Source organism: Pistacia vera, unplaced genomic scaffold (assembly GCF_008641045.1).
Source record: "Pistacia vera cultivar Batoury unplaced genomic scaffold, PisVer_v2 Contig209, whole genome shotgun sequence".
Lineage (NCBI taxonomy): Eukaryota > Viridiplantae > Streptophyta > Magnoliopsida > Sapindales > Anacardiaceae > Pistacia > Pistacia vera.
Genome location: NW_022196012.1, coordinates 1 through 63722, shown reverse-complemented (window position 1 = coordinate 63722; position 63722 = coordinate 1). Strand labels below are relative to the sequence as shown.

General features: G+C 35.9%; 3 protein-coding genes and 1 pseudogene across 7 annotated transcripts in view; 1 reads left to right on the top strand and 3 right to left on the bottom strand.

The window, feature by feature from the left end:
- LOC116129182 overlaps positions 1-3470 on the bottom strand; it is an 8389-nt gene extending 4919 nt beyond the window's left edge. Inside the window, exons 1-3 of the mRNA XM_031414928.1 lie at positions 3367-3470; positions 2775-2816; positions 2131-2227 (exon numbers count right to left, since the gene is read on the bottom strand). Of these exons, the coding sequence (XP_031270788.1) occupies positions 2131-2227; positions 2775-2816; positions 3367-3470 (243 nt within the window). The remainder of the gene's footprint in view (positions 1-2130; positions 2228-2774; positions 2817-3366) is intronic.
- Positions 3471-15697: 12227 nt separating this feature from the next.
- Positions 15698-20280, top strand: LOC116129194 (probable inactive leucine-rich repeat receptor-like protein kinase At3g03770). 5 transcript variants are annotated; one of them, XM_031414941.1, is made up of 10 exons: positions 15698-15926; positions 16004-16061; positions 16346-16408; positions 16722-18250; positions 18347-18480; positions 18551-18791; positions 18971-19176; positions 19270-19322; positions 19453-19564; positions 19824-20255. In XM_031414941.1, the coding sequence occupies exons 4-10, from the start codon at positions 16909-16911 to the stop codon at positions 20100-20102; spliced, it is 2367 nt and encodes a 788-aa protein (XP_031270801.1). In that variant the 5' UTR covers positions 15698-15926; positions 16004-16061; positions 16346-16408; positions 16722-16908; the 3' UTR covers positions 20103-20255. The 5 variants fall into 5 exon arrangements, with proteins under 5 accessions (XP_031270801.1, XP_031270800.1, XP_031270799.1 ...); XM_031414940.1 differs by adding an exon at positions 20262-20280 and having other exon boundaries at positions 15698-16408; positions 19824-20115; XM_031414939.1 differs by having other exon boundaries at positions 16004-16408.
- A 2145-nt stretch (positions 20281-22425) lies between these two features.
- On the bottom strand, positions 22426-44748 carry LOC116129181 (annotated as a pseudogene).
- Positions 44749-59812: 15064 nt separating this feature from the next.
- Positions 59813-60907, bottom strand: LOC116129195 (LOB domain-containing protein 20-like). Its single transcript, XM_031414942.1, has 2 exons — positions 60383-60907; positions 59813-60172 (listed from the first exon to the last, which is right to left on the bottom strand). Exons 1-2 carry the CDS (start codon positions 60764-60766, stop codon positions 59813-59815), a joined length of 744 nt encoding a protein of 247 aa, XP_031270802.1. The 5' UTR covers positions 60767-60907.
- Between the last annotated feature and the right edge of the window lie 2815 nt (positions 60908-63722).

Below are 63722 nucleotides of genomic sequence, written 5' to 3'. Positions count from 1 at the left end.
TCTTGAAAATTATTGTACCAAAGGAATTAATTAAGTGGCTTTGGGGTCTTAATAATCTTATGGATCTATGAAAATAGGGGATAACATTTCCCACCCAAGGTTTGGCGTTATTCTTCTCCCATCCACTAAGTTTGAGAAAAACAATTTCCCACCCATCGTTAAAATCCGTTAGTGAGATCTATTAATTGACATAGTATAATCAGTGTAAAGACAAAAATACCCTTTAAGATTTGAATCCAAATCTAAATTCATACCCAAACAAAAACCAATGGCCACTCGAGCCCACCAAAACCCCAACCAAAACCCAAAGAAACTCTCACTCTTTCACTTACTCTCCTAGTCTCTCTTCTCATTTTTGCTTCCATCTTCCTCCTCCTTACCATCTCCAACAAAACCTAATTCTCTTCTTTTTCTTCTTCTTCTCCTTCATCACTATCTCACTCTCAATAAACTCAACACCATATCGCAAAGAACCAACCCAAACGTGCCGTTGTTGGTGGTTGGGGTGGGGAAGTTGGGTTGCTGGGGAATGGGGATTGGCTGCTGCAAATAAAGACAGAGGTTGGTGGAGGTGGGGTGGTGGGAGAGATAGAATGGGGTTAGTAATATTAGGTATTTAGGTTAAAAAGTATAAATTCAAATAGTAAAGGGTATTATAAAGTTAAATAAACTAAATTTTTTATTTTGTCCTTCTTCCGTTAAAGTTAATAGACGGGGAAACTTTTTTCTCAAACTTAGTGGGTGGGAAGTTAATAAGGCCAAACCTTGGGTGGGAAATTGTCGTTATCCCATGAAAATATTATTAAAATGAGATGCTTTTGATTTTTCTTTTTTCTTTTTTAGATTTAGTTTAAGCTATTTAATATTATAACATAGCTGGATTTTCACTAACAACAGATTTTCTATTAAAGAGTTAGTCAACCCTAACCAAGAAAAAAAAAGAAACTAACTTACAAGACATTTGGCATTTAAAGAAGTCTTTTGCAAAGAAGCGCAATTTCATCACTAAAAGAATCATTCACGAAAAATTATTGTTATCGTTGATATGATTTGTCGTTTATTATAAAAGATAAAACCAATTTGATTGCGTATTTTACTAATGTCACATTTTTCTTGGGTTTAGTCCATTAGTTTTTTTTTTTTTTTTTCTAATTATAGGTAATTATATTGGTGATTTTTTTTGATAAATTCATATAAATTTTAAAATGTGAAAATATTAAAGAATGATTTGTCTTTCACATTTTCAAATTGTAGGATAAAAAGGTAAACCACGAACAGATATATTAATCCCAAAACACACTAAAAACATGGTGGATGTCGACATAAGCTGTAAAATATTAGGGATATTTTGTAATTAATCCTAGAATATTTGGGATTTAATTCTATAATATTTTGTTTAAATCTAATTTAATATAGGAATATTTAGTTTTCCTTAGAATAGGTTGTTTCCTAGTTTAAGAGATTTGTTTCCAGATTTTATCTAGTCATTGTACATATACAACCTCCACATTGGAAAAGAATATACAAGGGAATTAACCACCTCTAAGTAATTTGGCGGTTTACTTGGGACTCTTAGATATATTACTCAAGAGCTCTTGAGTTCGAATCCTCATGACTACTAATAAGAAGTAGTCATTGGAGGTTTACCTAGCCGTTAACTTCAGGGCCTCAGTGAACTAGTTAAGGTGCGCACAAGCTAATCCGGACACCCCCGAATACAAAATCAATAAATATAATATTATATATATACACAAATGAATTATTCAGAAACCCTTGTTTAACATGGTATTAGAGCCAATATAATTACTCGTATTTTTTTTTTTTTTTCGAAATTCTTATTCCTCTTCTCCGAATTCCAACCCGAAAAACTATAAACCCGCGTCCAAAATTCAATTTTTTTTTTTTTTTTAATTCTGCTCACTTCCTACGACTCAATTCAAAATTTCAACTACAGCCCTGTAGTTTGAAGAGTTGACAAACCCTGCAATCAAACCCTAGTCGTTGCAAACACACAACCACACAATTGTCGTCATACAATCAACTGACACACCTGAATCCGAAGTACTTCCGCCATCGAACAGATCTCCACTGCACATACAATCACAACCACCCGAAATTGAGATCTCTAACCATAAACTTTCCACCACTGAACAGATCATCACTGCCCATCACGTTGAGCACACAGCCGCCACGAACATAGTCGTGAACACAATTGCTGTGAACACACCTGAATTCGAACACACCAACGAACACAACCACAAACATAGTCACCACAAACACATCGAAATTCAAACATAGCTGCAAACACAGCCACGAACACATTAAAACCTGAAGCGCTATCGTCGTCGCAACACGACTAGATCTCTACCCAAATATGAGTTTGAGTCCAATGAAAATAGCCCCCGTTGTTGCAACCAAATAGCCGTCGCACATTGACAACCATTGATTTTTTGGGGGCTGAAGTGACAGCCATTGATTTTTTAGGTTTTGAAGTGATAATCGTTCATTTTTTGGGGGTTGAAGTGACAACCATTGATTTTTTAGAGGTTGAATCGTCATTGCTTCTGTTGTTGCTAATCAATTGTGAGCCAATTGACACCCCTAAAGTCGTATCAAGCGAATCAAACGAACTCATTCTAACACCAACATAACACATTGTTGTTCACCAAGACAACTCTGCATTTCCTACTAGAGTCATGTTGAAGGAGAATGATTATTCTTTATGGTCTCAACTCATGGAGATATAGACTGGCACTCGCAACAAGTCTAGATACCTTACCGGAGCCACGAGAAAACTTGCTTCTAGAGATCCAAATCTGGAAACATTACCAAAAACAATAGAGTGAAGAGTTGGCTTATTTACTCAATGAGTTTGTCATTGATGCAACAATTTATTTGCCTTCCCACAGCTAATGAGATATGGGATGCTATCTCGAGAACCTTTTATGATGGATGAGACGAAACCTTTTGTTAGAGTTATGAAATAACTCTATTAAGGTGATTAAAATACCCTATTTATGCTTTAAAAGAAATTACATAGTGATAAATAAGAGAAATTATGAATTTATGCATGGAAATCATATTATAAGTTTCTCTTACTAATTTTGCTTGCTTGAATTGAAATTTGAGATTGAGTAAGTTGATACTAGGGTGTGATTTATCAATCAAGGTTGATTTTGTCTCTTTTGTGCTGTTCAGGGGTCAAATTGATATTTACATTTGGGGGTTGATTTTGTAACTTTTTAATTATGTAGGGACCAAAATGCTATTTTAAAGATTTGCTATATAAGGAAAGTGAAGAGTTGAGAAAAAGGCGGTTGCTCACCCCCAAAACCTATCCTTCTCAATTTTTCTGTGACTCTCCACCTTCCTCCACCGTTGGCCACCATCTTTTCTCTCTTCATGGCGCGAGATGCTACATCTTCCCCTACCGTCGACGATGTTTCATCTTCCAACAGCCTTTTGTCCATTTTTGACATCGGTCGATCTTCTTTGGCATCTACCAATCTCTCTAGCTATGGATCCACCTTCAGTCGAGCTCCATCACTATTGTTTCAAGCAAATCCATCGCATCTTGCCAAAAAGCGCCGCTAACGACCATTCAAATTCCATCCAATTTTTGCTCATTTTTTGAAAATGTTTCATGCCCTAGGTGTTGATTCATCTTCCCCCAACTCCGATCTACCTTCCAGCAAGCTTTGTTCATCGTGTCGCAATTGTGACTTTGCTAGAATCAATTGCCACCGTTGTGATTGTTCATCTTCCTAGCATCCTTTGGTCTTCCTTGGCCACAAAGCACCCTCTATAGCTACCAATGATTCATTTTTCACCATGACCAGTGACCTTTCATCTTCTCCAGCCATTTTCATTACCACCATAATTTGTTGAGCTTCTTTTTTTCTGTTACGATGAAGGCTAGACCAAGATTGACGACCATGACTCCTCTTTATTGCATTTCTTGATTGGTTGGATTGAGACCAAATATTGGATAGATTGTTTGCGTTGTGTGTTGTGTTCAGATTATGTTTGTTTTCATTTCAGCTTGATTACGATACTTTAATATGATTCTGATGCTGATAGAAGTTATGTATGGATATATATAGTTACGGGTATATGTGTAATTATAATGAGTGTAAATATATATTAGGGTGTATAATTTTTAAAATTAATTAATGAGAATATGATGAATATTTCGTAACATGGTATTAGAGCACCGACCTTAGGGTTTAGTTCTGGTGGCCAATGATCCTTCTCACGGCGACATTATTCCTTCTTTCCTCATTTACATCCTCTTCTAATTTTTCTTCTGTTACTTTGGCTAATGGGTCTACTGTATCTATTATAAGGTGTGGTATTGCTAATCTCACCGAATTTATGTCTCTCTCCGTTGTTTTGGGTCTTCCTCATTTACTCTTTAATTTATTATTTGTTAGTCAAATTACTAATGCATTCAACTATGACGTTTATTTTTTCCCTACTCATTGTATCTTTTGGGATCTTGGGATAAAGCAGATTATTGGTAGGGGCCATGTATCTAGTGGCTTGTATGTGCTCGATGACATCTCTACTCCAGTGCCACAACTTGTTGCTTGTACCAGTGATTCATCCCTATCCATCTTATATGGTCTTTTTGGTCATCCTCCTCTCCTAATTTTGAAGAAGTTATGTCCTAGTTTAGGGTCAATGTCACACTATGAATGTGAGGAATGTGAGGCATGCTAGTTTGGGATACACCATCAAGTGTCCTATAATCCAAGGATAAATAAACGAGTCACGGCTCCTTTTGATGTTATACATTTTGATATTTGGGATCCTTATCCTGTTTTATCTCAATCTGGTTATAGATATTTTGTTACTTTTGTTGATGATTTTTCATGTGTTACTTAGCTATGCTTTATGAAAAATCGTTTTGAGTTATTTTCATATTTTGTGCCTTTTATGCTAAGATAAAAATCAATTTGCTTCATCTATTAAAATTTTGCGAAGTGATAATACCAAAGAATATTTTTCTCAATCTCTTTCCTCTTTTTTGTCCACTAGGGTTATTATTCATGAGTTATCTTGTGTATATACACCTCAATAAAATGGGGTTGTTAAACAAAAAAAAAAAAAAACGTCATTTGTTAGAGGTCGCCCATACACTTCTCTTTCATATGAAAGTCTTTAAAGAGTTTTGGGCAAATGTTGTTTCTACTGCATGTCACTTGATTAATCGTATGCCTTCTTCTATTTTTGTGTGGTCAAATCCCTTACTCCATTCTTTTTCCTTCTCAATCTTTATTCCTTCTCCCTCCCAAAGTCTTTGGGTGTACTGGTTTTGTTAATGATGTTTGACCTTATCTCTCCAAATTAAACCTTAGATCCCTCAAGTGTATATTCTTGGGTTATACACGATATCAAAAGGGTTATCATTGCTTTTCTTCTATGTTGGGTGAGTATATTGTCTCGGCTAATGTTTCATTCTTTGAAACTACTCCATTTGTTGATTTTTCCATTCCATCCTCCCCTTCTCTTGAAGCCTCCATCAATGATTTCTTGTTTATACCATTACTTAACATAGTTCTCCACCTTCTTCTCGTCCTCCTATCACTCAACCACCCACTTCTCGTCCTCCTATCACTTAAGTCTACACTCATCGAGCTCAACAATGACATGTAGCACCCTTGTTGACCTCTAATTCATTGCCCCTACTGCCTACCTCGTCCTCGGATCTAGATCTTCGTATTTCTGATCTCGATCTTCCCATTGCTCTTCGTAAAGGTAAATGTTCTTGTACTTATTCTATTTTCTCTTTTGTTTCTTATAACTTCTTGTCTCCATCTTCTAAGTCTTTTGCTGCCTCTTTAGATTCTGTGTCTGTTCCCAGTTTTTTGTTTGAAGAGGTTAGTCATGATGGGTGGCGAAGGGCTATGGAAAAATATATGTTGGCTCTTGAGCATAATAGTACATGGGATCTCATTGATTTACCCGAAGACAAAAAGGTCATTGGGTGCAAGTGGGTTTTCATAGTGAAGGTTAATTCCGATGGGTCTGTGGCCCGGTTGAAAGCTCGGTTGGTTGCTAAGGGTTACACTCTGAGGTATGGTATTAATTACTTTGTGACATTTTCTCCAGTTGCTAAAATGACCTCTGTTTGGTTATTTATTTCTCTTGCAGCTTCCTATAGTTGGTCTTTTCACCAACTCGATGTCAAGAATGCATTTTTGCATGGTGATCTTCTTAAGGAGGTTTACATGGAGCAATCTTCGGGGTTTGTTGCTCAGGAGGAGTTCGAAAAGGTATGCAAGCTAAGGAAATCTTTATATGGCTTGAAACAATCTCCACGTGCTTGGTTTGGGAGGTTTAGTGATGTGGTGACTAAATTTGGTTTACATAGAAGTGCTTATGATCATTTTGTCTTTTATAAGCAATCTAGTTCTAGCATTCTCCTTCTCGTTGTTTATATTGATGACATTGTAATCACTGGTAGTGATAGTGTTGGCATTCATAGTGAAACTCAAAGCAGATAGCAGTATTGATAGATATAAAACAAACTTAGTTGAACAAGGGTACACGCAAAAGTATGGGGTGGATTGTCAAGAGACCTTCACACTGGTAGCAAAGATCAATAGAATTCGCATTCTTATATCTATAACAGCAAACTGTGATTGGCCCTTAAAATAATTTGATGTTAAAAATGCCTTCCTCAATGGACATTTAGATGAAGACGTCTACATGGAGTTGCTGCCCAGAGTTGGACGTTCATCTTCTGGTAGAAATGAAGTTTGTAAACTGAAGAAGTCATTGTACGGGCTGAAACAATCACCGAGAGCCTGTTTGGGAGGTTCTCTTCGACAATGAAGGCATCTGGGTATAAGCAAAGTAATTCAGACCATACTTTGTTTATAAGATAGAAAGAGGGAAAGGTAATAGCCTTGATTGTGTATGTTGATGATATGGTTTTGATAGAACATGACCCGAGCAAAATGAAAGCATTACAAGAGTAGTTGGCTGCTAAGTTTGAAATGAAGGATCTCAACCAACTTAAATATTTCTTGGGGATTGAGGTTGCAAGATTGAACCACGGGATTTCACTATCACAACAGAAATACTTGCTTGCAAACCGACAAAGATGCCCATAGAAATGAATCACAAGCTCGGAGAATGTTTAGATCAAGCTCCAACAAACAAGGGTCGTTATCAATGGTTAGTTGGGAAATTAATCTATCTGGCACACACGAGGCCAGATATAGCTTATGTAATAAGTTTTATAAGCCAGGTCATGCATGCACCGCGCGAAGAGCATATGAATGCAGTGTATCAAATTCTAAGATACTTGAAGAATGCACTAAGAAAATGTTTGTTGTTCTCAAAAAATGGTGTTTCTAACATTGAAGGCTATATAGATTCTGACTGGGCAGGGGATCGAATTGATAGAAGGTCCATGTCTGGGTATTTTACTTTTGTGGAAGGTAATCTTGTTACGTGGAGCAGCAAGAAACAGAAGGTAGTAGCACGATTAAGTGCAGAAGCCAAATGTCGAGGCACGGCACATGGTATGTGCAAATTGTTATGTTTTAAAAGTGTACTAAAAGATTTGGGGATTGAATATGGAAAACCTATGAGTCTTCATTGTGATAATAAGACAGATATTGAGATTGCACATAATCCAGTATAACACGACCGCACCAAACATGCTGAAGTTGACCGTCATTTCATCAGAGAAGAAAAAAACAAAACACTTCGAAACTTTTTGGATATTTATAGACATCCTAAGGTACTTTTAAAAAAAAAAAGTCAACTCAATTAATACAGCAGAACTAGTTTTAAAATAAATTTTCTTTCTGTTTTTCAATTCTGTCTAAAATTTCATAACTGAGCACACTGTCTTCTAAAATTTGTATTAAATTTTATACTCGCTGAAAAATCACAAATCTTTTTCAACATAAACTAGACATGTTATTCTAGAGCTAATAAAAAGTTGAAAAAAAAATATATATATATATATATATAGTTTCTAAGATATCTAAATATTTTACGCAAGTTCACTAGTTTATAGAAAGACCAAAATATCTAGGTTTTACACCGTCAATGAGTTTGAAAAATTAGTAGTAATTCATATTACATAATCGTTTTTAATGAAATAAAACTGTTCAGACTCTACATTGTCCTTTCATAATCATAGAATGATAAAATTTAGTTGGACAACTTAAAAGATTTAATTTAGAGAAAAAAATTAATTATGATTCTAAACTGATAATGTTATTTAATTGATGTGAAAATTTGAAAATTATTTATAAAGTGCTGATGCAGAAATTTGTATTGGGTGGAAATCCCTATTCCGCCCTTGAAGTGATTGACTTCTGGTTGACAATTTCGATAGCTGGCTCTACTGTAAAGTCATGATGCCTTTGCTATAGGGTCACGATGCCTCTGCTATAAAGTCCCAAAAAAAGAACGGAGGTCAAGGGTGCGCGAGCAAGTTTGTTGGCGTAGGCACTCCACACTCAATTCAGGAACGGTCTCATAAGGTTAAATTAAGTACTTGAGTGAGTATTTGGGTTTTAGATTGATCAAACCTGTGTTAGGTAGTGAAGTGATTGCCTTTTATTTGGTTTCCTCTTCAAGAGATCTTTGGGTTTGATAAGGAGTCAAAAGATAAGGCAATTAAGAGATAATATTTCCCTTTTAGATTAGGAAAATATACAGGGAATGTTTATCTCATTAATAATTAATATCCTATTTCCTTTATATAAAAGTACCCATTTAGGAAAGCATAAATCAGTTGATATTATATATCAAACCAGCATTACTTCAAATAGATATTATTTATACCTTGTTAATATCATCATACTATGTCTTAGCATAACACTATTTTATGTTATTAAATTTTTTTGTTTCTACAAGAAATCTATTGAATAAAGGGATAATATTATGCTCATTAAATTATTGCCATACAATATTAAAGTATTAACAAGAATACTATAGATATGTAATGATATTTCAGTAAATTCAATCAGGTATGAATTAATTTATTAATATTATGAAAATATTTTTTAGTGGTGCTATTTAAGCCCCCACTCAATCTTTCTGAGTCCCAATAATAGTTTTTCAAAAAATTTATATTTTTTGAACTTGTACTTACTAAAGAGGATAGTTAATCTTTTAGTACAACCCCAAAATATTAAATAAATAAAATAAAATAAACTATTTAGTCCTTAAGTGCCCGAATTTTCCCAAGGGCAAAATAATAAGTTCCTATTTTCTATTACCTGCACATAAAGTAAAACATCTTAGGGATAATCCACAAAATAGGAAATAGAATCATGCTTAATTGAGAAATCTATGGAGAAGAAGGAAAGTGAGTTAAAATGGGAAGTGAATGTGGATCTGATATTGTCCAAGAAGGAAGATGATCCCACTTTCTCCTAAAACTCCAATAGTCCTTCCTCAGTCCCAAATCTTACATCGACAAGAAAAGTGATTCTCTTAAACCCTATTCTATTTCATCGGGCTAATAGGAATAAAATGATAACTCAATATTCATACAAAAAATACTGTATTTGAGCATTCCGAATAGAAAGTTGACCACTAACTAGCCTTCGCCTTCATTTTAATCTTGTTTTCTACAGGGTAGAGAAAGATACCACAATCAATAAACGTTACAAAGTTAACCATTCAAGGATAGAATGGGAAATCACTTTGTTACTGGCAAGACCGTAATTCCCTAATTGGTGCAAAATTTATCAACACCACGTTTGGATTTTGTTTTTAGGAATAAAAGTATTCTAAATGAGTTCAATCAATAGGAAGACAACAATCACGAAAAAGTAAATCTTTTTTTTTTTTTTAAAAAATTTTACTTTGTTTGATCTTTCGACATCTTGGTTTCTCTATGTTAAAAAAAAAGAAAAAAAAAAGATGCTAATTATGTAGCATAATTCATAATTATTATACATACATCATCTTTTTATTTTATTTTCTCTTGTAAAATGGTTACTACATAGGCTATAATGATTCAGACCTGATTTTTTTTTTTTTTTTAATTCTATTCAATAATTGTTTGCGCAGAAGGTTTGTGGCTCACGAGGCCCATTTTTCATCATGATGAAGATGGTGAGTGAAGCTTTCAGATTAATCTATACTCGGCAATGAACAGAAAATTGGACCAGTCTGACTGATAATCGGCGCTAACTTTGGTGCGGGGTTTACCCCTCAAACCCGAATTTGCAATTGGCCCAGATTGGGTTGGATTTGGACTGGCGTAATAGTAACAAACCGCAGGTCTAATTGGCAGCTTCCTCCCTAATTCTCGTCGATTCCGACGCCAAGCACCCCACATGACACCACCATTAGCATCACCTTCATCTCCACATCAAAACCCCTATCATCTCGAAGTCCGATTGGCTACTGATCATCATCGCCGCCACTATCTCCTTCACGAAAATCAGCAGCTTCCTCTTTGGTCTGATTCTGGCGCTGTTCGACCTCTTTGATACCATCATAAGAATAGCCTTCATCTCCACATCAAAAGCCCCATCATCTTGAACTTTGATTCGTCACCATTGTTGCCACCAGTCTCTTCGCACGACTGCCCAGCCCACATGGGTGTTTTTATTGGATTTCAAACCTTTAGGGACTAATGGGTAATTTTGTAAGGATGTGTTTGCTGAATTTCAAATCTACTGGAATTGCTAATATCACCGATCCAACGGGTTAATTTCAAAACCGAGCCCTTGACTGGGTCAAGGCTTGATCCGGTTTTCAAAACATTGCCTCTATAACACAACTAGAGATGGGCATTTCACTTGCCCCGATAGGGCGAGGATTCACCGAATGTCACGAGTGATGGACCGAAGATCAATAGGAAAAAAAAAATCTCCACACCCAAGGACGAGGCAAGTATGGGGTTAGTTTGCCCTTACAGGGACCCGCCCTGCCCTGCCCCAAAAGCCCTATAAAACTTTGACCCGTGTTGTCCCCAACCGCAGCGTGAAAACCCCGCCCCATCCTCGCCTTGCCCCGAAAGGCTAATTTTGATATTCTATATAATATTTTAAAATTTAGTCAATTAATTCAATACAATTTAATTACTTAATAATCTAATCACGGTATCACATTGTATCTTTGAAAAAACTAGTTAATATTGTATATTAACAAAAAAAACAACACCAAAAGAAAAACAGCCAATCCCCAAAATAAAATATATACTAAAAAATTAACTAAATATACATTTATTTTCATATCAAAATTTTATTCATATATTTCAATGAGTTTTTATTTTACTGTCTAGAGTTATAACTAAAGAATTATACAAAATCAATATTAAAAAAAGTTTAAAATAATTCATATAAGCCATTCGGGGAAAATTCCCCAACCTCCAAGTCAAATTGGGGTGGGGATGGACAACATCTCTCCCCACGGAGTGGCGTTGGGGATTCCCCGACCCCCTTGTCCCAGGTATGGGCGAACCCTAAAGGAGTAAGGTATGGGTCCAAGGACCCAAATCACTGACCCCAATCCCGACCCGCCCTACTTCTATCCCTAGACACAACTTTGGTTGCTAACATTACCAAGCCTATGACAAACAACGCTCCCAGATCCCTTCTTTCTTTTTGGATAAGTAATGAAAAATTTAAGTTTTGTTACTTGAACTCGAGTCTCTCGGGTGAGAGTCGAGTATCCTAACCACCTAGACTACAACGGAAGTTAACATCCTCATCCTCTTTATGCAGCAAACAATTTTTCCTTCACAATTTTGAAACGTTATTCCCTCCTCCTGCCACTCTATTAACATTGAGTAATGCTACATTTACATCAGCTATTATATCATTTTCATTACACTATCACCATTTTACTAGTAATTATTTTATTATAATATTAAAAATTTAAAATAATTAAAAATTTATGTGGATGTGAGATATGTCACATCATGGTGTAATAAAAATGGTGTAATGGATGGTGTAAATATATTATTACTCATATAAAAATGTTATATATATAGTGTTATACAATAATAATACTCATATAAAATAGATCAGGTTGGAGATTTTGGGCTGCCTAGGGCCTAAACTAAAAAGTTCGGGCGAAGAGAGGAGACCCAAAGCTTAAAAATGTTAAAAGGACAACTAACATGACACGTGACAGATGGGGAGACAAACCCTCCACATGTTTAGGAGTAGGAGATAGTGGCTGTATAAATTCTCCAAGGGAGCAAGCTTGCAAGAATCTCACACAAAACACTTACAGTTTTCTCTCCAATTCGCTAATTTCTTGATCCAGTATTTGACTCAAGAATATCTAGTATTTGAGTTAAGTATAGGAGGGATAACGGTGGCAAAATAATCAACATTAGTCCATCTTCTTTCAGAGATTGTAAAGTGGTTAAGAATCTTTTAATTTGAACGAATCTTATTTCAACAAGTCTTTCACACATTGTGACTGCTCATGTCATTTCTTCTAACAAACAATTGATACGGAGAAATTCTCAAATGAAAGACCCGTATTATGTGCCAGCTGGTTGCCACCCAATGTTGGAAATGAAAAACTTGGCAGGAAAGTGTGAAAGTGAAGGTTATTATTGTTTTTGGAAAAGACAATCGCTAATTTCTAAACAGATCTTCCTAGAACGATAACATCTTCACTCATTTTTCGTCTTCTAAAAGTTGACAATAATAATAAACAACCTTTAATATATTGCCAATTCAATGCCCAACCTGTTTTTTTTTTTTTCCTCTTATTTGATGACAGAGGGTTTTTGGATAAATTAATTTGTACGTACCAACTAATCTCTCAAAATTTTAAAACTATTAGTTGAGTAAGAGACACAATGATCACGCTTATTACTGCTTAGATGAACTCAAATTTAGAAACTCATAAAACCCTTTTTTTATTCTTTTATCATCAAATCATCTATTGGTGGTTTTCTATGACCAAATTTACTTCTTCTTCCGTATACTATAACTTTATTAATTTTGTATGCTAAAGAAGGTGTTTGATTCTTCAAAATCTATCAATGTTACAAAAATTTAATTAAAACCACTTTTTATCTTGAATTAAAATGCAATACAATACATATTCAAACCAATATGGGAATATTTTATTTTCCAACATTAAAAAAACTAATCAAAATTCAAAATAAACCAAAAAGAATTAAAATTTTTAACAGAAGTTTTAATTGCCATTTCAAAATCTAGAAGGGTAGGAGGGACATGAGGTCCCCCTACAATTAAAGTTGTGGAAATGTATGGCCATTCTATGTTATTGAAGAAGCACTCATATCTTATCTTGATGATGAAATCTTCTACTCTAACAAAAAGTTTTCAATAATGAGGAGTTTGAAGTTTCGATTTTTTCTTGGAAAATTTTAATAATTTAGTTTGAAAGAGAAAGCAAAAAGAAAAGGACAAATGGGCTCTACCTCTTTTAAATACCCATTACAAATTAAAGCTCTCAATTTCATGGTGACTTTGGTGCTTCTTCTACTCTTTATCACTTTTTACTAATTGTCTCTTCAACTCTTAAAACTTTGCTATCCATACTCATTCTAATGAAATTGCTTTCCCTATTCACAACCTTTTTTTTTTTTTTTCACCGACAAATTCTTGAAAATTATTGTACCAAAGGAATTAATTAAGTGGCTTTGGAGTCTTAATAATCTTATGGATCTTGAAAATATTATTAAAATGAGATGCTTTTTGATGTTTTAGTTTAAGCTATTTGATGTTATAATATTGCTGGATTTTCATTAGCAACAGATTTTTTGTCAACCCCAAAGGATTGACTTGGCGGTCAAAGAGGTTTGGGTCTCTCATTGAGTGTCTGGGTTTGAACTTTAAGGTCGCTTTATCTGGTCTTTTGAACTTGTAAGGTGTTAAATAGACCTTGGAGATTAGTTAAAGTACGTGCAAACTGACAAACCTGAAACAAACCAAAAACATGGTGGCAGAGGAATTCAAAAAAGGAGAAGGAAATTTCAATACCATGAAAATGAAAATAGAAATGAAATTATAGGTATTAGTTGAGCAGTAAGAGACAGGCTGGACTGGAGGTTGATGGCATAAAATGGAAGACACCTGTAAGTTTTAGTGTTTCAGAGAATTTGGCTCAACTTTATCAAACCAAATACATCATCCCACATGCTATTTGTATTTCCATAAACCTTTACTTTTTCATTTATTTTAATTTCCAATAAATAAGATTTTATGTATCTTCATTTAATTGTTTTTTAGTTTGGTAGATGAAGTGGTTGCCTAGATTAATCAGTGTAACTTCATACTACAATCTACTGCTAACAAGTCAACTTAATTTGCATTAAAAGCAAATACTTTTATTAATTTACTCAAAAAAATTATAATTACTTACTTAGAATAAAAAACACTTCATAATTTATATCAAATATTTAATTCAATATTTGTATCTTGTATTATAATAATAATCAAGATCTTGGATTCTAATTAAAATAATTAAAAAGTGTAACTTATTAGTTTATCAAATAATTCAAATAGTGAAGAATAAGATTTGGTCAGATCAACCATCACCCTGATAGTAAAAAAACAAAAAAAAGTTTCATGAACTCTTAAGTTTGAGTCTCTCAAACACTAATAGGAGTGATTACTAGGTAAATTACCCAGTTAGCAATTTTAAGGCCCTGAAAGATTAGGTGAGGAGCACGCAAACTGGCTCAGACACCCTGATGATAAAAAAAAAAAAAAAAATTTGCTTAGATCCAAGTGAAAAATAAACTTGTGAGTTGAGATACCATCATTTTCATCTTCAACTAATAGTTGTTTTATAATATTTAATAAGAGGGGATGCTAACTAAATACAATATTATTAAAAAGTAATTAAGCTCATTGGCATGCTAATTAGGTTGGCCATACCTAATTAAACTCTAATTAATCATCCTACTATTAAAGACACATTTTTAAGTTTCAAGTGCCCACCAAAAATAAATGAAGTACATACGAAAGTTAACTACTTGCTAGACAATTTTGGAAAGAAACTGAATTAATTTTTAAAAATAAATTATAAATATTACTTTAATTTGAATATTTACATAAATTCTGTACAAATTAAACAGAAAGATCTTTGTGTTTACTAAATCATAAAATTTTTATAAACTTTGGGTTATAATATTCATCCTGATACATAGGAAAAACCTAAAAATTGATTCTATTAAAATGAAAATTTATTATACTCATATATGTATAAGACAGACCAAATCTAGATATGAGTTGAAAGGAATTAATTTAACTGTGAGAAGAAAGAAAGGCGCCAAAAGCAACAGACTGAAAAGAACGTGGTGCCCACATTTGAGGTGAAAGCCAAACCTCACCAGTCACCAGTCCCAGAAAGTGAAAGCTTACATCACACTCTCTGCAATACCCACTTTAACACTCTAACTCAATCTGCATGTCTATATTTTTATTTTTACATATATTGGAATACATCTGTACTGGAAATTGACAAATATATGAAAATTCTTAGTTTTGATGTCTTCAAATTTTTAATATGCACACCAAAGGTGAGTATCTGATCACTGACTTTGGATCTTAAGGTTTGAGAAGTTAGGGACTAGATATTCATCTGTAGTCTACGTTAAAAAAAATACAGTAATTAAGTTTACTGTTTGTATACTAATGGCGCATCAAATCTAAGGCCAAACTCGGTCGCCCCACATGATGAATATATTTATTCATTACTAAAATTATTGCATGCAAGAAAGCAACAAAGAACAAACAGAGGAATAAAGGCTTCTCTTCTCCAAGAATCTTACTTTTTCGCTTTTGTTTTTTTAATCTCTTTGGAGTTTGAAAACTGAACAAACAAACCACAAAAACTAATTGTTCGGGAAGAAAGAAAAAGCCATTAGTTTTACTATCATATACAATTATGGCGTTATAAAAAAGACAAAGAGAAGAAATGTCTGTTTGTGGGAATTCCAGGTCAGTGTGGAGGTGAAATCTTTACAAGTTTCTTAGAAAAGAACCCCTGTCATTAAATTGTCTTGGCTTGTTCGCAGAACCTCAGGAGAAAAGCAAGCTCTATGTATCAGTAGGATTTGTTTGTGTGTATGGTTGGTAAGTTTTTGTAGTTTTTTTTAAATGGGTGGTCAAATTATCATCAACATTCAATTATTTTACTGTTTTTGGAGTTGCTTTTTGAATACAGAAATAGTGTGATATATTTTTAATCTGAATTGGGTTTGGGTTACTTTGTTCTGTTTGTAAAGAATCCTTTTTTGTGTTAGCCAGGGAATTTCTTCATTTGGAAGTCAGAATTATGTGTTAAGTTGGTTTTAAGTGATCTTTTAAAGTCTTAAAGCATAATTAAGCACAAATTTAATTGTGAATTTGTTCTGAAGGAGAAGACACTGTTCCAACAACCCTTGAATTTGCAGGAGTTTGTTCAATCTGTTCTTCAACAGGTAAGCATTTTTATGATTTTTGAAAGAAACCCTCTCTCTCTTTTAATGGACAACATAAACTGTTTTATGCTTGAGATAAAGAGAAAGTCTGTGTCACTCTGAAAATAAGAAATGCAGCATTAACTGTTGCTAAATAAATTTATGGACAATTTCAGGTCAGGTTTGCAGACTTGCAGAGATTTATTTTGTCTTTTATGTTGCATTTGGTTAGAATTAACTCCTCAATAAAGCATTCTTTGTTTTCCATTTTACTTTTAGTCCACTGATAAATTCTTATCGTCTTTAAATTGTTTATATATGGCTATGCTTGCAGAGCTTCAGTTGGTCTTGGGAACATGAATTTAAGTAATTAAGAAGCAAGAAATTCAGGAATTTATAGAGCCCACAAGATTGTTACTTCAACTGGATGTTGGTTTCTTAGCTCCTTTACTGTTTTCCTAGTCCCTGATAGCTCTATAATCTTGTGTAATTTTCTCCTAGTGCACATTTTTTATGCACTGATGGCAAAAGGTTTCAAATTGAGTCATTCTGCTCTTCTGGTTCTTGTTTTCATTTTGTTTCGAATCAATCATTCGGAACAGCTAAAGTCTTCCCAGGCTCAGACCCTTTTAAGAATTCAAGGGCTTTTAAACAACCCAACTGTTTTAAGCAGCTGGAATAGTAGTACAGAGTTCTGTAGTACTGAACCAAGTTCATCTTTGACAGTGGTTTGTTATGAAGACAGCATAACTCAGCTGCACATTGTTGGAAACAAGGGAGCTCCTATGTTACCTTTAAACTTTTCCTTTGATTCCTTCATAACAACTCTTGTCAAGCTTCCGGACTTGAAAGTCCTTACACTCATTTCGCTTGGTTTATGGGGCCAGATACCTGGTAAAATTACGCGTTTATCATCTCTAGAGATACTTAATATGAGTTCAAATTTTCTGCATGGTTCCATCCCTCAAGAGCTTTCATATTTAATTAGCCTCCAAACACTCATACTTGATGAAAACCTGCTGGCTGGTCAGCTACCAGACTGGTTGGGGTCACTGTCAGTCTTGGCTGTACTGAGTTTGAGGAAGAATTTGTTCAATGGTACTTTGCCGGATTCACTTAGCAATTTGGATAATCTTAGAATTCTTTCGCTTTCGCATAACCATTTCTATGGAGAAGTTCCTGATTTTAGTAGCTTGACATACCTTCAAGTGCTTGACTTGGAAGATAATGCTTTTGGACCTCAGTTTCCTAAACTTGGGAATAAGTTGGTTACGTTAGTACTGAGCAAAAACAGGTTTCGATCTGCGATCCCCACTGAGGCGAGCTCCTATTATCAGCTTCAGACAATAGATCTCTCTTTCAATAGATTTATTGGCCCATTTCCTACATCACTGCTGTCCCTACCTTCTATGAGTTATTTGAACATAGCCGAAAACAAGCTCACTGGAAAGCTTTTCAACAATCTCTCTTGCAGTGCTGCACTTGAATTTGTTGATTTGTCGTCGAATCTTTTGACTGGACACTTACCCGATTGTCTAGTTTCGGGTTCTAAGAACAGAGTTGTTCTGTATTCTAGGAATTGTCTAGATACTGGATATGGAAAACAACATCCATTGTCCTTTTGTCAGAATGAAGCTTTAGCTGTGGGGATCATACCTCAGAGAAAGAAGCAGAAACGAATCTCCAAAACAGTTCTTGCACTGAGTATAAGTGGAGGGATTGTTGGAGGAATTGTACTTCTTGGAGTTGCAATCTTGGTTGTTAGGAGGGTTAATGCCAACAAGCCTTCCAAGAAGCCTACAACAAGATTAATTGCAGAGAATGCTTCAACTGGTTACACCTCAAAGTTCCTCTCGGATGCAAGTAAGTTTCATTTCTTTCAAATTATGAATGCAGTTGAGTAACGCTTCGAATATTTTTAAATAATTAATCTGATATGATGTTTTGCCACTTCTGAAGGGTATATATCTCAAACAATGAAGCTGGGAGCACTTGGCCTTCCAGCTTATCGAACATTTTCCTTGGAAGAGCTTGAGAAGGCTACAAACAACTTTGACACATCTGCATTCATGGGTGAAGGTTCTCAAGGACAGGTACCGATAAAATGGGAAAGAAAAAACTTCTTGAGGCATTATCTAAATCTTACATATTTTGTGCTTTCAGATGTACAGGGGTCAGCTGAAGGATGGCTCCTTTGTTGCCATTAGATGCCTTAAAATGAAAAAGAGCCACAGCACCCGGAACTTTATGCACCATATAGAGCTGATATCGAAACTCAGACATCGCCATTTGGTCAGCGCACTAGGACACTGCTTTGAGTGTTACCTGGATGATGCAAGTGTCAGCCGAATATTCCTCATCTTTGAATATGTTCCAAATGGCACACTAAGGAGCTGGATATCTGGTAATTCACAAATATATATATATTGTTTCTCAGTCTCACCCATATATTAGTTCAGAACTCGCTGAAAGTGTTTGACCTTTGATCATCTATGTGATTACTTGACAAAATTATAAATATGGCCAACTAGATCAGCTTCATAGAATGACTGATTTGCTTCTGAAATGTGGTGTAATTGGCAGAGGGACGAGCTCGACAATCACTTACTTGGACACAACGTATAACAGCTGCAATAGGGGTAGCAAAAGGCATTCAGTTTTTACACACAGGGATCATGCCAGGTGTATTTTCAAATAATCTGAAGACGACAGACATTCTATTAGACCAGAATCTTGTTGCGAAAATCAGCAGCTATAACCTGCCATTGTTAGCAGAAATTACAGGAAAGGTATGAAGAGGAAAATTTTCCTTTCCTTAGCCTGATTACTTTTCTCTGCGGACCAAGCATTTTGAGTTGGTATTTTGGTCTGCAATCTTGCAGGTTGGTCATGGCATTCCTTCTGCTGGACCAATAGACCCGAGCATGAGTGCAGGGTAAGTACTTCAAATGATATTATGTCATAAATCATATACTGAAATTTCATCAGATACTTCAAGCTGAAAGCCCTCAATGCTTTCCGTATCTCACATTATCAATGATGTTCTTTTTAATCTTTCTTGGCAGGATGAAGCATGAAGAAAAGATTGATGTTTATGACTTTGGATTAATTTTACTAGAAATCATTGTGGGGAGACCACCAAAATCCAAGAAGGAAGTGGATGTTCTGAAAGATCAGGTAATGTTGTCTCTAATTTCTTATTATGTATTTTATTTTTAAATATAGTTTATAACATAGCTTTCTTTCATCCATAATCATTTAAAGACTTCAGAATACAGTGAACTCTTAGTGCAGAATGTTGCTTTTAGGCTTCAACTTCAGGAATGTTGCAAAAACATCTTATTTTATAACCAATATACATGTCAGTGGTTAGTATGAACTCGTCGACATTCTTATATTAGTATGAGTAATAGCATCTTTACTCAATATTATGCAGTTGCAAGCCTCAATTGCAGCTGATGAAGTATCTCGAAGGAGCATGGTTGATCCACCAGTTAAAAATTCATGCTTAGATCAATCACTGAAGACAATGATGGAAATTTGCGTCAGGTGTCTACTTAAGAACCCAGAAGATAGACCTTCGGTTGAAGATGTTCTGTGGAATTTGCAGTTTGCCGCTCAGGTTCAGGAAGCATGGCGTGGAGACTCGCAGAGCAGTGAAGGATCTCCTACTTCACCTACACAACCTCCACACCGACACTTCAGCCTTCCTTAGCTGCAATTTTCAGGTTCATATGTATGCCAATTTCCCTTTAAATTCTGATATATTGCAAATCAAACATGAAATGAAGTTGAAATATCTACCTTTCTGGTCTTCCACTTTGGCATTTCTGTTATGTATACTGATATAGAACAAAAATAATTTGGACGGCAGGACATGGTTGCAACAAGAGAAAAAAGAATAAAAACTTACTAGAGTGTAACACTACATTATGAGCTTTCTGGCAGGCCAGAATGCCCGAAAGCTTTTCTATCCTTCCTGCAACCCCTCTCCTTTTTTTTTTGTTATGTAATTCTTTTGACAACCAACTAGAAGTTGCAGGATCACTTGTCCATACCAATTTCCAGAGCAGAAAACTGTCTAACCGTGAAACTACTGTTCTATTGTATGATGCTTGTCTAGTCCTTCAAACTTCGAAGCTACACTTCATGACTCCCTGAATGATAAGATCAGTGGTTGCAGATCACGTATCCCTTGAATTCTGATGCATTGNTTTATAACATAGCTTTCTTTCATCCATAATCATTTAAAGACTTCAGAATACAGTGAACTCTTAGTGCCGAATGTTGCTTTTAGGCTTCAACTTCAGGAATGTTGCAAAAACATCTTATTTTATAACCAATATACATGTCAGTGGTTAGTATGAACTCGTCGACATTCTTATATTAGTATGAGTAATAGCATCTTTACTCAATATTATGCAGTTGCAAGCCTCAATTGCAGCTGATGAAGTATCTCGAAGGAGCATGGTTGATCCACCAGTTAAAAATTCATGCTTAGATCAATCACTGAAGACAATGATGGAAATTTGCGTCAGGTGTCTACTTAAGAACCCAGAAGATAGACCTTCGGTTGAAGATGTTCTGTGGAATTTGCAGTTTGCCGCTCAGGTTCAGGAAGCATGGCGTGGAGACTCGCAGAGCAGTGAAGGATCTCCTACTTCACCTACACAACCTCCACACCGACACTTCAGCCTTCCTTAGCTGCAATTTTCAGGTTCATATGTATGCCAATTTCCCTTTAAATTCTGATATATTGCAAATCAAACATGAAATGAAGTTGAAATATCTACCTTTCTGGTCTTCCACTTTGGCATTTCTGTTATGTATACTGATATAGAACAAAAATAATTTGGACGGCAGGACATGGTTGCAACAAGAGAAAAAAGAATAAAAACTTACTAGAGTGTAACACTACATTATGAGCTTTCTGGCAGGCCAGAATGCCCGAAAGCTTTTCTATCCTTCCTGCAACCCCTCTCCTTTTTTTTTTGTTATGTAATTCTTTTGACAACCAACTAGAAGTTGCAGGATCACTTGTCCATACCAATTTCCAGAGCAGAAAACTGTCTAACCGTGAAACTACTGTTCTATTGTATGATGCTTGTCTAGTCCTTCAAACTTCGAAGCTACACTTCATGACTCCCTGAATGATAAGATCAGTGGTTGCAGATCACGTATCCCTTGAATTCTGATGCATTGTAATAATTCGTAACAGTCAAAAGGGGATATTTGTTCTGCTTTTTAGTTGTGAGATGGAGCTAGAGCCTAGAAGGGATAGTACACAAGCTGTATTAATGATATTATTAATGTGTCCAGTACCTTGCCCAATTTTTTGGCAAGAACTGTTTGTTTCTCTTCATTCTTATTTCCTTATGGGTTGAATCTGAATTTTGGAAAAACATACTATATATTACACGATGGATCACAGGTATGAAGTAAAAATATTATATAGCCATAGATTCTGTGGCAGTTAGCAGATCATTTCGTCTAATCTATAAAATCATAATTATGTAAACATTATTTGCGCTATCTAATCAATCTTCAACTCCAGATGCATCTACCAATACTGGAAATCAATCTAATCAATTCCCAGCTCGGTTTCCTTTCGCAACTGCAAATCTGATTCTGGGCATTATAAAGACAACCGTGCACATCAGCTTCAATGATGTAGCACATAACTGATAACACTCAATTGCTAACTCCGCACTGCATATTTAATTCTATGCCTTTCACTCTTTCAGTGAGAAAGAAAAGAGATGAAAATTATCTGTGCATTGTGCCTGATACAAAATAAAAATCTTTCTTTCGGCATTATCACCAAGATTTTACTCCTGGTAACATAACAACAAATACTCTTACAAGGTCAAGGATCTATACTATCGGAAAAATTACAATGCTGGAAAGGTAGAAGCCGTAAATTTCCGTTGTAATGAGGACACTGGGATTTGAGATTATCTGCATACAAGCATCACCATCATATCTGCAAATTCATCAATATGAGCAAACAAGCAAATCTTAGTAAATACAATGCAAGATGAGAGTTGATAGACATTCATAACATCTGAAAGCCCACTAAATAAAATTCCAGTAAAACAGGTGCTCTGTTTTCATCTCTGATGAGAGATTGATTGTCTAAAGCATCACTACAACAACAATATTCCTATACAGAGGCTACAGAACAAATTACAATTACATGAAAGAAGAATCAGTAAAAACATTAAGAAATCAAGGCGTTCAACCAGGGCTGTCTAGAAGCCAGAAATGAAAACATCCAAAGGAATCTCCTAAGAAAATGCACACGAAAGCAGATTATCTAACAAGTGTAGGGACATTCAGACCCACCACAAGCACTCTCCATTTCTCATGCAGAGACAAGTTTCCGGCGCTTTCTTTCGGCCTTTAGTCAGCAGTCCAGCTCTGCTCCACTATCTCACGCACTCTTCGGTTATATTCTCGCTTGTTCTCACTAAACATGCGAGCTGCTTCTGAGTTTGCAGGGGAGTTTGGATTTGGATCACAAAGCAGTGACTGGCATACAAACAAAAGCTTGCCAAGTTAGCATTGCAAAATATTCACTTTCACATTGTATTGAATTGCATGTAAACACTAAATTGATAAGTATGAATCCAAAATTGTAAAAGCAATATAAGTAACCAACCAAATGGAAGTATTATGCAATTTTAAAGAAAATGCCCTGAGCTAATAATTGTCTGAACTCCAGTATGAAACAAAGATAATGCTAAATGGTACGTCATTATCATGTAAGAGAGTCAGAATTTAAAGCAGATGCCACCTGTGCAAAAGATTAATTTCAATTTAAAGAATACAACACAGAATTACAACAATATAGAACAGAATGATGGAATTGTCAAAACATGAGTAAAAATAAAAAGATGCATTCTTTATCATCATGTATAGCTAATTCAGAAGTATCAATTGCAGGAATTAACGTTGGCAATGCTTTTAGTTGCGTAATTTTCAAGCATTTAAGAAGAAGTATTACACATAAGCTCAATCCATGTGTGACAACAACTCCTATATTATTTCCTAGAGTCCATGTTTAAGCACTCTATCAACCTCCAAATGTCAAGTCACCTTGAGCCACCAACTTGAAGAATTATATTTCAGAAGTTTCCTAGCTATCAAGGTTGTAGGTTCGGAAAGAACCCCTGTAGGTTCAGAAAGAAGCCCCAAATTAAAACTCAGTGAACATCTAGGTATAGTTGTTTTATAGAAACTAATTATTTTAGGAAATCTTTCATTTAAGCAATTAAAATTTTCAGTCAAATTATTTCCTGTTCAGATCAAATTTAGTTATCTTATTTAAGTGGTATTTAGATTACTAATTTTAAGTTTATTTGTATTTCCTATGTTACTTAGGATTGACCACAATAAAAAAGGTTAAGTGTTATTCTTAGGCAGATTTAAGAACTATTAATGCATAAAATATTAGTTTCTACCACAAATTTATCACCTTCTATTCCTGATCCCTGTGATTTCCCCCATTTCTCTTTTCACCTCTCTTATCTTCTGTTGCACAGTTCTATAACAATTTGGTTAAAGCAACTTCAAACTTAAGTAGAACCCATATGATAAAAAAGAAGAAAGAGGAAGAAATGAATGGGGGGGATCTAGAAGAATAAGAAATCAGCAAACACCAGCAATTAGGGAAAGGGAGAAATAGATTTTGGGGAGAACCTCACGTCATTCTGTAATAATCAATCAAGTCTACCAAACAGTAAGAACCAAAGGCCTTGTCGGTTACTGGCCAAACAGTAAGAACTAAGGCCCTTTCTGTTACTGGCTAATTCTAGTAAAATAAGAAACGGAAAATTAATTGAAATAAACAACACGAGGCATGCTAAAAGCAATTGCTTTGTCACCTCACTTACCGTGCTCTTTGAAGGACGCATGCATGATTACTACTTTTCTTTGTATTCTGGACAAACAAAAAGCCAGTATTTGAAACTTAATAAGGAAATTGCAATTGTCTTCTCTTTTGGTTTATTCTGCAACTAAAATCTTCTGGAAACATTTTCCTCCAATTTCTCTGTGCATATTTGTATCCAAGTCATGACATCCAACTCCAAAGTTTATCTTTATTCCTCTCGTTTTCTACGTCCACATTCTTCCTAACGCTTAACCTCCCAACAATGTGAAGATATGTATGACCTATACACATGTCTTTCGATACCTTCTCAGCAACCTTAGGTCTAGACAAACTAACACCAAATTCTTTACAAGTAAAATTCTTTCCACAATTCTATCTTCCGAGGCCACCACCATTTTCAATCATTTTCGCACACAGCTTGTGAACAAGATAAAAATTTCACAATTCTAAGGTTTGGTGCATTTCTAATTTTTTTTTTTTTTTTTTTTTTTTAAGATCGAGATAGATTACACAGCTCTAAGACTCATTTAGTCATTTGTATCGGTCTTTGCAATGTCACATTACAACTTGGCCGAAAATACATATATTTAAGTAGAATTTCACACTCAGTATGACTAAATCACTAGATTTATGAGAAGTAAATCATTTTCCTTGGCAAGCCAAACTTTAGGTCAATGATGTCTAGTCCATAGAAACAATGAAGAACAGACTCATACTTTATAGGAGCTACCCACACTCAGTTTCTTTACATCATTTTTCGGATGAGACATTGGCAAAAATTCCTCAGATTCCTATGGTAGAAATTAATAGAAATCACAAAATCAAGCGTCTAACAAGCTTACAATCTGCTTCCTATCTGCGTAAGAATAATAGAGACCAAGCAGCAATTGCATATTACTAACAGGAAGCCTAACATAACAGAGGCAATCCAGGAGAGACTTTTTGGATGGCATTCTGTTTATTTGTAGAACAGTACATGAAGTACAGTAGGGAAAATCATTAATCAATTTGGAACAAAACAACCAGCAGTTTGTACGACTGAGGCACACTAACAAGAACTCAAGATTTAATTCTTTTTAGAACCTTGGTATGTTGCACACAAGTCTTTCAAATATGTTCCTTATTATCTTAAAACTGGAAGACTCATCCTTTAGTTAACCAGTGACAACAAAGTAAAATCTGTTTCCTCAAACCTTTTGAATAATGTCTTAAAAACTTGTTAGACAGTAAAATATTAATAACATGATCCATATAACAAACTCTAGGCCACAAAGGCTTTCTGACTTCAAGCTTTTAATATCTTCAGCATCATCAGATTATCTGACATAAATTTAGCCACTGAGATATGGGTACACCTCAGTTGGAAATTCATTCAAGCTATCCCCTCACCTCCATTGAACCGAAGGAATTCAAATAATAAGGAAAAGGGGGGGAAACAGTATAAACAAATCAATAACCAAAAAAGGGACGTCGAAGCCCAGTAACTAGTCCCATTTTTTTTTTTTTTTTCTTTATCTTCAAACAACAAAAGAGGACATTGCAAGCAAGTTTCCAGTGACCAAAGTTAATTGCTGAAATTAGAAACAGTAAAAAAAACAAGTTCAATCAAATCAATTTCATGAACAATTAAGGAGAAAGAAAAATCAAACAAATATCACCTGGATAGATGTCAGAATAGCCGCAACATCATATATGGACTCCATTGATTTTGTAAAATATCCAGCAAATGCTTCCATCTGCATAGACTGATCAAATTATAGACACAGTGAGAAATCAAGGTAATCACAGTCAAAACAGCATGCCATGTAATCCAGAAAGTCAGAGCAATCACCAAATTTGATAAAGAAGAAGAATAGAAAACATCATAAATAAAAATCCAGCAACAAAAATTAGAAATAAGACAGTAACATACTATTTGGATGAAACATCCGCGAGACAAACCGAACTGTTGGAGGTTTATTCGGATAATCCTCAGTAAATTGCAGAGTCACTTGAACGTACCTGAACAAGTTCAAGAAAATGCTTACATCAACATGGAAATAAATTATAAGGATATTTAAAATAAATAAGCATAAGGTTTCATTCTTCTGATGTAAGAATTTTAAAATATTTGTGCTACTGCTACACTCAACTTTTACTCTGTTTCTTCCATATGTTTCAGATTACGGTGATTTTTGAAGAATCTTATTGTCTCCAAATTTTTTTACTTAAATAGGAAACTAAAGAAAATGTTTTGCGTACATCAAATAGTTTAAAGCATTGAAATAGAAAAATTGAACAAACTGATCTATAAAAGTTTAACTCTAAAATTTGCAAAGATGGGCCATACAACAATAGGGGTGTTACAGTATTTAAATTCTGCTTAGAAAGGAGCTCTGCACTAAAAGCAGGTATTCAATTCCTGCATAAAGAAAGCACAGCATAACAAAACCTGGTGACATTCCCATCCCTCAAGTCTTATAATGTTGTTGGAAACTATTTTTCAAACTTTTCACAATCAATTCATTCTACCTACAACAATTTGGAAAAATTCTATCAGATAGTTATTACCTATTTGTAAACAGAAAAGCCTCCATACAAAATACTCATTTTGTTCAATTAACGTTTGTCCAACCAAATCATCTAATTAAAGGAAAATAACTAAATAATTAACCGTTAGTAACACAATAATTTTATAAAACCACACAAATATAACCAACATAAGAACAAAGACCAAAAAAGAAAAAACGATAAAAGGAAAAAAGAGTTTCGAAACTAGTCAAATGAAAACTCGGAGCTTTAAACAAGATTAGACAAGCAAAACCCAGTTGCTAAACGAGAATTATATAGGAAATTAAATCGTATAAACCAAGCCTAATTAATCATCCACAACAAAACACGACCTAACCCTAACCAATTCAACGATGTTCTATCCAATCATCAGCACAACCAGTAATAAATCATTTAAAAACCAGCTTAATAACAAGAAAAATTATAATTCAGCCAATAAATCATAGAAGCTAAAATTAATCGAAACCCAACAAAACTATCACTAATTGCAAAACTAAAAAAAGAAATACCCACCTCCATCCCACGGTGTATCATCGGCACTACAAAAGAGAGACGCAAATCAAAGAGGAAAAACGAAAAGAGAAGAAAGAAAAAGAAGAAAGAAGGCAACGAGAAAGTACCCAAAAATGACGGCGTTCAGAGCATGATGGTTGTTTGTCTTGAGGGGGCGCACTAATACCGGCGGGTGGATCCTGCTGGAGCCGCTTGAAGTCGCGCATCAGCCTCTTTTTGCAGGTGTGGACATGGCTGACGGCTCCTCTTGAGAAAAAGAAGTTTCTAGAGAGAGAGATCTGGGCAAATCTCTGCCAAAACAAGAGGGTTGAGTTTCACACCTTAGGTTGCGTTTGCGTATGTTTATAAATTATTCTATTTCTCCCAAAACTATTAAAATAATCAAAAAAATATCCTCCCTCCACTCACTGAAATTATTATTAATAATAATAGATCAAAATAATATATATTACTTATTTTATATTAAATGAGAGAAGGGGAAAATATTGAATATAAAATGAATGGAATGGAATAATATTGCTAGATTCAATAAAAATTATAAAATCTTATATTTAATTTTTAAATTTAATCAATTATGATGATAATTGATTAAAATATATTTATATATATAATAGACAAAATAGTAAAATGTCAAGGGTATGAATAGATGACATGTCGGTCTTTAAAAAAAAAAAAAATTAATTATCCTTACTACTTGGAATCGAAGCAGCAAAGTTTTCACCTCATATTCATGGTTTTAAAACTAAACGAATAAAAATTTCAATAAAAGTTTTGTAATAACATTTTACAATGCATTCTTCGTTTATTAATATATTTTTTTATTTAATCATATAAAGACTTATTTAGCATTAATCAAGTAATTTATATTGAATAGATATAATATTTTTAAGAAAATAAACCTCTAAGTATCTACACTACATCAAACTTTACAGGTTTATTTTGTATGTATTATCATGAGGTGAAAAAATAACACACACCAAGGAAAAGAAAAATAGGAGAATATGGCATCAGATCTGATGGTAAGCTCATCCCATGTGGACTTATTTTTCAACTAACAGATTCGTGCCACTTGTCCTTTTACTATGTTAAGATCTGATGGTTAAGCTCATTCCATGTGTCGCTCTCACAGTAGATAACTTTACCAGCAAGATTATCTGTCTTAAGTATATCAGTGTTCAGATTTAAGTATAGGGAGGCCTGACTTAAATCCGTATTACGGGGGATTATGCGTGTAATCCACCCCGTAACAACAACTCTTGACCACTATTAGACAGTGTATAAAATGGAGGAACTACCTCCATTTTAAGGGATTGATTAGTCATACAAGGAACATGAAACCCACTTATAGAGAGTTTCATCTCGTTTTTACGTGTGGTTTTCCATGTAACTACCTTGTGTATAAAGTAAATATAAAGTAATAACATAACAATGGACGTAGGCTTGATTCTAACTGGCCAAACCACTTTAAAAATTGTCTATGTTCTCTTATCATCTCTTTACTAATATTTTCCAAGTTGGTTATTCTTAATCATGCACACATCCTGCCCAGTCCCAGCAAAGGTCGATTGGGCACCTTTATTTATTGCACAATTTTATCGATTCTTTTATAATTTGGAATAACAGTTAATGACATGTTCCCACCCAAAAAATGGCCCATTGACAAATTCATGTCCACCCACTTTTTAAATACCCTTTCGGTACCCAAATATTATGTTTTGGGTGGGAAACACAGTAATTTACGAAAACACCCTTCCATTGCCGGTTCGGGGCTAGGTGCAACAATAAATCGAATAGGTGGTGAGTGACTTTGGGGTAGCGAGGTTAGAGTGACCTAGGACAGAATGGTGGCCTGAAAAAACACAACACCAACACAACCAATCAAAACCCACTGATCAAGCACCAAAAACCCAACGATTTGTAGAGGAAACTGCTGCAAATCGTGATTGTCCTACTGTGGAAAGAATTGGACAAGGGTAGCAAATGGTGATCATGGAGGGTTCGGGGAGGGGTGGATTTTGAAGAGCTGAGGGTGGGGAGTTGAACGATGGTGGTTGAGGGCATTTTGGGTGACTAAATCGATCGAAAAGATGGGAAATCGCACAAAAACTCAAGTGACGATTTTTGGCGATTGGCAATTACACTAGGCTTAGGGTGAACGGATTAAGTGTGAGAGAGGCTCAAGGAAGAGGATGTCAGAGGCAATGAGTTTCAGGGTGGATTTCGACATAGAAAACAACCGAAAATCTGACTTGAAGAGTCGGCCGTGTGAATGGAGGTGGTGGTGGGAAATGGTCAGTGATGATGGCAAATAGAGGCTTGGGCTTTGTAGAGGAGGTGATAGGGATTCTGTGAGTGGTCTCAAAAGTGATTTTGGACGTTGAGATGTCGAAAAAGGGCAAAAACAGTTTACTCCAACATTGCTAACATGCACTATCCCTTTTCTTTTCTCTTCTCTAGCAGCCAAATGTTTGTTAACCATTATGTCCTCACTAATAACGAACTTTTGACAATTTTACCTTTCCCCATAACAAAAATTACTAATAAAATTATGCTTTTGGTACTAAAAGGGTATTTAAAAAGTGGGTCAATGGACCATTTTTTTTGTGGGAACATGTCGTTAAATCTTTGGAATAAAGACCTCTTGGGATATCTGCATATCGTGGAATTAATGTCTTCCATAGAATTTTGTGTGATAATAAGCTAATACAAATTTTTTCTTTAAAATTCGACTTGGATTTTGTGTCTTCTTATTTATTCTCTAAATAAGACATGTAAATGAGTTTACCATGCTATTTCTTTTATAAATTTTCCAAATTAATGATAATGGACGATTTTTTTGTAAACAACCTAACATTTTTCAAAAAATATATTTACTGAAAGACCTTTTGGAAATTCAATTTTTGTGACATATTTATAACATGTTAAGCTTTCAAATAAAAGTGGTTTTGCCTAAATAGAGTTTTATGCGAATTTTAATGAAATTTCAATGTTGAACTAGTAACTTTGAAATATGTCTAACAAGATTAAAAGTCTTATCAAATGCCAATTGCTTGAAGAGGTTTTTGAACTCTAAATAACTTGTAATTTTTACTGTAATACTATGATTATGTATTATAGAAGTATGTAAAATTTGAGTAGTTTTTGTTTCGGCATTAATTTATTAAAGATCATAAAAGAATTAATGGTTAGTGAACAACTATAGGAGACAAGGATTATTGAGGTCCTAAATTTTTGTATGAGTTTTAGATAGTGGTAATAAGGTTCTACTTCAATTTCATGAAGTTTGGTTAAGGTCAGTGATAGATACCTTCTAATACTCAATCAAACCACAACAATAACATAAACAACACTCAAACTCAACCCAAAAAATTAACAACAAACAATAGCCAAACCCAAAAAATAACAGTCAAGTCTATTTATATTCTAGCAAACCAAATACACAGAAGAATTAAACTTAGCTATCAATATTCACTGCCCAACAACACAATCAAAAGGAACAACATACTTAAACAAAAGAAATAAAAAATAATAATGTTGGTCTTCGAGGGCCAGCAATCTCCCACTCTCCAATTTTCTCTTTTTTGAATATATCTCACTGTCTATCCTTTTATTCTAATGATGTCTCCCTTCATAACAGAACTTTTCAAACACCCGCTCCCTTAATGCTATCTATTCCTCCCTAAACCATCCTTAACCTCTCACGCACAAAGAACCCTCTTGCCCACTACATAAAATCCCTTACTTCACACCTTTATGTCTCCTACAATAAACTAGCATATTAGGGGTCTAATCATTACCCTTCCTGAGAAGTACCACCTTGTCCTCAAGGTGGAAGGATGGGAATTGTTGTAATTGAGGTATCCTGGCAGCAACTGTTGTGATAGTGGTTATCAATAACCCTACAATAATAATGATGATCTCAAGTTGGATATGCTTTTGAATATTGTCATAAGCGCCTTTTCCACATCTAAAAATGGTAACCAAGGAACTCTCTCGGGCCAATTCACTCCTGCAAGTGCCCATAGCAATCCCCATATTAGCTTTTTTTAGTGTTGGAGTCTCGTTTGTTTTTACTCCAACCATTGCTATCATGTGTTCTTTTTGCTTCAAACACTAAATGAGAAGGTACTTGTCAGAATGGCGAAAGTTTCCAATCACATAAATTTTATCTACCAATTTCAGCCTCTTTTTGTCGGTGAACTTTTGAAAGTTTTTAGCTTCAAGCACCAAATGATTTGCCTTTTTGCAAGCCTTTATTGCCTTTCTAATCTCATTCCAGCATATATGCTTTATACCAAGCAGCCAAATAATTTCAGCGCCGATGCTCATCTTGTCAAGCTGAGCTGGCAATGAGGTCTGGCAGGAAGTGTTAGTAATCTTACGCACGTTTGGAGGCTCCTTCACATGTCTCTGAATTTACTTCACTACCGATTCAACGTAAAACTGAACGAACAATGATCCACACGAAGACAATCCGAAGAACCAAAGAGGGATTTGCTAGATCCACTAATTGGCTTCAAGAATCAAGTTGAATTAAAGAAAAATCTTTGATTCAAAACCAAGGGAAGAACATGAGAGAGAAGGTTGTAAGGGGCCTGCTTTTCTTTCTTTTTAATAAAAGAATGAATGATTTCTTTAACACAACTTGCACTTATATAGTGCAAGTTTTCAAAACCCTACCCTCTAAGGAATAGACAAGGGCTCTAACCCTAATTCACCCTTGTATCCAAACACCCTTGTTATGGTATTTTATATTTAATTAATTATTATAATTAAAATCAATTAATATATTTATAAAATATATTAACATTTAATTAATAATAATAATTCATTCAAATATATGCTTACATATATTTAAATATAATCTCACTAATTTAATTTTAACATTAAATTAAATATATGCAACAACCTCAGCAAATTTAATTGCACTGTGAGATTACCAAAATACCCTTTTGTCCTAAAACATGAAAATACCCCTTGCATAAAATGATTCTTAAATTATCTTCTAAGTGTGTGACCCGTAGGCTCCTCATCATACCGGCAGTGAGTAGTATTGTGATTAACACTAATTAATCGTCTCACTGCATACAAACCAAGACTGGCCCCTAGTAAGACATCATGGCCATCTGATAGATTCGGATTCAATGAAATAGCTACCTAACAATGATATGATTATCGTATAATCAAATCCTTTCATCATCTGTCATTTCATCGAGACTGAGGTATAGAAATAATGTTAACCTCAGTTACTCGAGGTGTTCGTATTTAGTTATTGGGCCAATGACCAGAAAAGTAAATTGGATTGGGCAATAACTCAATCCCACTATGGTCACAACTTTAGTGTCATTGTCATTTACTAAATTGCGCAATGAGATAACTTCTCTTATACTCAAGATTGATGAATCCTTTGTCAATCCACCATAGTCTTGATACACTCCTCGATGCAGTCAATCACCATCGTATCAATAGCTCTAAATAGAACTATGTTAGGCTAGTGTCAAACTACATCAATTGGTGCACAAGGTGCTCCAATTATCTCAAGTCTAAGGATCACATGCACCACCATTCATTATAGGGTTTATTCCATAGATACTAGGGTTATCATCCATATGGAATCCTCTGGTGGGTCTGTCCAGTAAACTTCCCTCTATCAAGCACTCATGTATTGCACTAGGTTGTCGGCAAACAACCTTGACAAATGAAATTAGTCATTGCCTTTCGACAGAGTCATTCAACACTATGATAGCCTTACCGTATTATTTGTGTCCTTGGTCAGAATAACACTAGGGCTACGGACATTTCTAGAATGGCCATCATATGTGATCATAGGGTTCTCACTATCAAGATTCGAAACACTTGATACCCTCGTCATGGTTCTACCATCCTAAGGACATATGTCAATGCATATCAATATGATTTATACGATATAGAATAAAACGTCTTTTATTGATTAATGAACATTATTATAAAGAGTCAATTCTACAATAATTGATTGGCTCTAGGGCACCTATTCTAACACTCCCCCATGTTGTGTTCTTACCCACAGATGTTGCAAGCATGCGATCATGCCCTTTAATCACCTTTGCACCGTAGAAGAGGAAAGGGATTTGTTCATCAATGGTTGCTAAAACATCACCCAACTTCAAGGATTTGTCATATATGAATAGCCATCACAAAGTACCTAGTATCCTTGTCTCAAGCACATTATGACACTAATTACAATGTCAAAAGCAAACAGTTTCTGTAAATTTCCCCTCTAAGTATATCAATTACTGTTTGGCTCTTTTTGATAATTTCTGCTCTTTTGGCAGCTTCATCGAGTTTTTCGGCCAAAAATCACGTATCGAAGAGGCAACAACAATTATGGTGATGGCAATAATAATTATGACCCCTCCACACTCACCCTCATCGCCTTCCTTTTCGTCACGCGACGCCACCTCATCTTCTTCATCAATTAAAATGACTTGCAACTGTTTTTCTCTACCGCAATGTCCCAAAGAGAATTTGGCATTATGTCGGAAACAAAGCCCCTTTTTTTAGTCTCACATTTTATCATTTGTTGGAAAAGATCTTTTCGTTGAGGGTAGAAGTTGTGATAAGCTACTTGGTTCAGTATAATACTTGGGCTTCGATAACATGTTGCCATCATGGCATTAGGTGGTTCTTCTTGCCAAGACAGTCACATAGTTGAAGAAGTAATCGCAGGTCTCATGTTATCAAGAGTGGATTGGATCTTGCTAAAGCCACCTGGCCTGTTATAAAAGGAGTGGGCATTTGACCCAAATTCTACTGGTCCATTTATGCACCCCAGCTCATTCTCTTCCCCTTGTTTTCTAAGCCCAATCTTAACTTCATCCAAGGCCTGGTTCTTGTCCTTTATTCGTTGGGCTAGGTCAATTAATTGGACTAATGATTTAGGTTGGCCTAATTTCACTTTAGCCCTGATTTCAGGTATCAGTCTATTTACAAAAACAGCCTACAAAGTATCTTTTTTCTCTTCATTTAATGTGGTTGAGATAACCTCAAACTATCTATGATGTTCTTCCATCGCTTATAGCTGTCGAATACCCAAAAATGCTTTATAAGGTCCTCTTTCTTGAGACTAGTTAAATTGTTGCAATAGGGCTAATTTGAAGGTTGCCCAATAAGTCACCAAAGCTTGTGATTCCATCTATTAAAACCAATTAGCAACCTCTACGTTAATACATATTGTTGTCGTTGGCAACTTTTCATCGTTAGAAATTCCATTGATATCAAAGTACCATTCTGCTTGAGATAACCATTTGTATGGATCTTTGCTGGTGAAAAAGGGAAGTTTGAGTTTCCGTTCCCCTATTTTCGTGCGATAATGCCCCAAACCATTGTATCCTCTTGCCTCTGTTTGATTTCCTAAATTCTAGTTGTGAATAGTTCCTAATGACTATGGAACTTCTGACGATTTCTCTTGATCTCTTGATCTTACTTCTTCTTCATCTTTCTATCTCATCCATGTTTGCATCTCTACCAAACAGTCTTTAATGGTTCCCACATTTGCCAAAAGTTTTGCTACTTCCCTCTCAGCATTTTCTAATATGGCTTCCATTCTTGCACCAACCACCCCATAACCAAATTGCTCTAATACCATTTGATAGATACTTTCCAATACTCAATCAAACCATAACAATAACTGCAACAACACTCAAACTCAACACAAAAAATTATCAACAAACAATAGCCAAACTTAGAAAATAACAGTCAAAATCTAATTATATTCTAGCAAACCAAATACACAGAAGAATTAAACTTAGCAATCACTATTCACTACCCAATAGCACAATCATAACGAACAGAAAACTTAAACAAAAGAAATAAAAAATAATGCTAGTCTTTGAGGGCCTGCAACCTCACACTCTCCACTTTTCACTTTTTTGAATATCCCCCAAAATCCTGTTGTCTCTCCTTTTATTCTAATGACGTCTCTCTTTTTAACATAATTATTCAATCACCCACTCCCTTAATGTCATTTGTTCCTCCCTAAACCATCCTTAACCCCTCGCGCACAAAAATTTTCCTACCCACTACTTAAAATCTCCTACTTCACACCCTTATGTCTCCTACCATAGACCAACATATTAGGGGTCTCATCAGTTAGCTAGTAAGAAAATTAGTGAAAGTACAAAAAATTAAGATTGTAGAATGGGAAAAAGTATTGTTTGCCTCTTGTAACCACAATAATTAATCAATGTCTAAGGAGCTTACTAAGTTTATGGATTGTGCTATCTATTTGTAAATGTGGTGATTTGTGTGGTTATAGGTTTAGCACATTGATGGTATCATTTTATGGTTTGAAATTTTATGAGGTAAGTGAATTAAACTTCTAACTAGAATCAGAATGAACATATGTACGCTTTATTATGTTTTTATGAAATATATTATGAATATGAATTACATGTTTTTATCATGATTTTTAAGTTTGAGTATGAATATCTGTTAATTATATGCTTAGATATGTTTGCACCAACCTGAGTTGGCATATGTATTGTTTTGATCGTGACGAAGGATATAAATTATGAATGTGAAATGTAATAATAAGTTTTGAATGATGCATTCTAAGATACCTTAATTTGTTATATGCTTAGTTGCCACATTTGTGATATGTGATGTGTGGAGCCATCTTTGTGTGTGTGGCCTCCCTTCAAGAATGATATATGTGATTTAATATGTCGTACAATAAGAAGTTTCTCTTGGGTACCTTGGGACTAAGAGTCTTCACACCTGTTCAGAGATGTAGCCAGGATTTTAGTGAGTGAGTTCAAAACATTTAAGTTGATAAATTTATAATAAAATTTTGTGGGGTCAATATTAATTTAAGTGGGGTCAAATTGTAAATGTTATAAAATATAAAGCCTTTTTTTATTTGTTTCAAAGTTTAAGTGGGTTCAATATGAATTTACTTGGGGCAAATACTATAAAATATAAGCCTTTTTCTATTTTTTTTCAAAGTTTGAATGGGTTCAATTGAACCCATATGTTATAGTGTACATACGTCCCTGTACTTGTATGTCGACGCATAGGTACTTGTGAGAGGACTCACTAATGATCACAATAAGGGTTTGGCTCTTACCTTCGGACATGATTGTAATTTTTTTGTGTTAATAACCCCACTCATACTTGCCTTCATACAATATCTTACTGATGAGTAATCTATCACTCATATGTGATAAGTTAAATCCTACTAAGTAATTGTTGAATAATGGTATTTCTAGCTAGTTAAGTTTTGAAAGTGTGATTTGTAAGAAAGTTTTGAAAGCATTTTAGATTTGTAAGCCTTTTGAAATTCAAACATGCACTCACGTTTGACTTAAGAGCATAAGTCGCACTGCATTAATTAAACTATGTGTTTGTTTATTTTCGTAAGGAAAACTATATTGCTTTCTGAGTTTTATACTCACTATAGTTTCTTGTGATTTCCAACCGATTCCAAGTGTGCATTAAGATTTATTTAAGCTCGTAAAGGATTAGAATGCTATAGTTGTTCCTTGGTTCTATAAGGTAATTAAAGATATTATATTTGGATTTCACATGATTAAGAGTTTAATTTTCTTGGCGTACTCTAGAAATTGGATACTAAAGATGTTTGTCATTTATTTAAGTTTTCAATTTATAGAATTTTTATTGAGGAAAGTTACTCCTTTAACCATTACAAGTTGGGTCATGACATAAAAAGACGAAAGGTGCCATGCAAGGAGAGAATGAGGTAGATAAGATAAAGAAGGCCAATTACATTTCCCATCTCCATGAAGAGCTTAGATTCTAATTTGGATATGAAAATTTGAGCAAATACACGGTTAGTTTAACCTTAGAACCTACTCAAGAAGAAAAGGGCAATTCAAACAAATCGGATAAACTAGTTCAATGTAACCGTACAGTTCAATAGTTTAAGCCTTCTCAAGTCAACACATGGGACAGGTCCAACTCTTGGTGGGTCACCGCACGAGCCAAAGTGCAAATTGTTTTCTAGATCATGTCTTTCTCTTAGTGGGTCAAGGTACAAACCCTTATTCGAGTTGAGCGCTCCAAAACACAATCCAAGAAACTTGTTCGAATGTAGATCCGAGAACAGGTCAACGAGGTGGATCTTGAAAACTGGATTTATGTTTTAGAACCTGGCCTGACCGACCAATTCGATCGGTTGAACCAGAAACTGAGGGCTTAGTTAGGTCGATTACACCTGAAACCTTTTTTTTAGTAATTAAACCATTTTGACCCGTGGTTGAATGAGTGGAACAGTGACAAACTGTTGGTCCAACCAACTTAGTAACAAAACCAAGTCAACAAAAATCAGCAATTCCGACGACTGCCTCCCTAATTCTGACAAATTCTGGCGCCAAACATCCCACTTTACATTACCATCAGCATCACCTTCAACTCCACATCAAAACCCCCATCACCTAGAAGTCTGATTGGCTGACAATTGTCGTCGCCTCCAACCTTCTTTCCTTGTGAAAATCGATAGCTTCCTCCTTGATTCTAACAACTTCCAACGCCAAACACCCTATTTAATACCACCATAAACATCACCTTGATCTCCACATCAAAACCCTTATCATCCTGAACTATGATTGGCTGCCAACCATTGTCGCCGCTAACCGTCTTTCTTCATAAAAATCGACAACTTCCTTTCTGATTCCAGCTTTCAACATCAACCACCCCACCTAACACTACCATTAGCATCACCTTCATCTCCACATCAAAACCTTCATCATCTCGAGCTCCGATTGGCCGTTGATCATCATTGCCATCATCTAGCTACTTCGTGATTTCCTAGTCAGATCGCAGGAGTGTGTTTGTTAGATTTTAAACATGTAGTGACTAATGTGTAATTTCTAAGAATGTGTTTGCTAGATTTCAAACTTGTTGGACATGCTGACATCATCAATCCAATCGACCAGTCCAACCTAGAACCCAGCCCATTGATCGGGTCAAGAGGTGGGTTGAGTTTCAAACACTAATTCCAAGTGTGCTACACATGTCTACGTGTGAACTAACAGGAGTTTGCTACTTCTTTAGTGCATGAAGTGGACACACATAGAAGTGTTTTTAGATAACAAATTTCTAAATTTGTAAGTTCTCCCTCATTTTTTGACCAAACTTGATGTAGTTTGACCTAGAAATCTCCTCTTTGCTGCGATAACACACTAGAACCTTGAATTTTTACAATCCATATCAAAATGAGACTAATTGTCTTTTGAATTTCTAGAATGGGTTGTCATGCATGATAATCCATGCTTTGATACCAAAAATACTAAGCAAGATCTTGACACCATCGTAAGGTTAGTAGCAACATGAAAAAATCTTGGACACTCAAATTGCTTACTATTAGTAAATTAAGAATAACAGATTTCCTAATTCAATCCCAAGATTATATCAACATGTCATTATTGCAATCACATTTTTATAAACGAACTGCAATAAAAAAATCACAGCATAAATACCTCATTTTTGTCAATCACAAGAACAAACCATAGTCCTCTTCAATTCTAGTAAGAAATAAGAATGAAGAGAGAAATTTTGAGCGTAAGAGAGTTAAGAGTGTTTTTCATCAATGAAAAAACTCTTATATACATGTAGCAGTTCCCTTCAAGGCAAGTACTGCAAGATAGTGGTAACTACCAACACAATATTATAATTGCGTGGGTCCCATTATAGGTGCTTCTTCAAGGTTCATACTTCAGTAATGAGACTATTTCTCTATGTGCTTCTTCAAGGTTCATACTTCAGTAAATATGTCATGTGACCACACAATACATCGAGAGCATATTAGTCATATATCTGTTAGGAATATATAACTTCTCAAATTGTGAAACTTGGGTTGTATGTTGTATGCAATATCCTAGATTACTTATAATAAACATTTGTTGTACTCATAATTATGTTTTGTCCTTACATAAAAAAACAAAACATAATTGGTCGACCAATGAATACACATGATTATAGTGTGATAATCCAAAAAATTGTAATCTTCCTCTTTCTCGATTCTTGCAACTTTCATTTAATTTGGTTTTCCAGAAATGTCCCCGCAGATTGAATTTATCTTAATCTTTCAGCAACACTTTAAGATAATAATCATTAAATAAGGTTTTCAAGAAAGATAATAGGGCAATAAGGGTACTCTACGAGATTTTATTCTTATAATCTCAAAGTCTCACACAATGTTAAAGTTGAGATTTTGACTTTCATTACCTCTTGGTCAATATTTTTGCAATGTGGTATGAATCACATGCTACATCATTTCCTCATTTCCCATGGAGTGCACGTCTCTTTTTTCTTGTAAATGTCGTATAGATTTTAGTTCAGACATATCTAATGTCTAACTTGAGTTCACTTTACATACTTTTAATTCATCAGAACTCTAATCTGACAATTAGATAGATAAAGTAATAAATTTTGATAATTTATCACTTATGGTTATATTTCATTATGACATTATATTTATTTTGTCTCAGGCGACGTTAAATATTTTAAGCTTGGCTCTTTATTATCACCTAGATAATAAGCTTAAAATCGTCTCATCTCTATTCCTATAAAGTAATGGAGGTGATTGCCTGTGTGAGAAGGTCGATCTTTTAGGGTGCGTTTGGTGTAGTATTTTGGATAGGATTTTAGGGATAGTATTGAGTTATTGGATAGGGGAGTATTACGAAGTAAATTTTAAAAATTTATGAAAAAACCCTTAGGTTTACTAATTTGATTAAATACCCTAATATATAAAATGACAAAAACACCCCCACCACCTGCAGTGCCAGATTCCGGCCACCATCGCCGGAATCTGGCCAGAAAATTTCGTTACGGCATAGACCTGTCGGATCTGTGCCGTAACGCATCATTATGGCCTTTTCCGGCCAGATTCACCATGTATCTGGCCAGAAAAGGCCAGATCTACAGCATGTTATGGCTGTCGATGGCCGGAAAGGCCAAAACGACAGCCATCTTTGGTGTGGCCGTCGTTTTCGGTCAACGACAGCCATTTCTTTGGCCGTCGCTGGTGGCCAAATCTAGCCTTTTCCAGCCAGATCCGTGGTGGATCTGGCCAGAAAAGGCCACATCGGTGAAATTCCAGCCATTTATGGTCGGAATTTAGGCCGTTGTATAGATTCCGGCTATCACCGACGGTGGTTGCCGGAATCTGACAAGTTGGGTTGATGGGGGTGTTTTTGTTAATTTTTAAACTTTTTTTCAGGGGGTATTTAGTAAAATCAATAACCTTATGGGGTCTAAAAGTAATTTAAAAAAATAGGGTAATATTTCTGGACTAATGTGCCAAACATTATTTAGAGAATAGGATTGAGAATATGGATAAAAATAGGGAGCCAAACGCACCCTTAACTGTCCGACATACTCTTTAAAATAAATGTACACACACACACACACACATGTATGTGTGTGTGTGTGTGTACTCCTTTATGTATGTTCTATAATAAACGAAACTGAGCATTAACAATATTGTTATTTAATATTGATAAGATAAACATGAACATTTTTAGGAAATCTCAGAGTATAAGTACATTCAACATCTATGTAAGCATGGAGATTTGATATGTCTATTAATGTATCTCTCGGTATAGGCTTTGTAAATAGATCTGCAACCATGTCATGCGTAGATATGTACTTCATGTTCACCTTTTTTTGTACAACCAAATCTCGCAGAAAATTGTATTTGATATTTATGTGTTGTGTTTTACCATGATATTTGGGATCCTTAGTGTATGTTATTGCTGTTTGACTTGTCACAATTTGCTCTCACTGGTTCAATAGCAACATTAATTATTCTCAGATGATTCATGAACCATCTTAACCAAATGGCTTTTTGTATTACAACTGAACATGCTACAAACTCAATCTCGATTTTAGATAAGGCTATGCATGATTGTTTCTTACTACTCTAAGATATGGACCTGCCATTTAGTAAGAAAACATATTTGGAAGCAAATTTCCTTTCATCTAAATCTCCTCCCGAATTAGCATCGGTGTAGCCTCTTAAGTGTAAATCATTTCCTTAATAACATAATGAGTAATCAGTTGCTCCCTTTAGATATCTTAAAATTCTCTTCATTGCTTTCCAATGTGCTTGTCCTAAGTCAGACTGATATTTGCTTATCAACCCAACAACATAATAGATGTCAGGCTTGTGCACATCATGATGTACATGAGACTTCCAGCAGCACTTGTGTAAGAAACATTTTTCATTTGCTCCTTTTTTTGTGGAGTCTTTGGACATAATTTACGACTCAAAGTCTTGCCTTTGCCTTTCACGATAGGGTTGTCTATGGGTTTATAATCTTGCATATGAAATCGTTCAAGAATTTTCTTAATGTGTGGCTCTTGTGAAAGAGATATTAATTTCCTTAAGCAATCTCTTAAAATCTTGACTCCAAGTATATATATAGCTTCACCCATATCTTTTATCTGAAAATGAGATGATAACCATCTTTTGATTTCATTGACAAATCCATTTTCACTTCCAACTATAAGTGTATCATCGACATATAATGATAATATAACAAATTTGTCATTGGATCTCTTTGTATACACATAGTGCTCTTCATCAATCATTTTGAAATCATACGACATTATCATATTATGATATCAAATATACCACTGTCTTGAGGACTACTTGATGCCATAAATTGACTTTAAAAGTCTACACACTTTATGTTCTTGACCTTCTCTAATAAAACCTATTGTTTATTCCATATAGATTTCCTTTTATAATTCTCCCTTAAGAAAAGTAGTTTTTACATCCATTTGATGTAATTCAAGATCCATGTTGGCAACTATACCTAGAACAAGTCGAATTGAGGTAACCACACAACAGTTGAAAAAGATTTCTTTATAATTTATTCCTTTTTGTTGTGTATACCCCTTCATGACTAAGCAAGTTTTGTTTCTTTCAATATTGCCATCAACTTTATATTTTGAGAACCTATTGTTCCCAATGGCTTTGCATTTGAGAGCCTCATTTACATTCCTTGGCTTTTCTTCATCTTGTGGAGTAACTAGAATAATTCCCCCTTCAATCTCAAATCATCGACATGGAACTTGTTTCTTGTTTGATCAACATATTGGAGATTGATTGGTGTTACTCCCACTTGGACCAACTATCATTGTTGGATCATCAATGGGGAACAATGGAGGATCTGAAACTGATTCATCAACTTCCATACCGCTCCTAACGGGATGAAGTATAACCAACTAGTTTTTAGCAGCGAAATTGTCTTGGTCTTTTGTTTCATATAGAAACAAGCCTTGACCTATCTTGCTCTTCTTAGAAAATTAGTTTTTAAAAACATGACATCTCATGATTCAAACTCAGTGTTATTACCACTTTCTTGTTCTTTTATGAAGACTTATCACTTGGAATGTTTTGAGAATCTTATGAAGATACATTTCTTCCTCCTTGGACCAAATTTTCCATATTTATGGGAAGGGTCATGAACATAAGCAGCACATCCCCATGGTTTTAGGAGACTCAAATCGGGTTTTCGATTTGTCCATAATTCATATGGTGTAATAGTAACGGATTTGAAGGGTACTCGGTTGAGTATGTATATGACAGTTAATAAGGCATCACCCTAAAAGGTGATGGGCAAATTTGCATGTGCCATCATAAACCTCACCATTTCAAGTAAGGTTTTGTTTCTTCTTTCTACAACACTATTCTGTTGCAGAGTTCTTGGAATAGTTAATTGATGTTCTATTCCCATTTCATCACAAAAATTTCTAAACTGATCAGATAGATATTCTCGACCTCGAACGATTCATAGAACTTTTATCTTTTTATCTAACTGATTCTCAACTAAGTTTTTAAACTTCCTAAAACATTCTAAAGCTTCAGATTTTTGAGAGATCAAAAACACATAATCATATATAAATGTAATGAAATAAATAGCCCCATGTCTAGCCCTCACATTCATTGGACCACATATGTAAGAATGAATTAATTGTAATGGAACTTCAGCTATAATCGCTATTCCAAATGCTTTTCTTTCTGTTTTTCCAACTAGGCAATGTTCACAAATAGACAAGTCTACTTTTGTTAAGTTTCCTAACAAGCATTCTCTTGCTAGTATATGCATTGTTGTTGACGAATATGGCAAATCTTGCATGCCATACATTCACATCATCATTATTAGAAGATATAATGAAGGAAAAACAAGCATAACTATAATTATAATCAATATCTAGTCTAATAAAACCATCGGAAATATAACCATAACCATAACCATAGTAATTGTGTCAAAAAATAAATGGACACCGGTACTTGAAAAGTTTAAATTAAATTTAATAAGTTCTAACACAGAAATCAAATTTCGATGAATTTCAGGTGCATATAACACGTCATGTAAGTATAGGATTCAACTTACATGCATGATCAATTTGCATGTGCCAATAACTTCCACTTTTGAATTGTTACCTACATATATCCACTTTGTTTCTCATGATATTCATCAAAACTCCATGAAAGCACTCATGTCTTTCACTATAAGGTCTGTGGTTGCTAAATCTACAGTCCACAAAGTATGAGATTCAGTTAGAAAATAGAACTGGAAACATTTATAAAACTTATTTGTACAAACAAGTAATTTACCTTTTTCGATTCGCTACAATTGCGAGCAAAATGCTGCTTTTTTCCATAGTTATAGCATTTCACCTTTGCCATATTTTTCTTATTGGTAGGATGCTTTCCTTATTTATATTTATAGAACTTTCTTTTCGTTCCTTGAGCCTTATATTATTATCTTTTCTTTGGGATCCACCTTGGAATTTATGCTTAAATCCCTTCCGATCATGTGAACTAAAACCAATCATATACACATCAGTATTTGCCTTACTAACATTAAGACGATCTTCTTCCAGTTCTAGATGTTGTGTGGTATCTTCTAAATTTTTGATGCCCCTATTGTGGGTAAGGTGTATCTTCATGTGTTCCCAATTTTGAGGCACTGATCTTATGACAGCTTTAACCTGTTGTTCATTAGTTAGGACATGACTTGCATCTCTCATCTCACTAATCATGTCTGACGAGTGCCTTAAGTGTACTCTCATAGTATGTTCAAGCTTTTTCTTATATGTGTCAAACTTAATTGTAAGTGACTAGAGTTTGGTAATGGATGTACCTCCAAACTTTTTAGCAAGGGTGTACCACATGTCCTTTGATAATTAATATTCTTGATACTTTTTTCATGAGATGAGTATCCACGCTACTCAACAAAGTGATGTGAGCAGTGGAATTCTTTTTCTTCCACATGTCATAAGTTGCACGTTCTCTTCTATGTTGAGTCATGGCTCCTTCTTCAGGTTCTTCCATGGTCGTAGTAAGAGCTTCAAGAACCTCCTGTTCTTCCACGACATATTGGATTTTCATGCTCTATATCTCATAATTTTCACCGTTAAATTTTTCTCCTCTACTAAGTTTGGCGAAAATGTTCTTAGAAGCATATGTCATTTCTAAACAGATATACACATTGGATAATGCACGCTATTCAATGCTCAAAACATACATATATTTGTGTAATTAATTATATAAATAATAATTGTATATTAGATTTGGAGTCAAAAGTTAACTATGTCAATAATCATCATCCAAAATTCTAATCTCCAACTATCATAGATATAATTAATTGCAATTCTAAAACAACATAAATGCATAATAATATAAATATAATTCAACATAAGTTCACATAGAACAATAAAAAAAGATTCAAATTTTCATAAAAAAAAAAAAGTAAATAAAACTAATTTCATTGCATAACTAGAATTCAACATGTATTGACATTAAAACAAACAAATGCCCAAAAAACCTAAATGTAATGCCACATCCCACAAACTAGAAAGGATCTAAGAAGCCTTATTCTAAGGTCATTAACTAACTTGTAAGCTATCCTAGGCAAGGGAACTCCTAATTTCTTGTGATGTCCTTTACAAGTTGAGACTTCAATAGATGCACCAGCCATCTTTCTAGCACCCCAATCTATGTACTCCTTGATGTATTTGTTAACTAAACGTCTATAACCTTTATAGGCATCTTTAGGATTTTGATCTTCTGGCTTGTTCCAAACCAAATCAAGGAGACCTACGAGACTAGGGTAATTAAGAGTCTCTTTAAGGACATTGTATTTCATCTCATCTCTAATTAATCCTCCTTACTAGACAATTTCCTACATCATTTCATTCACATGAATGAAATGATTCACTAGTTGCACCAACTCATCCTCTGTGTCTTTTAACATTAAGGTGTGAGTATGTAGAGTTCTAATCATGTTCATTGTCCTTTCCTTTTAAGCGGGTTTTTAACAGCCCTCACATGTCTATAACTTAACATTTTTTCTGTAACAAAAAAAAAAAAAAAAAAAAAAAAAAAAACTATTCATTTATCAAATAAAGGTTAACTATATTTGACAAATAATATATTTACACATATTTATGGCTCAATAACTAAAATATACTCACAATATCATACCAAGTATGCATTCTATTCTTTAAAAAAAGGAAAATGATACTTTAGAAGCCTCCACACGCTGCCACGCACTTACAGAGGTAGCCACACATCGACAGCAACTGGCCATGTGCCGCCACGCGTCGGCTGTAGTCCACACACACCAGCATGCGTTGGATCCTCAACTCTTCTTAACTTTGGGTTTGGTTGACCCGTTTTCCCATTGACAGAGTCAACTTGACCCTGTTTGACTCCGTTGATTGAGTTTGACTAACCTATTTGACTATACGGTCGAATACTCAGGTCATCTTGACCCATTTGACTCTTTTATGAATTGGGCTTGGGCTAATATATTATAAATTATCCAAGACTAATTAACACTAAAAAAATGTAGCCTAGTGGTCAGTAGGTTAGGCTTTCAACGTAATAGACTTGGGTTAATGCCTTGACAACCAAATTTTCTTTTAACTATGTTATAAAGAAAGTGCATTACAGTTTTAATTATGGTATAAAGAAAGTGCATTGTAGACTTAAATTAAAAACATTGTATAATCGGTAAAATTTAAAAAAAAAAAAAAAAAAAGCAATTTCCCATATGGTTCAAGGTCAGTATAGGTCTTAAAAGGCTTGGGTTTGAGTGGGATTCCCCCTTCATCTTAGCCATTTTAACTTCGTTTTAAGGAATTTAATTTTCTAATTAGTTTTACCAAAAAAAAAAAAACAATTGCACAAACATTAAAAATGAAATTTCAAAACTAAACACTAATAATAGATAACATTCAGCATATTTCATCATATTAACACTAAACATAAAAAAATATGAACCAAGCTCTGATACCATTGTTAGTAAATTAAGAATAACATATTTCCTAATTCAATCCCAAGATTATATCAACATGTCATTATTGCAATCACATTTTTATAAACGAACAACAATAAAGAAATCACAGCATAAATACCTCCTCCTTTTTGTTAATCACAAGCACATACCACAATCTTCTTCAATTTTAGTAAGAAATATGAATGAAGAGAGAAATTTTGAGCACAAGAAAGTTAAGAGTGTTTTTCATCAATGAAAAAACTCTTATATACATGCGGTAGTTACCTTCAAGGCAACTACTGCAAGATAGTGGTAACTACCTTTGGCAATTACCACAACGTAATATTATAATTGGATGGGTCCCATCATGGGTGTCCCACCCATATCTAATACTTACAAACCCTCACTTGTAATTTATGGTATGTGTGTAACTGTAAGAAAGAAAATAATGAATACCTAGAGTTTGTTTATGATCTTGTTTATAAACGTGCATAGAAATAATTTTTTGATAAGAATACATAACTGTTATTTAATTTCCAATAACCATCAATTAACAGTTATTTCAAAAGTATCATGTCTCTTGCAAGAGATATAATTGTTAGACTAAGGTGTAAAAACGTTTATCAACTTTGTGATAAGTTGAAAAATGAAAGAATGGTGAAAACCTTATGTGAAAGTATTGGTTCTCAATTGATTCTCCTCTTCCATTTTAATGTAAAAACTTTTATATAGTGAAGTAAAACCTTTTTTCTTGAGATCATATATACTTTAGGATTATGATAAAATAGAGCTTTTAAAGATAATTAACTACATGTAAAGATCATCTACCCTTTTTTCTCCAAAAACCCTAGAATTAGTTCACACATTTATAAAGAATATAATATTTATACAAGTATTACCTATTGTTGATACAAGATTTTACATCAACTAGAGCGATTCGATTGACCTTGATGAAATCGGAACTGATGTGTGCGTGATTGCGAGTAACCAACAATGTAATGAATTAAGAACAATTAAGTAAATGACACAAAAGATTTTTAAAATTGTTTGGCAAGTTAAACTCTTGAGCCTACGTCCACTGTTTTTGTATTTGTTGTGAGAGCTTACAATAATAATCCTAGAACAATTTGCTAATCCATTTCTCATCGTTAGAGGGGGTTTATATACAGATTTTGTACAAAGGAAAGAGCAAAAATAAAGGGAGTACAATTAAGATTGAAATACAACTCTGATATTCTCGCAATTAAGCGTTGAGATAGCACCAAGATTGTTATCAATCTGATCCCTCCTGAGATATACGAGATCTAAAGTTATCTGTGTGTTGGTTGAACAACTGTAGAGATTGGTCGTGACTAGCTTGTGCTAGGTCAACTACAACTTGACAAGCTTATGCTGGGCTAGACAATCGATTGCTTCGAATTGATTCTAGATCGAGCTATAACCTCACAATTCTTTGAGCTGAATGGAAAAATCAAACACAACATCTGCCCCCAGTGTATGGTGCTCGTTTCGAGCTTCGAAGACTATTGCTCGATTTGATATCAAGCTTGGAATTCGTCAGTTGGGTGATGAATACAGGTAAGGTCGAGCTTCATGAGTCGGACTAATCTCCGATTGACATACTCAACACTTGGCTTTTCCCCTCTTGTAATATTCTTGACAAACTCAGAATTTGAAAGAGGGGCATATGAGTAATTTCCATGCAGTCATGTCGCATTAAGTGTAGCAGCCTTTGGCAATTACTTTTGGTCGCGTGTGGGTGACTATAGCTATCCATACGTGAAATTGAAGTGACGTGCAGCAACGGTTATGATTATGGCAATTTGACGGTTGATCGACCCTTGCGGATGATTGACATGTGGCCACATCCAAAGGCCAATCTTGCTTGATGAATGGAGGTTCTAGATTCACTGTAGATCGACGGCTATGGTTGAATCCCACCTTCTCGTCTCCCATGCAAACTACTGTAAAAGCAGGAAACCTCGTTAGAACTTCTACACACTTTGTAAAAGTTTCAAGATTTCTTTGCTTATTCCGTTACTGCTCTTTCATTTTCACGGCACTTTTTCGGCGAGTTTATTCTATCTTTACACTTTGATAAGGCTCATTTCTCTTCCTTTACTTGTTTTTATATATTTTTATGGTTGAGGGTGGCCATTGTCGTAGCCTCATTGAGTTTTTTACAGCTTTGTTAGGGTTTTTTTAGTGTGTTTTCGGCTGTTTAAGCGGCCACCGGAATCCTGGTAGCTCGCTTGTGTCTTTTGTTTGACGCGAGCTATCTTAGGTGCCTAAATTGAAAGCAAAGTGTAGATAGGTCACTGAATTTTTTAGCTCTGACACTTATTCGCTTTTGTTTTAGGTACCCAGAGACGAGCTTTCACCATGTCTTCATCGAGTAGCCACAATAGTGATCGCATGCTCGACTCTCCAACAGGCTCAACGGTTCTTGGGGGTGTAATCCCTTAGATTTCTAAGGATGTCGTTGCTGGAGCTCAAACCCCAATGCGATGGGCTCTTTTGACCACACTTTTGTGGAGATTTCTTAACCAAAGAAATCTCCAACTTATAGGTCGGAAAGGAACCACATTCCTTGATTGGGGTCGAGGATATTAGGTGTGTAAATGAAGTTTATGCCCCTCAACTTTCCTTAAGGGCTCCAGAATGCTTCTCCTATAAAAATCCCCTCACCGATTGTGTGGTCGTTTCTGACACACTCTTGAGGTGTGGGATGTCCATTCCCCCTCATTACTTCGTTGCCAGTGTTTCGGAACGGTTCGGTATCTTTCCTCTTCAGTTGTTGATGAACTAATACATAATAATAGTAGGCATGTATAGAACATATCATGTAGCCAATTTGGGTGAGCTATCTGTAGAAGAGCTTGTCCATTAGTATAGATTGAAAAGGAGTCAAGACCAAACGCACTATCACTCCAAGGCAAGAAAAATACATTTTAATGGTTTGGTTGACATCCCAAAGAAAGTTCCACATTGGGACTGTCAATATTTTTTCAACGACGCCAGGGAGACCGACATTTTTGCTCCAAAAGCTAGTAAGACTCTGACCCTTGGGTGCCCAAAGAATTTTTCGAAGCTCGACCGTTAAACTAACCAAATTCTTTTGCTTTACAATAAACGTCAAGCCAAACTTTCTTCTTGAAGTGAGCTTAAGCGTTTCAACAATCTTTCCGAGGATGAGCACAACATTACCAAGCTTATCACGCTTCCTCGATTGAGAGAGTACGACTTTTGTGTCGACGAAACCAAATTCAATACCATTCTTTAGAAAGGTAAGTGCTTACTTGGTCGTTTTTTCTTTTTCACTCCATTAGGTCGCTGACTATCTGATTCTCCCTTTACAGATATGTGGGCCGAAAAACCCAAAGGCCTAAAGAAGAAAACAGTAATATCTGGGACTGCTAAGAAACCATCAGTCGCTTTGGCAAAGAAACAGCATGTTGATGCTCCAGGATGCTTGGATAGAGTGCCTCGACCTGGTCCTTAAGCAAAATAGTGGCGAGAACGAGGAAGGCTCAAGTGTCAAGAAGCCCACGATTGCCTCCAAGGCATTTGGGGAGAAGGGTGCCCCCAGCTCCAAAAAGGGCTGACAAAGAAAACCACCAAGCCAACTAGAGGCTCAGGGAAAGAAAAAGTGTCTGAGCAGCATGATGGCTCGGCCAAGAAGAAGGTGCTGGAGCAACAAGAAGGCTCTAGGAAAAAGAAATCAACCGAGCCACAAGGGACTCGGGGAAGCAGAAGGTCGTCGAGTAGCAAGGTGGCTCAAGCAAGGAGGTTGTAAGGCAAGCTCGTGACCTTAAGAAATCTACAGCCAAGGACTTGGCCAAAAAGAAGTCTATTCCCACAAGTAAGGGTGCCATTTTCATGGGAAGTAAATCAAGCTTGCCTCAACAAGGAGACAAAAAGACGGATGAGGCAACTCAAGCCACGCTCGACGCACTTATCAATGAGCTCCTCAAGCACATCGGCATTGGGGCCTTAACGGCCAAGGATGCCATCACCCTGTAGACTTTTGCAAGCATTAGAGATTCGTCTCCTCACCAACTACTGGTTTGGGCATGCAGCCACGTGACCAAGGTAGTAATAGTTTGCCTCTTTTACTTTTTTGCATGCTTCTCCTTTTTCACCACAGACTCTCTTTTCTTTTCTAGATTGCGTAGCAACCAAGATTCTCTTCCATGAGAGTTAACCCACATTGGAGGGTATTCATCTAGGGTGGCAGGAGGCAAAGAAGCTAAATGAGGATGCTTTGGCTAAGGTTAACTTGGTAGAGAAGGAGAAGGACTTGAAGCAGGTCGAACTTGATCAGCTTAAGGAAGAGGTTGAGGCCTTTGAGGTCAAGGAAAAAGAGTTCCTTGACCAAATCAAGGCGAGTGAGGCTGCTCAAGCAAAGGCTGAAGTGAAAACGGTTAAGGCAGACAAGAGTTTGACACAACAACGGGGTGCGAAAAAAAAATAAATTCTGATCTTACCTCAGCTCAGAAGGTTGCCTCGGACTAGAAGGATAAGTATAAGAAGGTCTCGCTCGAGCTTACCAAGGAGGTGGAAGGTTGTAAAGGGGCAAAGGTTGAGGCTGAACAACTGAGGCTCCATGTCGGGAAGATGAACTCGACCATCATGAACAGTGCTGAGGAAACGTCAGTCTTCCTCATGCGAAGCTCACCCTTTGCTTGATTTTTCCTTCCTTCCAAGGGCTTATCAGAATGAGGTCAATAGGATGAAAACTAAGGTCCAAGGCATGGAGTATGTCTATTCGGACAACTCCGAACCTGATGGCGAAGGTGAAGAAGAAGTCGAGAAAGGAGAGGATGCTGGTGTTAAGCAAGAGGTCGAAGATCCATCTCATCTAGGTACTCTCCCACCTATTGCTATCAAACTTCCATCTATTAAGCCTCTGACAGATGTCTCTGCTCCTGCCTCCAAAGAAGCTGCCAAGATTCTGTGGCCAATGATATTCCTCCGCCTGCTGGCGATGATCTTCCTGGTCCTACTAGCAATGATGCCCTTGCTCCTACTGCTTAGAGATATTTTTTATCTTTTTATTTTTTTTAAATTTAGTTTATAACTAAACTAACACAATTAAAGAAAAATTTATTTTGCCCATTTCTATCGAGCAATTTTTTATTTCTGCAAAGTTGTTTTTTCATCCTAATCGGACTTAACATAAAAAATTCGAATTTGCTCCAAGTTATGTGCAGCTCGCTTCTTGAAGAACTTTTCAAACATATAAGAAAATCTTATGCGTGGCAACTCCGAGTTTAGACAAGTTGTTCATCTCGAGTTTTGGTTGTTGGTTTATGACCAATTTTCCTTCAACGTGTTTTACTCCAGTCTTTTCGAGTTTTAACTTCGTCGATCTAGGGAATTTATCCCTTCATGAGTTGAATTTTGGCGTGTTTTATAGAGCTAAGCTACATTTTTTGAACTTTAGACTCTGAGTTTTGGATGTGATTGCGTAGCTTGCGATTTTTGAAACAATAGATAATAAATGACAAACAAAATAACAATAAATAAAAAGTAGCAAACAAAATAAAGTTCAAGAATAATACCTTTTTTTCATTGAATAAAATTTGGCCTTAAACAACCTTACATTGAATATGACAAAAAAAAAAAAAAAACATGGTTAGAACCCAAGCTACTTATTGGTAATACCTTCGCTAATGCTCGGTGTTCCATGCTTATAGTACAACTGCACCATTGAGATGTTCCAGGTGAAAAGTTCCTGGTGTGAGCTTTTCAGAGATCTTGAAAGGACTTTCTCATTTGGGCCCAAATGCCCCTAAATTTGAGTTTTGAATAGCGTGGACGACCTTTCTGAGGACTAGGTCGTCCACTCCAAAGTCCCTATTCTTGACCTTGGAGTTGAAGTATTGTCTGGCTCACTATTAGTAGGAGGCAAGCTTAGCTGAGACTCGACTCGATGTTCTTTGATTAGATCTAGCCTCAAGTGGAGAAGATTTTCATTTGTTTCTTCATTAAAGAACTCCCTCCAAAATGAGCTAATCCCCACTTCAACTAGGGTCATTGCTTCACATCTGTATGAAGTGAGAACGAGGTTTCTCCTATCGAGCTTCTGACTGTTGTTTTGTAAGACCATAAGGCCACTAATAATTCCTCAACCCATCTTCTCTTAAAGGCGTCAAGCTTCTTTTTGATGGTGTGCTTGATCACTTTGTTCACAACCTTTACTTGACCTCTGGCTTGAGGCCAATAAACAACGGCAAAGCTTTTCTTGATACCGAGCCTTTTGCAGAAAGATTTGAAGTGCTCACAATCAAATTGTTTCCCATTATCGATTATTATGGTATAGGGAATTCTGAATCTATAAATGATGCTTTTGTAGACGAAATCCTTCAGCTTGTTCGACGTGCTATTGGTAGCCAAAGGCTCGACTTCTGCCCACTTGGTGAAATAGTCCACTGCAACCACTTCAAATTTAACACCTCCTTTTCCTTGAGGCAAAGGGTCTATCAAATCGATTCTCCAGATCGCAAATTGCCAAGGGCTTGTTAGAGTAATTAACTCTTGGGGTGGAGCTCGTGGAATATCTGCAAATCTGTGCACATAGTCTGCTGCATCGTCAAAGATTGTTGGCTAGTAATAACCCTGGTGAAACACCTTGTATGCTAGAGATCTCCCCCTTGCATGGTTCCCACAAATGCCTTCATGGATCCGTCTCAAGACATAGTTCGCATCCTCATGATTAACACACCGCAAAAGCGGTGAATTTTATCATGATTATATAGTTAGTCTTGATGAGCGTGTATTGAGTTGACTTTGCTCGGAGTGTCTTCGCTTCACCTCTTCCTTTAAGCACTCTTTCATCTCTTTGATAGGTAATTATTTCATCCATCCAATTGTACATCTGTCTTGTTACTAAGACTAATTCCTATGAAGTGAGGATTTTGGGACTTGTGAGGAATTGAACAAGAATGGAATCAGTCGCTTCTTTGCTCATCGCTGAAGTAAGGCGAGCTAGAGCATCGGCCACTAAGTTCTTTTCCCTGGCGATCTGTAGAATAGCGAAAGTTCTAAACTATTCCAACTCAGATCATACTACAGGAAATAGGATGCCATTCTGTCCTCTTGTGCTTGGTATTCCCTGAAAATCTAGTGGACCACGAGCTGAGAGTCGTTGTAGATTTTTATGGACTTTGCTCCCATTTCTTTGGTGAGACGGATCCTCGCGAGCATTATTTTGTATTCTACCTCATTGTTCAAGTCAGCAAACCCAAATCTGATTGCAGCGTAGATCGGGTTCCCTTTAGGACTTTCGAGTAAGAGCCCAACTCTTGCCCCTTTTTCATTTGAGGACCTGTCTACATTCAGAGTCCACTGCCATAGACTATCAAGCTTTGGTTTCTCTGGTTCACTTGCTTTCAAGGTGTTTGCCTCTGGCCGGATTCCTTCTTCCTCGGGCTGATAAGAAAATTTTAAGATAAAGTCTGCCAAAGCTTGACCCTTTATTGTTGTTCTTAGGATTTACTTGATATCACGCTGGCTCATCTCTGTCGTCCACTGAATCAATCTACTCGATGCCTTGGGCTTCTGCATTATTTTTCTCAGTGGAAATTTTGTCAACACATGTATAGAGCACGCTTGGAAATAGGGCCGCAGTTTCTGAGCGGCAATTACCAGTTCATAAGCAAGCTTTTCCATCTCAGAATATCTTGTCTCAACATTGAGCAACCTCTTGCTCACATAGTACACAGGCTATTGTACTCCTTCCTCTTCATGTACCAAAGTCACGTTAATCGCAAACTCATATCCAATATACAAAAGCAAAGGCTCACCTTAGATGGGCTTTGACAGCAAAAGAGGTTGCTCCAAGTGCTTCTTCAATTCCTGGAATGCTTTCTGGCACTCCTCTGTCCATTTTAAAGCTTTATTTCCCTTCAAGTTTTTGAAGAAAGGTAGGCACCTGTTTGTGGCTCGAGAGACAAACTTGCTAAGTGCGGCCACGCGCCCTATCAAGCTCTATACCTGCTTTATGTTGGTTAGGTTTATCATATTCAAGAGAGCCTGAATCTTGTTTGGGTTGGCTTCGACACCTCGCTGATCAACAAAGAAACCCAGAAACTTTCCTGAGCTTACTCTGAAAGCCCACTTGTGAGGGTTAAGTCTCATTCTATATTTTCTAAGGATGTCGAACATCTCCCCCAAGTGCTCAATGTGGCTTTCGACGACCTTTGATTTGACGAGCATGTCATCGATGTACACCTCCATTGTTTTGCCAATTTGCTCAGTGAACATCTTGTTCACCAAACGCTGGTAGGTCACTCTAGTGTTTTTCAAGCCAAATGGAATTATCCTGTAGCAGTAAATACCCTTGTCAGTAATAAATGAGATGTTTTTTTCAACAGGCTGATACATCAGGATTTAATTATATCTCGAGTATGCATCCATGAAGTTGAGTAGTGCATTCCCGACTATCGCATCTACTAATTGGTCAATCCAAGGTAGTGGAAAACTGTCTTTGAGACAAGCTTTGTTCAGATCTGTGAAGTTGATGCAAGTCCGTCACTTGCCATTCGACTTTTTCATCAAGACTGGGTTGGTGAGCCAATCTTGATATTTCACTTCCCTGATGAAGTTGATGTTTAGGAGCTTGTCAACTTCATCTTTGAGCGCTTTAGACTGCTCTACATCCATAAATTTTCTTTTCTGTTAGATTGGTCGAGCTGTTGGTTTGACATTTAATTTGTGGCACGTTATCTTGGGGTTGATCCCACCATATCTGCATATACCTATGCGAACACGTCGAGGTTTTTCTTTAGAAACCCCACCAGATTGTTGACCAGTTCATCGCTCAAACAGTTGTCAATTTTTAGCACGCCAGTTGGGTCTTCCTCCTTGACAAATACTTCTCCCAACTCTTATGTTGCCCTGCTGCGGGCTCTTCCTTATACATGCGAGGATCTATGGTGTCCTCTAGAGGTCCAAAGTTTGGCTCAAACTCTACAATGACCATGGTTCTCGGGAGCGACCATTTTAGTGCAACATGAATAACGTGGTTGCAACATTCTTGAGATTCTTTCCTGCAGCTCGTGATTGTTGCGACCCCGCCTGGAGTCAAGAACGTCATTGCTTGGCAACATACCGAGGTGACTACACTCAGATCCTCCAAGATCAGTCTTCCAAGGATGACATTGTAAGTAGTCAGATAATCCACCACTGAGAATTATGCCATGACTGTCCTGATCTTGGGTTCTTCCCCCAGGTCACGGGTAGGTCGATTGTTCCCTTAGGGACTAGGCTGTTCTTAATGAATCCATACAGCGGCAATGGACACACCCTTAGTCTCGTTTTGTGAACCTCATTTCTCAGAAAGCTCCCAAGAAAATAGTGTTCGTTGCATTGCCATTATTGACCATCACCCTCAGTACTTGAGCATTGCTGTGATTACGATCACATCATAGTTATGGTGAGGAGATTCTTTATACTTATCCACAGTAAATTCTATCACCTCGCTCTCTTGCTTGGGCCATTTTGGCAACTTCTATTCACAGCTTATTACTTGGGGGACCAAGTCTGTCTTGGCCTCTTACGCATATTTGCGAGAGTGCATCGAGCTCCCTACAATGTTGAAACCCTCTAGGACATGCCTATCGGGCCTCATTGTTGTACAAGGCTTGCTAGACCTGATTATTCTGCTTGCCTATATTTTTGCGAGTTAGCGCCTCTTTAACAAATTCTTTTAGGTAGCCCCTTCGGATTAGATTTTCGATGACATCCTTTAAAGCCCAGCACTCATTGGTGTTGTGCCTAATGTCCCGATGATATCGACAATATTTCTGTCGATCTCTTCTACTCGAAGCCCCTTCATCCTTTCTGGAGCAGGCAATCTTTTAGCCTTTGTGGGAGACTTCATATATATGAGCTATATCTTGAGTTAGGGGGGTGCATTCTGCATATCGCGGAAAAGGTTGCCTTTTGCCGCGATTTTCTATTTTTTGCCTTTTTTGGAACTTGTTCCACTCCCTATCATTACAGTCTTGGCCCTTTCGTTTATTTGCTGGGCGATCTTGCCGCCTACCCAAGGCTCTTTGTGGCGAGCTTCCGGCTAGGGCTCTAGCGAGCTTTCCACTTGCTAATGTTTAGCAACCATTTGATAGAACTTTTCCAGGCTCACATAGTCTTCACTTTGAAGCTCTTTCCACAGCTCCATTTACGACTTGATACCCACAATGAGCAAAGTCCAATTGCGTCCATGACCTTTGCCTTCTCATTCTAGAACCTCATTAGATACAAGGTCAGTTTTTTGTCTTTCTCCTGACGAATATTGCTCAGGTAGCTAAGCAACATTGTGAACTGTCTCCTCGCTTGGAATTGTTGTAGGTACAACAAGGAGAATTATTGCCAAGAACTAATTGAGTTCACCTTGAGCCTCTTGTACAACCTTTTGGCATCCCCTACCAATGTGACTGCAAAGGAGTAGCATTTTGCCAAGTCATAGACTTGGTGTAGCTCCATCAGGTCGTTGAAAGTGTCAAGGTGGTCTCTAGGATCTCCCTTCCCATCAAACTTGCTTTTTGGCACCCTGAATCCCTAGGGAAGAGAGGCTTGGCAAACTTCTTATGTGAATGGAGTGCTCACTATCTCTTCGGCCACATTTTTCTGGTGGGCTCTTAAATCGTTAAGCATTCTCTGCACTTGCTCTAAGTCTTCGTGAGATTGCCCTGGCTGACTCTATTCAGCCTTACCTCGAGCAGATGAGTTCATAAGTCTATTGCTTGTGAGGCCCCTCTATCGTGCGTATTGATGTGCAAAGTTGAGTCATGATGGCTTGGCTGGTAAGTGTTATCATGCTCATCAGTGCGTTGCTTGCAACGTTGGTTATAATCGGAATGTCGAACATTGCCACATTGGCGCACATTACTCATCTTGCAAACTTGCAAGGTTTGAGCATGCCTTTGGCGTAGGTTAAAAGCAGCACGTTGACGTTAGGGATATCTTTGAGTAGGTCGAGTATCCTTCTGGCGACCATTGCCTTCATCTTCCCTCATGGGGTCTTTGCATGGTCGCCTCCTCGGGTTAGTTTGCCTGCAGGATTCTCGTTCATGAGCAGAATGTGCCTGACAATGTTAGGATTTTCAACCATTCCTCGGTGCTGACGAACTAGATTGGTTGCCGGCTGAATTCTGACCCGTTGGTGTAACATCAGTAAAGCATGGCCGATCAAGCTCTTGAGGGGCCGATTAATGGTTTCTCAATTCAACCACATTTTCTTGCACTGCCTGTGCAACCATTGTTATGATCATCTCTACCAGTTGACCATTTTCGGGATTCAACGTCTCTGCTCGCTGTTGGTTTGTGGCCTGCACCTGACAACACTGGTGGTCGACGCTCGGCGGTGTCTTGATGCACCTCCTAATAGGTGGTTTCCACGTTGTCATGGTTTCTGGTAGTGGTTTTTAATCTTGTAAGAACCATTATGGGCTTTGAGCTGGAAATTCTGAGATTTTGGCGAAGGCCCTCCTTCTAGCGCCAAAATGTTGATACAAGATTTTTCACCAACTATAGTGATCAGATTGACCTTAACAGAATCAAAACTAACGTGTGCATGATTACGGGTAACCAACAATGTAATGAATCAAGAACAATTAAGTAAATGACACAAAAGATTTTTAAAGTGGTTCGGCAAGTTAAACTCTTGAGCCTACATCCACTACTTTTGTATTTACCGTGAGAGCTTACAATAATAATCCTAGAACAATTTGCTAACCCATTTCTCATCGTTGGAGGGGGTTTATATACAGATTTTCTAGAAAGGAAAGAGCGAAAATAAAGGGATTACAATCAAGATTGAAATGCAACTCTGATATTCTAGCGTTTGAGCAACTCCGATAGCGCCAAGATTGTTGTCGATCTGGTCCCTTCCGAGATATTCGAGATCTGAAGTTATCTATGAGTTGGTTGAACAACTGTAGGGATTGGTCGCGACTAGTGTGTGCTAGGTCGAGCTACAACTCGACGAGTTTATGTTGGGTCTGACAATCAATTGAGTCGAACTGACTTTGTATCAAGCTATAACCTCGCAATTCTCTGAGCTTGATGGAAAAATCACACACAACATCTATAAATTAATATAGGATTCATGTATCTATTCCTAACATGATTCATATTATAGTTGTATTGCTTTTTTAAATTAACTTTTCCAAAGACATATATAAAATCTTACAAGGAAACAACTAGATAAATGAACTAACATATTTCAACAATATATGAATATAATGAATTATGTGGAGATAAAATCTGAAATTAATCTAAATGACTATTATAATGTTTTAATTAAAAGATTATTTGATTTATATTTGATGATAATCGTGCTTTTAAGGATTATCGTAAGCTCAAGTTAAATTAAATTCGAGATAAACTAGAAACTAGGGAAAAATAATTACACCTTGTTTATATTTCATTATATCTCTTTAATTTTATCTCATTTTTTGAATAATTATATATAATTATTATTGACATATAAAACACATAGTAGTTACATAAGGATGACTATATATGCTAATTTTTTTCAAACTATTATAATGAAATAAAACTTGTTTTTATAAAACCAATATAATGATTTATTTAGATAAATATAATTAATAAAATGTAACAAATTAAATATAAGTGTATTTTATACAATAAGTACACCAAACACACCCTTATATTTGGTATTATATTATATAGTACTACCTACTACAATGTAATATTACACATTAAAATACTATATTAAACAATATCGCGCATCAAATATGCCTGATTATTTATAAACTGCAAAAGGTTATTACCAACTTGAACAATCTTAATATTCTTTTTGTAAATTCTAAGAAAAGAATTTTTATATTCTTATTTATTTATTGTTCATTAATTTCTAATGTCGCATATACCAGTTCATTAATTTATAGAGTAAACGGCATCCTCCCACCCAAGGTTTCGTAAATCTACAAGTTCCCACCCCTGGTTTCATAATTTTCAGATCCCCATCTTTAAATTAGCAAAAAATCATTTAATATAATGTATGTTTACTCTAAGAAATGAGAAAATAACATATAATAATTCTATTATTAACCTATAGCATCCATCTCGCAAAGCCTCAACACCACCAGTATCAATTATTTGGACAAACAAAAATACCAAGAAACCTAAATCATAAAGTTTTATTTATCTCCTGCCACGAATTATCTCCTCATTAGTAAACATGAAAGGAATCTGGCTCTCTTCTTCATCTTCTTCATCATCCAGGGCGGGCCGCGAAAGGTCATGGAGGGGATCCATGCTCTGAGAAGATGGCACTGACATTGCAGTCTCAGCTACAAGGTCGAAGTTGGAGGCGAAGTTGCTCATATTGATGAAGTTGGTAGAGACTGAGGAGCTGTTTGAGTAGGCGGGCTGCATCACCCCCACATGAGGCTGCGGCTGCTGGTGGTGGTGGGGGGAATTTTGTAGGGCATTCGCCATGGTGAAACGGCTGTTTAGCAGTTGACCTTGCACCATTGATAGCTCAGCCTGCAGAGATCCCACCTGCAAATCACTATATATATTAGCATTAAAAAATGATCAATTAAGTTAATTATTATAAAGATTCATAGATAGTTTTAATAGCCGATTTTTATTAAGTTACCATCCATGAGATGAAGAAAATCGAATTTTCATATATATAGTATAATGCATTAAATGAATATTGAAAAATATAACTTAATTTATGGTTTATAAATGGTTAAAAAATATTGCCTGTTGCTGTAAGGCAAGTATGGTGGAGACACAGCCGTAAACAGGATCAGAGAGGCGTGCCTGAGCCTCATAAGATATAGTAACTACAGCATCGTGGCGGCGGTTCACCGGAATGTGTAACAAGAGCTTGGACACATTACTAGCACCAAACACTTTGTGCACTGCGGCAAACCGGGCAGCTCCTTGGTCAGTGCCAAAGTAGGGTGCAAAAATACAGCCACTAACACATTTTCTCCTCAGGAATTTGCATGCACCACATGGTGCTGAAGGTACTGGTGGTGGTGATGATGATGATGATAGTGATGGCGATGAGACTGTCCCGGGTAATGTAACAGATGAGGAACGCTTACTGGAGCCTCGACGTCGGGATTCGGAATCGGCCATTTGGGCGGAAAGGAGAGAGCAAAACAGAAGGGTGGTGGAGTTGGTGGTTATATGTGAAAAATTAAGGAAAGGAAGCACGTTAGTCTCGTGATAAGGTAGCAAAATGAATGTGGGAAGCTTCTTTGTTTTCTTTCCAGGAGAAACAAGTATTATTGTATTATGTATATACACATGTAGAGATATGGTATTTTTGTATTTTATAAATTGGTGCATAATTATTCATGTGACACTTTATATATGTAATTAAGGTTTAGACATTCTGTCCATACTATCAAATATGTAAAGTTAAATATTTTTGTTTTTATTAAAAAGCATAATTTAGGGTGTAAATACATAATGGTTTGGTTGGTGAGAGAGGGAGGGAAATGGGAAGAGTCTGTGAAGAGAGAGAGGGGGGCACGTGGAAAGGAAGTGTTGGTGGGTTTAATTAAATAATTAGGTTAATTAAGAGAAAGTAAATATAATAATGTGAAAGTTGTTGAACGAAGAAGTGTGGGTTGTGTTGATGAGAATGCACAAGATTTGTGCTTCCCGTGGGCCGTGGCGTGTGGGATGCTAACCAAAAACCAGACGTGCATATTTCTCATACTAATATTTAACCAATTACACAACCTATATGTCGTTATTCTCTTAAGATTATGTTATATGATGCAATGTCTTTTTGTCACTTTTTTTTTTTTAAGTATCCAAACTGACTTGAATATACTTCAATTAATCCCACAAGACCTTAAAATCGACAATCGGATAAATCTCTTTAACAACCCAGGTAAATCTTGGTAACTGAAAGTGTCTAGATCGACTTGGATACACTTTAACTAATCTCTCAATACCCTAAAGCTGACAGCTAATTAAATCCTCTTAACAACTCATCAACTCAGGTGAATCAAACTCAAAACCTCTTAAATAATACATCCAAAATTCCTAATTAACCATTAAACAACCTATTAATGGTTAGTCACATATTTATTAACCCTAGTGAAGAAATGGGGGTGTTCGCTAATAGCAATGTCATGAAGATTTATTCGTCATTTTTCAAAAAAGAAAAATAGTAATAATAATGAACAGAGAATCATGTTAAAAGCAATTGAAGTTTGGCACTAGAAAAGTGACCAAATCTGGTAATAATGTGAAAGTTGTTGAACGAAGAAGTGTGGGTTGTGTTGATGAGAATGCACAAGATTTGTGCTTCCCGTGGCGTTGGGGATGCTAACCAAAAACCAGACGTGCATATTTCTCATACTAATATTTAATCAATTACACAATCTATATGTCTTTATTCTCTTAAGATTATGTTATATGATGCAATGTCTTTTTGTCACTTTTTTTTTAAGTATCCAAACTGGTTTGCATATACTTCAATTAATCCCCTAAGGCCTTAAAATTGACAATCGTATAAATCTCTTTAACAACCCAGGTAAATCAGATCGATTTGCATGCACTTTAACTAACTCTCAATACCCTAAAGTTGACAGCTAGTTAAATCCTCTTAACAACTCATCAACTCAGGTGAATCAAACTTAAAACCTCTTAAATAATACATCCAAAAATCCTAATTAACCATTAAATAACCCATTAATGGTTAGTCACATATTTATTAACCCTAGTGAAGAAATGGGGGTGTTCGCTAATATCAATGTCATGAAGATTTATTCCTCTTTTTTTCAAAAAAGAAAAATAGTAATAATAATGAACAGAGAATCATGTTAAAAGCAATTGAAGTTTGACACTAGAAAAGTGAAATCTGGTAATTGCAGCTAAATTCAATTCAAAATGACTAAAAAATTAAGCTAATGCTGTAATCGACTAGCGGTTTCATTCTGCAATTAAAAAGCAAGGAGTTACAAACTGCAATGCTCTCTCAGTCCACTCTTAATTTGCAACATGATCAAGTATGTTCGGATGGTAAAATCCCAAAACAACAAGAGCTCCCGCAGAAACATGGTAAGCCCTCGGACCTGACCCTGATTTCTCCATAGCTAAAGGTGAGCTCTTCACCTTCTTTTATGTATTTGGAGGAGAAGAAACAAAGACGAGGTAGGAAAGCTCCCGAGCTTCTCACCAGTATTGTTGACAGATTACCACCATCACAAGAATGGTTGATGAATCGTGCAACGTTTCCGACTCTTGTGGCATCAATATTCATCCTCAAACATGCCTTTCCAGATGGAAGATGCTCCCTGACAACTAAGAGAGCAGAAGATATTCCATAACATGATGCACGTTCATCATAGATTTTTTGCCGTCTTCTTGTTTCTTTGGTTGTCAATAGTTCACCTATACAAGTAACCATCATGACAAAATTCAAAAGCAATTCATAAAAGCAAATAATATAAAATGTTGCACAGGCTGAAGAAACTATCGAAACAATCAATTATGACCGAAATGCTATATAAAAATAATGCATTTGGGAAGAATGTGTTGCAAGGTCATAAAAAGCTGCCTTGAGTAATACCAGACTACCAGTTCTTGCAAAGTACGAAGAGGAAGTACAAACCCAAGAAACTTAAGTTGGTTACTTTCTCTAGCTAATCTTAGTCAAGCAAGCGTCCATAATCTTAGACAGATTTTAATCTGATAAACTGAATATTAAGGAATTCATCTACAGTCTCTGAACATAAATATTGGCAGGGTAAACAACTCCCTAATTAATAATAAACCTTGATTGGGCAAAGCTCATCAACATATGCAAAATATAATTCTAATTTAATGACCAGTGGTATGCGAATAAGCTGACAGTAGGCAGTCAAGCCATATCGACATAACAGCAGCTTATAGGAAAAATAAAAACGATATATAGTAACAACTACATAAGAAATTAACACAAATAATAAAGGAATGTCAGGACTATGCGCTTACTTTTGTGCAAGAGAAGAGAGACTGTATGGCTACTACAGCAATCCATAAACATTCCAGTAATAAAATGAAACCAATTTCTTTTTTTCTTTTTTTTTTTTTT

Coding starts and splice junctions, on each gene's coding strand:
- LOC116129195 (XM_031414942.1), bottom strand. CDS start 60,766: ATGGCCGATTCCGAATCCCGACGTCGAGGCTCCAGTAAGCGTTCCTCA. Junction 60,173..60,382: donor TACTTGCCTTACAGCAACAG/GCAATATTTTTT, acceptor AGTGATTTGCAG/GTGGGATCTCTGCAGGCTGA.
- LOC116129194 (XM_031414940.1), top strand. CDS start 16,909: ATGGCAAAAGGTTTCAAATTGAGTCATTCTGCTCTTCTGGTTCTTGTT. Junction 18,481..18,550: donor GTGAAGGTTCTCAAGGACAG/GTACCGATAAAA, acceptor TTGTGCTTTCAG/ATGTACAGGGGTCAGCTGAA. Junction 18,792..18,970: donor ACTAAGGAGCTGGATATCTG/GTAATTCACAAA, acceptor TGTAATTGGCAG/AGGGACGAGCTCGACAATCA.